The sequence below is a fragment of the Adiantum capillus-veneris genome, chromosome 13 (assembly GCF_014529385.1).
Source record: "Adiantum capillus-veneris isolate H3 chromosome 13, ASM1452938v2, whole genome shotgun sequence".
Classification (NCBI taxonomy): domain Eukaryota; kingdom Viridiplantae; phylum Streptophyta; class Polypodiopsida; order Polypodiales; family Pteridaceae; genus Adiantum; species Adiantum capillus-veneris.
The window spans coordinates 112,905,837-112,977,925 of record NC_140943.1 but is presented as its reverse complement, the minus strand read 5'-3'; the positions used below and the strand labels follow the sequence as shown (position 1 = coordinate 112,977,925).

The 72,089-nt window shown below is 43.8% G+C and overlaps 1 protein-coding gene across 2 annotated transcripts; it reads left to right on the top strand.

The window, feature by feature from the left end:
* Positions 1 to 17,087: 17,087 nt before the first annotated feature.
* LOC147444672 (Transducin/WD40 repeat-like superfamily protein) lies at positions 17,088 to 70,184 on the top strand. Of its 2 annotated transcripts, none has more exons than XM_086527203.1 (2): positions 17,088 to 17,245; positions 68,750 to 70,184. In XM_086527203.1, the coding sequence occupies exon 2, from the start codon at positions 68,774 to 68,776 to the stop codon at positions 69,836 to 69,838; it is 1,065 nt and encodes a 354-aa protein (XP_086383329.1). In that variant the 5' UTR covers positions 17,088 to 17,245; positions 68,750 to 68,773; the 3' UTR covers positions 69,839 to 70,184. The 2 variants fall into 2 exon arrangements, with proteins under 2 accessions (XP_086383329.1, XP_086383330.1); XM_086527204.1 differs by having other exon boundaries at positions 17,104 to 17,245; positions 68,765 to 70,184.
* Positions 70,185 to 72,089: the final 1,905 nt, after the last annotated feature.

Here is a 72,089-nt window from a genome sequence, read left to right as displayed (position 1 = left end):
ATCCATCATTGATTGTCATCAAGATCGAACAATTTTCTCCAGTTGAGTACCCATCTATTCTACTGGGACAAGCAAGATTTTTGACATTAGTGTTTTTTTGGGTGTTACTATAGCACTCCATACTTTTAGTGTGAAGATCAAGTTGAGTTTTTGAAAGTCTTAAACTCGAAAGACTTATCTCTACCAAGGCATATAGATGAAGCAAACATTTTAGACAACATGACTGTTCATAAAAATGACTGTTCATAAAAATGACTGTTCATAAAAATGAAATTTCAAGTCTACCAAATATCTAGTTGTGAATACGATTCCAACTTCAGTGGATCTCTTGCCTTGTATATAGCATTACGAGTTTCTATAGGAGCAAAGTTTTGGGGTAAGAACCAGCTTGCGTTTACTAAATCACTCACTGAGTGTTGATGGTCAATTCTTGGAACCTTCACACTTGTAATTTCAAGGAAAGATCTTCTCATTTACCACGGGGTAATTGCCGTATCATTTGGAATCTACCAAGGGTTTTAGATTGCCAAGACGCGGGCAATAATAATAAGGTAGCTATCTACATCTATTCACTATTTTTTTTTTAGTGTTTAGTTGGCAGGTTGAGTCAATTAATGAGCCCCTTGAAGCAGGGCTTTGGTACTCCATGTTATGTTTCTAACTTAATCTTAGTATGTACTTTGGTTGGTATGTATGGAATATGGCTATAACATTGATTGTTGCGGAATTATAGTAACAATAGTGAGCATTTCCTTAAGAGAATTCTTAAAGAGCATAAGGAGAGTACTTGATTAAAGGTAGAAAAACGAACATTGTACCTAGTTAGCTTGGCATGAACAATACTTGCAAAAGAGAGAGAGAGAGAGAGAGAGATAGATAGATAGATAGATAGATAGATTTTATTATCGTCCTCGGAGGTCAAATATGACCTATGGGACCAAAGTTACATGTGATGTAGTATGTGTATGGCTGATGAGTGACTCTCGATGCTCCAAAATTGTAGTGATGAGAGTCGCAATGGAGAGCCCACACTTTGGCTGGGAGAGAGAGAGTGAGAGAGTGAGAGAAATTGACAATAGTTGACAACCAGATTCACTTGGAGCTGGTCCCCCCTCCAAAAGGCTTTTTCATTATAGATTCTCCCTTGAAGAGAGACTTGGTATAATACATACTTTGTGTTCCTTGAGACCTTGTTGATGCCATGAAGATGGTAAGATTCATGCACCAAGATTATGCTCGTAACTAACTTGTAAAAGCATTAACTTGTCCCCGACCTCAATTCGAAGACCTCAAACACCTTCAAAGGTGGAAAGAGCTAGGAGGGAGTGAGGGAAGGGAAGAGGAAGAAGAAGTAGCATAGCAATATAGATGGTATAGAAGATGAGCATGCCATCGAAGCTTGACTCTTGGTTGGATTTGCATTCCATAGCCAAGAGGTGTTGGTGTAGGCTCTCTACTTCTCAATCTTGGAGAAGGAGATGGAGTTCTTGCTCAACACAATGAGAGAATGTGTGAGAGTGAGTGTAAGAATGAGCCAAAATGAGATCTCTTCCTTGACCTTAATCATCAAGCACCTCAAGCACCTTAGTCAGCTCAAGCACGACAAGCACCTCAAACACATGCCTAACACTAACCTTTGGAGGTCTTTAATGAAGCTAACCCTAAGGTATTTTAAGCTCCATTACCTGCTCATTGCTCTTTGGTAGACCATCTCCCTTTTGGGCCCTTCATGAGATGTAGCCTTCTCTTCCTTTGGTCCCGTGCTGAGATAGGTCCAAGAGCACATATCTATATTCTAACTCTTGTTCCCATTCATGATTTTTATGACATTTCTCCTGTTTGTATATGCTTTGATTAAGTGTTCCCAAAATGGAATGTATATGCTGCTTCCACTTTGCTCGCCAAACACATGACAAGGTCATGTTGGAACAAAAACCTTTGAGGAAGTATTGTACCAAGCAAAAACTACAGTTTGCAGTGATATGCCTATATGGTACGGTTTTGGTTTGGCACATGTTGTCACATGGGATACAACATGGTCTAGGAACCAAGGAGTCCGGTTTACCCAGTGTGGAGCAATGTATATGAGGGTCCATATCACCCATATCGCACTGTTTAATGTTACCTCCACACACAAGTACATCTCATACTTGAAGGATGTTCTTTTTTTAGACATCCTTTTTTGAGACATATTCCACATGTGGAGAATATGAGTCTTTGGGACTGACACTAGTGCCCATTATATTATCAATTATGTGTTGCAACAAAGTCCCTAGGTGCTGGTCAAATCCGTTTGCTAGACCATTTTGAGCACACTGTATCAGGAACAATTTGAGCGGCCAAAAATTGTCGGATATTATTAAGGCTACGAGTGCTGCTAAACAACATAAACATATGGTTGTTTATGCATATAGCAAGGCTATGCGTTGTTAATGAAAATATTTCATTGTTTGTACCTAGAAGTGATTTATGTTTCACATTCTATTATGGTACAAACAATTCAACAAAGCTTGCAAATGATTGCAGTAGAAAGTATTTAGTTTCTTTTCATAACTATTTACACTCCTCTTTTATGTGTGCTATGAGCATCATATTCGCCATAACTATTGGCAAGTATGGTCATGGATATGCAAGTTCACATATGTTTTTGCTAAATGCAGGCACACTAGGTGTTATGGGCCCTAGTGTTTAGCAAAGGCTAATTTGGAGCGGCATGCACATTCATGAATTAGCTCGGTTTGGGTGCTTTTGGATCTTTCAAGTTAACCAAGATGGTTATTTATAACATTGTTGATTCCTCAGCCATGTTGTACGGCACTGTGATCCCTGTTTACTAGTCATTTTGGAAGACTATCTCTTAAAGGTGGAGAAACACACCTCAGTATTGTCATTTATCCAAAGAGGATAGGTAGATTACAAGTGTAATTTGTGCTAAAGGATATGCAAAGCGCGTACGCTAGCACCAATCAATCCAATTAGAAAGCATGTATCCTCCATGTATCACTCTAGTTGGAGTTTGGTTACCATAAGTTAAAGCATGTGTGCGACTAGGTTTAGCCTCTTCATGTTAAAGTCGGGTTCTCAACCTTGAACACTAGTTATGGTGGGGTTCTTTACTGATGCGATAAGATAACAATTCAAGGACTTATACTTTGTTGATGAGTTACGTCGGCCAATTACTTTCATGGGAAGTGAAACGAGGTACTCTTTTGGGTACATCTTAGTTGTGATAACTCGTTTAGCATGCTCAAGTGAGTTCTAAATGGAATCTATACGCTATGTTGGGTATGGACCGATCACAAGATGGATGCTAAGGGACAACAATGTCAAAAATCAAGATGCTCTTCTTGATTTCATTGGACCTCCTACTGCACCATGCTCCGGTCAAATGGACAGCTCGATCCATGAAGGATGCCACTGCCAAAAACATTAGTGTTATTTATGACGCTATCGCCACTTTTGTTTTTGAGGACAAAAACACTTCTCCAAGGGGGAAGTAATGTCAGGCCTAGGGTAGGACCGGGCAAGCCAAGGGCAAGGACGGACATGCGGTATAGGGGGTTCCTATTATTAGCAAGACATGGCCTATATATGGCACGATTGGGTGGTAAGTGGCATGCTCCAGTCCCCTTAGCCTCACAACTTTTCACTCAAAAGGCAATCTATTTTATATAAATTTTCCACTCCAAAGACCATATTATTTGGTAAACGTTAGACCTTCATTCCCAAACTAAAAGTTATAGTAATTCCTTTTGGTACAAAGAATGTGTTTTCAACTTATAGATTGTATCACATTCTAACAAATGGTACCGGTCCTTGGATTTTATTTGTTCGGGCAGAGAGAGAGAGAGAGAGAGAGAGAGAGAGAGAGAGAGAGAGAGAGAGAGAGAGAGAGAGAGAGAGAGAGAGAGAGAGAACCACACAAAATGAAGGCAAGGGATAGTAAGAGACAAGGGGGGATGGGACGAGCATACCCATCTATTTTCAAACATGTTGTTACAACCTAAAACTTTAGAGTGATTCAATTAGATGTAAGTCAAAAGGAGACATATTTTGTAGACCACATATACCTTTAAAAACACTTTAAGAGTTTTCAAAATCACTGATAAAAAATACGATGAGTTGCAATGATTTTGAAAAAAATTACTTAGTTTTTCCTTCGCTCAACAAGTATCGCTCGACATTTAGTAGAACTCAATAGACTTCACATACAATTGGATAACATTAAGCATCCTTTCAATGGCAACACTGAGTTGTCTTCGAGACCTTATCACTTTGGTTTGATTCCAAAGCCAATCACTTGGAAAATCTACATATGTAAGGCTGTTTTCTTATGAACTGTATCTCATAGTGCCATCTCTTATTTGTAAACAAAAGCCATATGCTTTTGACTAGTTATGTTTCTATTAGTAGATTCTAAAGAAAGATGCCATCCATCTTCTCCACTTGGAAACAATAAAACATATAAAAAGGACATATAAGCTTGGTGCATATCGGAGATCTTTTTTATGCCCCCATGTTAAAAATTTAACTCAATGTCATGATGCTTAATATTTCTCTGATCTCCTTGTACATGCATTATGGCTACAGCTTTAGAACCCTGCAATGCGAGGTATAATCAACCATTATATCAATATTCTTCTACAATAACCATCTTAACTTTGAGAAGAGTGGAATCTCCAAACATAGTAGCCACAAGTCGTAGAGCATTTTCACATCAGTTCACTATGTGCATCGTCAAATGTAAATAGTCCAAGACACTACCATTCAAGTTTGGAAGATGATGTAGTCTATTGCTCAACTCATACTTTGTATCAAAAAAATATACTTGTGCAAAGCATGGAATTTCATTGTATTCTTCAATTTGTGTCAAAGATCCAATGTTATGATGAAGTGAGTTGTGCACCCTAGAAGTATATAAATCCCTCCCACCATAGTTGATAGTGCATGTCTGTCGTGTTGCTGCTCTCTCTCTCTCTCTCTCTCTCTCTCTCTCTCTCTCTACTCTAATAATGAGATTACTTTTGTCTTTTGTTGATGGCTGAAATTTTTCATATAGAATGCAAGACCAACTAACAAGAAGATTATGTGCATCATAACTCTTATGTGGCAAAATTTTTCTAGAGCTTAGTGCAATACTTTGTGGGCTTCAACTACGTAGGTAGTAGGATAAAGTGGCCAATAAAAAGACAACTTGACATGCAAGGGATACAGATTAAGACCTTCCTTTGAGTTCCCGTTTTCTTAGGAACTCTTGCATGCCGTCTATGTTAGTACCTTCCATGTTTTTGGGGTATAAAGCCCAATGTGGTCGCCCAGGTAAGTGGGCGGGCTGCCAAGTATGTACACATATTCTTTTGTAAAAACCTAATAAGAACTCACTATGCTCTACACATTACAGTAGAGCGAGTTCACCATATCGTCGTGCTCTTCTTCTCACACTCTCTCTCTCACGTCGCACTTCCGCTCATACTCCTTCAACTGGTATTAGAGCTTAGATCGAGGCTCGGGGCAGCATTTGCAGGTAGCCAGAGTCACCTTCTCAAATTGGAGTGAGATTCGACAGGCAAAAACACGGCCCCAATTCCTGTGGGACAGCCCAAAGGCCTTGGTGTTCTCAGAATTTCATTATGAGGTCATCTCGGTCACCGTTCGGCTTCGACAAAGTTCTGCGCAGGCCATTTTCGACTACGTGGTCTTGGCGGGTGCAGATCCGACTCTGCAAATTTAGGGTTTCGGCCTACGACTGCAGGTGATGAGGATATCAGCACTCCCAGAGTGTTGATTTGTGGCTATCTACACATCGAAGGACGACTCACAATTCTTGGAGGCGTGTCACATACGACACGGGCGCATCTACACACAGATTGTAGGCGACATCCACTAGTTCATGAGGTTGATAATAGTTCAGAGGTCAGTTTACAGGGGAAACTCTGCCGAATTTTTCCCAGGAAAGTAAACTACTGTGAAGCGTAGCTATGGCTGGATCACAGGACACTTCTCTTTACAATATCAAGAAGCTGGATGGAACCAATTTCCCATTGTGGAAGAAGCAGATTTGGCACGTGTTGGTACAAAAGAAGCAAATAAAACCTATAAAGCTCTGTTAGGAAATAAGACGTAGCTAAATAGATTTTTGAGTAGATTACTTAATGGAGAGAGATAGATTTCACACACAAGAGATTATAGAGTAGAGAGAGAGAGAGAGAGAGAGAGAGAGAGAGAGAGAGAGAGAGAGAGAGAGAGAGAGAGAGAGAGAGTACACACGATATACGTGGTTCACCCAATGTGGGCTACATCCACAAGAAAGCAGCCACTCAATGGCTTTAGCACTTCAAAAGAAGAAGTGGTTTACAAAGGGATTAAACCCTTAATAGAGCTCCCGCCTTGCTTCACTCTCACCACCTCACACTCACGTTGTTGCATCAACTTCACACTATGAAATGTGTGTAGAAATGGCCTCCTTTTATAGGCCAAAAGGGCTGCCATCTCTTATGAGAGGCAGCCATGTGTAGCCGCCCTTGTGCGAATAAGTCCAAATCGGACCCTCCAATCCGCCCATGTGTGGCCGCCCTTGAGAAGACAAGTCCGCTTTTGAATTCGGCCACCGGCCATTGACTTCCGGCCACCGGCCATTGACTTTTGACCACCGGCCATCGGCCATTGACTACCGGCCACCGGCCAACCGACCGGTTGTTTTCCGACCACTTTCCGACCGCCGTCCGGCCATCATATTCCGGCGAAAAGGGATATTCCGACGGAAAAAAAAGTCTCAGGGGCGGAGTCAAAGTTGCCCCTGATTCTTGTCCGTGAAAATTTTGGTTTCCGGTGAGTGATTTTCGTTCACGCACGATGGCTTCTCCTCATAATGGGGGCCTTACAAATGTGCGCTTTTACCACAGAAAATTACAAGGGTAAATCAGGCTCCATACTTAACAATCTCCCACTTGGAGACTGATCTCCAAACCAAACCTGTGACTGCTTTCCATTCTGGCTTCTTATCCTTGAATGCCGATTGAAGATGAGCAAAAGCTCAACTTCTCCTTGTTGACCACCTTTGTAAACATGTCTGCAGAATTTTCACTTGTATGCACCTTTTCTAGCTTTAGATGTCCCTCTTCCAAAAGAGTGTGTATGAAGTGATATCTCACCTCAATGTGCTTTGTCCTTGAATGAAAGGCTGAGTTCTTCGCAAGATGGATAACGCTTTGGCTATCACTGTACAAGACACAATTGTCTTGTTTGAATCCAAGCTCTTCTAAGAATCTATGAAGCCACAGAATTTCTTTGCTTGCCTCCGTCATTGCTACATACTCTGCTTCCGTGGTAGAAAGTGAAACCACTTTCTGCAGCTTTGAAGCCCAGCTTACTGCTGCGCCTCCAACCGTGAACACATAGCCAGTAGTGCTCCTTCGAGTATCTTTGTCACCTGCCATATCTGCATCAGCATACCCTTCTAGAAAAATATCAGTTCCTCCAAAATACAAAGCATTTGTTGTTGTCCCTTTTAGATACCTAAGTATCCACTTCACAGCTTGCCAATGCTCTTTACCTGGGTTGTCCATAAACCTACTCACAACTCCCACTGCATGTGCAATGTCTGGCCTTGTCCAGACCATAGCATACATTAGAGAACCTACCGCTGCAGCATATGGAACTTTAGACATATAAGCTATCTCCTCTTGTGTCTTTGGACACATATCCTTCGTTAGTTTAAAATGACCACCAAAGGTGTAGAAACTGGTTTCGCATTTTGCATTGCAAACCTTTCTAGTACCTTCTTGATGTAATCTTCTTGAGATAGCTTTATTGTCTTCTTCGTCCTGTCCCTTGATATTTTCATACCAAGTATCCTCTTTGCAGCACCTAAATCTTTCATTGAAAAAGATTTGGACAACTCCTCTTTTAGGTCTTTGATGTCTTGCATGTTAGCACTTGCAATCAACATGTCATCAACATACAACATTAGGATGATGAATTTCCCATCTCCCAAATTCTTCGTGTAGACACAGTGATCCGAGTTGCATCTTGTGAATCCATGATCCAACATCCATCGATCAAACTTCAAGTACCATTGTCTTGATGCTTGCTTTAAACCATACAAGCTCTTCTTTAATCTGCAAACCATTTTCTCCTTACCTTTTACTTCATACCCCTTTGGTTGAAGCATGTAGATTTCCTCCTCTAAGTCACCGTGAGGGAATGCCGTATTTACATCCATTTGCTCGAGATTTAGATCACGAGCAGCCACAAGGCTTAAGACAAGCCTAATTGAGTTCATTTTTACAACAGGAGAAAATATTTCATTGAAGTCAATACCTTTCTTTTGAGAAAACCCTTTACCCACAAGCCTAGACTTGTACCTTTTCTTCCCACCTTCTTCTTCCTTCACCTTGTACACCCATTTGTTTTGAAGTGCCCGCTTACCTTTAGGCAACTCAACCAACTCCTATGTTTGGTTGCGATGTAGTGAGTCCATCTCCACTTGCATGCTCTTTGTCCATTCTTCTTTGGATTCATGTTGCATAGCTTCTTCATATGATTCCAGATCTCCAGAATCTGAGATCAAGAGATGGTTGAAGGAAGGAACAAACCTTTCTGGAGGTCTACTTGCTCTTGTAGATCTTTGGGGAATAGGTTGAGGCTCCTCATTTGGTTGACGTTGTTGCACATTGTCACCATTTGCAGTCCTTGAGTCTTCACCGTCCTCAAGCTCCATGTACTCATCACCTGTTTCTTTTGTTTGTTTTCTTTCCAAGTAATCTTTGTACATATTTTGTTTGTTAAAAATTACATCCCTACTCCTTAAGATTTTACCATCTTCAGGATTCCATAGGCGATACCCAAAGTCTCCTTCTCCATAGCCAATTAAGAAACACTTTTTGGACTTTGCATCTAGCTTTGATCTTAGGCTTCTATCTATGTGCATGAAAGCCTCACACCCAAACACTTTGAGAAATGCATAATTCACCGGTTTACCTGTCCATGCCTCTTCTGGAACTCCCCCATCCAATGCCATTGAGGGTGACCGATTGATTAAGTACACAGACGTACTTACAGCTTCCGCCCAAAGCTCAAGCGGTAGGCCTACATGTAGCTGCATGCTTCGTGCTCGCTCCATGATTGTCCTGTTCATCCTTTCCGAAATCCCATTTTGTTGAGGTGTCCTTGGGGTTGTCCTTTGCCTCCGAATGCCATTGCTAGCACAAAAGCTTGGCTGCAATATTCACCTCCATTGTCGGATCTGAGGCATTTAACCTTGGTACCTGTTTCATTCTCCACAAAGGCTTTCCACCTTTGAAATATGGAAAATACATCGGATTTATTCTTCATGACATAAACCCATGTTTTTCTAGTCGCATCGTCTATGAATGTTACATAGTACAATGAGCCACCAAGTGATGGTGTACTTGCAGGACCCCAAACATCAGAATGAACCAACTCAAGTTTTTTATTTTTTCTTTCATTTCCTGATTTTTGAAATTTTACCCTCTTTTGTTTACCATAAACACAATCTTCACAGAACTCTAAGTCCACTTCTTTCAAACCTGGTAGAAGATTCTTTGTTTGAAGGATTTGCATTCCTTTGGCACTCATATGCCCAAGTCGGTAGTGCCACACCGCACTGTCAACTTCTGTAGTTGCTGCACAAGCTGAAGGTTGCGTGCTAACAGTACACAAGCAAAGTGTATCAACTTTTTCTCCCTTGGCAACCACCAAAGATCCCTTTGAGATCTTCCATCGTTTGTTTCCGAATGCAATGTTGTGACCTTCATCGTCCAATTGTCCTGTAGAGATCAAATTTTTGCGAAGAGAAGGAACATGCCTAACATCTTTAAGCTTCCATTCATTTCCGTTAGCAGTTTTGACAGAAACTGTACCTTTGCCAACAATCTCACAAGCTTCATCAACTCCCAAGTATACATACCCAAAATTACCTTTGGTGTAGTCTTGGAAATGTTGCTTGTGTGGTGTCGCATGGAATGACGCCCCGGAATCTACTATCCAGGAATTAGACACATTGTCTAATGAGAGAATTAGATCATCTTGCTCTACTTTACCTGCCACATTGGCCTCCGATGTTGGCTTGTTGTCTTGAGACTCAGTCTCCTTCTTCTTCTTGGACCAGCAATCCTTCTTGACGTGGCCCTTCTTGCCGCAATTCCAACATTCAAGAACTGACTTTGTGCGTGACTTGCTCCGCCTTGAGCGATCACGACCCTTTTGGTTTTTGAACCTCTCCTTAGGCCTTCCTCTTGTTTCCACTGATAGTGCAACACTTGATGATTCTCCTGTGCTTCTCCTTCGCATTTCCTCGCTTAGGAGAACACCCACAACATCATCAAACTTAAGAGTATTTGTGCCAGAGATAGAATTACTTACAGCCATCACAAGGCTGTCCCAACTATTCGGTAGAGACGATAGTATAAGGAGAGCTCGCACTTCGTCATCGAAATTGATTTTCATTGATCGAAGTTGACTTATGTTTGTGTTAAAGTCATTTAGGTGTTCTGCAACTGAACCATTCTCTGCCATCTTTAGATTGAACAAACGCTTCATAAGAAATACCTTATTGGATGCTGATGGTTTCTCGTAGAAGTCGTCAAGTGACTTCATCAAGTCCTCCGTGGTCTTCATCTCCGAAACATTGAAGGCCACCGTTGACGCCAAGCTTAACCGGATTGTTCCCAGTGCCTTTCGATCAAGGACAATCCATGCTTCATCTGCCATTGTTGCGGGCTTCTTTGCAAGACCGCCTAGTGGCAAATAGAGGTCCTTCTGGTAGAGATAGTCTTCAATCTGCATCTTCCAATGTTGGTAGTTTTTGCCGTTGAACTTCTCAATATTGAGCTTCCCTTCCTCCGCCATAACTCCCACTCAATTCAAGGAATCCTTTCCTTGAGATAATTTAGCTACGAGCAAACCTTGCTCTGATACCAAGTGTTAGGAAATAAGACATAGCTAAATAGATTTTTGAGTAGATTACTTAATGGAGAGAGATAGATTTCACACACAAGAGATTATAGAGTAGAGAGAGAGAGAGAGAGTACACATGATATACGTGGTTCACCCAATGTGGGCTACGTCCACGGGAAAGCAACCACTCAATGGCTTTAGCACTTCAAAAGAAGAAGTGGTTTACAAAGGGATTAAACCCTTAATAGAGCTCCCGCCTTGCTTCACTCTCACCACCTCACACTCACGTTGTTGCATCAACTTCACACTATGAAATGTGTGTAGAAATGGCCTCCTTTTATAGGCCAAAAGGGCTGCCATCTCTTTACACTATGAAATGTGTGTAGAAATGGCCTCCTTTTATAGGCCAAAAGGGCTGCCATCTCTTATGAGAGGCAGCCATGTGTAGCCGCCCTTGTGCGAATAAGTCCAAATCGGACCCTCCAATCCGCCCATGTGTGGCCGCCCTTGAGAAGACAAGTCCGCTTTTGAATTCGGCCATCGGCCACCGGCCAACCGACCAGTTGTTTTTCGACCACTTTCCGGCCGCCGTCCGGCCATAATATTCCAACGAAAAAAAAAAGTCTCGGGGGCCTCCGCCCCCGAGGCCTCTAAAGTTGCCCCTGATTCTTGTCCGTGAAAATTTTGGTTTCCGGTGAGTGATTTTCGTTCACGCACGATGGCTTCTCCTCATAATGGGGGCCTTACAAATGTGCGCTTTTACCACAGAAAATTACAAGGGTAAATCAGGCTCCATACTTAACAAGCTCAAGGGGATAAAACCAGAAGATATGGACGAAGATGAATGGAGCGAAATGGATGAATTGGCACTTTCTACCATTATGCTGACTTTGGCAAAAAGCGTTTACTTCAATGTAGCAAACGAGATGTCGGCTTATCAAGCATGGTTAAAGCTGAGTGATCTTTATGAGAAGCAGAGTGCAGCTTCACAGGTATACTGGCTTAAGAAGCTTGTTGACTTGAAGATGAAAGAAGGGACACCTATGTCCAATCATCTGAATGAATTCAACACAATCTACAGTCAGTTGTCAGCTCAAGGTGTCAAGTTTGATGAACCTGTTAGAGCTATGTTTCTGTTGATCACATTGCCGGAAAGTTGGGACACTTTTCGCACAACTTTGAGTAATTCTGCACCTCCAGATGGTTTGAACATAGCAGGTGTAGAAGGAAGTCTGCTTACTGAAGAAACCAATAGAAAGACAATGGACAAAGGCAAAGGAACAGCCTTAGTTGTCATGGGAAGGACCAAAGAAAAGTACAAAGGTGGAAAGAGGAATCAGTCTCGTAGCAAGTCCCGCAGTGCTAAAGGCAAGAGTGACATAGAATGCTACCATTGTGGCAAGAAGGGTCACATGAAAAGAGACTGTAGAGAATGGAAAGCAGAAAAAGGCAAAGAGAAAGCTGAAGACCATGGTGAGAAGAACAAGTCCTCAGTGAAGATTTAAGAAATAAATGTGACAAACAGTGTTGCAGAGGATGACAGTCTAGTGTCAGGAGACATCTACTTCTTGAAGAATACAATGGACTCAGCTCTTCTTACAGCATCTGATGGAAATGCACTGAGTGACTGGATTATAGACTCAAGGGCATCACTTCATGTGTCTCCAAACAAGGAGTGGTTTACCTCTTATGTGACCACTAAAGATCATGTTCGGCTAGGCAATGGGCAGACATGTGAGATCTTAGGTGTTGGAGATGTTCAATTGAAGTTTCAGAATGGCTCTTCTTTCACGCTGAAGAATGTGAGACATGTTCCCGCAATTACAAAGAGCTTGATCAGCACAGGTTTACTTGATGATGCTGGCTACGTCACCACTTTTGGACAAAACATGTGGAAGATATCCAAGGGTTCGATGAAAGTAGCACATGGAGTAAAGTCTGGAGGACTTTACATTATTTATGTATCAAATGTCTCTAAAAATGTAATCAATGTAACCGAGCAGCCGAACGTTTCTTTGTGGCATAGCCGGTTAGGACATATGTCCAAGAAGGGAATGGAAATCTTGTCTCGTTCCGGTTATTTGCCTCGCTTTTCATTTAATGATTTTGAATTCTGTGAACATTGTGTGTATGGTAAGCAAACACAACAGCCACATAAGCATAGAAGCAGTAGAAGAGATACACAGTTGGCACTTGTTCATAGTGATTTGTGTGGACCTATGCCTAACCTATCTCTAGGGGGAGCTTCTTACTTTATGACATTTATAGATGATTACTCGAGGAAAGTATGGGTTTACTTTCTCAAGCACAAGGATGAAGCGTTTAGTGTTTTCAAAACGTTTGTGACACTTGTGGAGAATCAGAGTGGCAAGAAGCTTAAATGCTTACGCATTGTAAATGGTGGAGAGTATGTTTCAAAGGCCTTTCAGGATTTTTGTGAGTCAAAAGGTATAAAACGTGAACTTACTACTCCTTACAATCCTCCTCAAAATGGTGTTGCTAAGAGGATGAATAGGACCATACAAGAGAAGGTCAGAAGTATATTGTCTAATGCAAAGCTGCCAAATGGGTTTTGGGCTGAAGCTGTATCAACAGCTGTTCATCTTATAAATAGATCTCCTAGCAAGGTTTTGCAGAAGGATTCAGTGCCAAAGATGGTATGGTGAGGCAAAATTCCCTCATACAAGCATCTCAGAGTCTTTGGCTGTGAGGCATATACTCACGTTCCAAAGGAATTTAGGAACAAACTTGAGCCAAAGAGTCGAAAGTGCATCTTTCTAGGCTATGGTAATTCTGGTGAGATGGGGTACAGACTTTGGGATCCCGAATCCAGAAAGGTTGTCCGCAGCAATGATGTTCACTTTAATGAATCCAAATATCATTCTAAACCAGAGAGGGTTGAGGAGATTAGAAGAGTTGTCTTCCAAGAAGATGGACCTGCACGTGCAAGACAAAATGTCAGGGCTCAAGAGGAGCAAGGACAGAATAGAGTGGAACCACAGGTTGTGGCTGAGCCTGAGCCACCTATTGTGCGTAGATCTGGACGTATCACGAGACCTCCTGATAGGTTTGTTCCATCTATGAACTATGTCATGTTGACTGATTGCAATGAGCCTTCATGTTACAAGGAAGCAGTACAAATGAAGGACTCCGGGAATTGGCAATTGGCCATGCAGTTAGAGATGACAACTCTGCATAAAAACCAGACATGGAAGCTAGTTAAATTACCACAGGGCAAAAAGGCTCTACCTTGTAAATGGGTTTACAGGTATAAGATCACCGCTCATGATAGTCAGCCAAAGTACAAAGCAAGGCTTGTTGCCAAGGGCTTTAAGCAAGAACAAGGCATTGACTTTGATGAAGTCTTCTCTCCGGTGGTCAAGATGACTACATTGAGATGCTTTCTTGCATTGGTTGCCATATTAGATTTGGTGTTGCACCAAATGGATGTCAAGACAGTGTTCTTGCATGGTGATTTAGATGTGGAAATTTACATGCAACAGTCAGAAGGGTTTGTTGAGAAAGGCAAGGAAGATTGGGTGTGCCAGTTGTTAAAGAGTCTTTATGGCTTAAAACAATCACCGAGGGCATGGTACCATAAATTCCACAAGTTTATGCTTTCTCAAGGCTACAAACGTAGCGAGTTCGATCACTGTCTATATACAAAGAAGGCTAAGGATGGTAGTTGGCTGATCCTTATTTTGTATGTGGATGACATGTTGATTGCTGGCAAGCACTTGGAAGAAATTTCAGCTTTGAAGTCAAAGATGGCAAAATCGTTTGACATGAAAGACATGGGTGAGGCAAGTCATATACTTGGTATGCGCATTGAGAGAGAGATCAAAGAAACTAATTTGGTTATCTCAAACAGAGTATATTCACAAGGTTTTGCAACGTTTCAATATGGAGAAGGGAAAGGCATTGAGTGTTCCATTGCCACCATATGTGAAACTTAGCAAACAAGATTGTCCTGTGTCTGAGGAAGAACAGGCTGAAATGGATAAGATTCCATATGCTTCTGCAGTGGGTAGTTTGATGTATGCAATGATTGCTACTCGCCCAGACATTGCATTTGCAGTGGGAGCAGTAAGTCGATACATGTCAAACCTAGGCAAGAAACATTGGGAGGCAGTGAAAGGAATATTGAGATACCTGAAAGCTACAAAGAGTATGCGTATATGCTATGGGAGTCAGGAGCTAAGTGTAAAGGGTTTTACAAACTCAGATTATGCAGGTGACTTAGACAACCGAAGGTCTACGTCAGGGTATGTCTTTACATTGGCTGGTGGAGCAGTATCATGGCGTTCTAGATTACAAGATTGTGTTACTCAGTCTACTACAGAGGCTGAATATGTTGCAGCATCAGAGGCATGCAAAGAATCAATTTGGCTTAATCGACTAGTAACAGCTTTGGGAATCAAAGAAGAGATGCATGTGTTATATTGTGATAGTCAAAGTGCTATACAATTGGCTCGCAATCCAGTTTATCACTCAAAGACAAAGCATGTGGATGCGAAGTATCATTTCATCAAGGAAATGCTCGAGGATAAGCAACTTCAGCTTGTCAAAGTTCACACCACAGAAAATCTTGCTGATCTACTTACAAAAGGACTTCCCTTAGAGAGCTTTGCGCATTTTCGCAAGCAGTTAGGTGTAGGGTAGTACATCACTTCTCTACATCTCTTGTATATTAGCTTGTATAGTAGCTTCTCTCACACTTAAAGTACCACATTGGACTTTAAGTGGGAGGTTGTTGGGGTATAAAGCCCAATGTGGTCGCCCAGGTAAGTGGGCGGGCCGCCAGGTACGTACACATATTCTTTTGTAAAAACCTAATAAGAACTCACTATGCTCTACACATTACAGTAGTGCGAGTTCACCATATCGTCGTGCTTTTCTTCTCACACTCTCTCTCGCGTCGCACTTCCGCTCGTACTCCTTCACATGTGATAGTTGATGTCAGCAAGTCCCAAAAAGGCCTATCAACATCATTATTAGCTTGACACAAACACACACAAAACATAAATGACTAAGGCATGTAAGAGATTGTGAGCTATATGCCAAAGCATGTTGGTAGAATCACTTTGAGATGGCTTGCGGTTGGACCCACATCATTCACTCCATATGATGCCTCAAAGGTTTTGACTTTAAGCCACTATCAAGGAGTATATAAAGAGGTTATACCAAAAGGAGTTCATAGAGAATGATTTGTCAAATATAGATAATAACTACAAATCACATGCTTGGTTGTCCATTACAATTAGTTTCTTAATATTTCATCAGATTTTGCCAATGCAAAAAAGATTACATGCAAACCATAATTGAAGGGATTGGGGGGAAAAGTTTTGATGTTTGGTTCAAGATAAATAGAAACATACAAGTGCAATGGGCATGTAAGAGTTGATGCAAAGTGGTATTTTTTCTGCCAACAAAGCTTTGCTAATTATTCTCCTCATGGCATGTAAGAGGTGATGTAAAGTGGTATCTAGACAAGTGCAATGGGCAGGTAAGAGTTGATGCAAAGTCGTATCTTGAGAAGTGCAATGGGCATGTAAGAGTTGATGCAGAGTGATATCTTGATAAATATAACCTCCTAGTTCTTTTCTAGTCCCATTAACGAGCCTACCATTAAGTCCACCCACATTCATAGAACAATCCATTATACAAATAATATGAGCTGGTTTGCCAAAGAAGGAGCACACAAACAATTATTTTCAACATCTCTACGATAACACTATAGAAGAACCTAAATTCTAGGCAGATACCGAAGATTCCGCTTGCTTTGCATTAAGAACATTTTAAACTAGAAGACAATGATTTAGGTTGGAAGGCTCAACTGTGTGTCTTGAAGTTATCGACAACGAGAAAGAGAGAAGTTGCATGATTGCCTCTCAAACCATCCATGGCAGGAGTTGTCATGTGAAATGAGATTACCCGCTTGAAAGTTTCCATGGAAGCTATACAAAATGACATAGTCTGCAAACTTTGCACAACAACAAACAATGAAGAGAAGTTTGAGAGAAAAAGTAACTTACCATAAGTGCCTCGAGAAATAGGGCCACATTTGTCCACCAAATCTCAAAAGGATGCATTGGCACACATTGAGTCGACAATCCCATGTTCCCCGTTGGCAGTCTTGAGTTCGAATCTGGATTGTTCCTACCGCGTTAAAATTCATAGTCCCTATGGTAATCACCTGGTTCTTTATCGAGCAACCAGTGTCGCTGCTGGCCATTTGAGCTCCTTAGGTCTAAGTTGTGCAACGAACGCCACGCTCGTCCTTGCAGGATCGTTCTCTGTTGTAAGCTGTGGCGGTGCTGTTTTTCAGGTACTCTTTCCCCTTGCCATGCTTCATATCTCCCCTGGCTGCAGTGATTTCTTCACAATTGAGAGAGAGAGAGAGAGAGATGGAACCTCAGCGAATAGCTCACGTGGACACTATCGTCACGTTCTTTCGTAGTTTAGAAGTCTAAAGCTTCCACGACAAGTAAAAAAAGAGCAGCAGGAGGGGTTTCTGCCAATCACCAACACGTGTAGTTACTTAGCAGTGGGGTCTTCTTCGGTGGCCAACTCAGCCAATTCCTCTTCAACGTTTTTGTGTGTGTGTGTGTGTGTGTGTGTGAGAGAGAGAGAGAGAGAGAGAGAGAGAGAGAGAGAGAGAGAGAGAGAGAGAGAGAGAGAGAGAGAGAGAGCTCCTTGCTTCGATTCGGCATCCACCTTCTATTGTGGAGGAGGTAGAGTGGCAGCCTCTGGTTTGGAATGCATATGTGACAGATTCAGAGGGCCGTCAGCTAGGAGAGAGGACACACATTGATTGGGTTAGCTGGGATGATGGTCTGGTAGCATTCTTACATTGTTCGTCGGATGATTCCTTGGTTGGTGCAAAGGTTATTAGTGCTACCTATGGGATCCGTAGAGGGGTTGTTGCTTGTATGAGAGAGATTGATGAGGCTATTCCTGTTGACTAGCATAGCTACACTGGGAGACAATCTTCTCATTAGGGCCGGTGTGCTTTTTTTGACCCTGAATTTGGAGACTCAATTATGGCGCGGCGGGGGACTCTAGTGTTTGGCATTGCACGGACTGGCCATCATGGCTATCACATCAGATTGGATCTTAGGGTGTAATGTATAACCGGCCCGTACAACGTAGAGGGCGGTACTATTTCAATTACCTGTTAACTTTACACAGAGCACTGAGAAGGGAAGAAAGAGAACACAGTTGCGTCCAGCGACTAGAATGTCACTGCGCACACGAGACTGACACCCTGTAGGCCCCAAAGACTGGCGCCCCTTTCGGTATTTCTTTATTCAAATTAAGGTAGACGATCCGACCACTTAGCACAAGCTTTCACAAAGCTGTTCAAACCTGGCGAGGGCTGAAAACGCAGGTTTTCGACCGGATTTCGACAGTATAACGGCGCAAAAACCCGTGTAGGTCAAAAACACCTATCTAGGACGGATTCCCTCGATATTTGGAAGCTTTCTGGTGAGCTGTCACAGAAATTCAGCGGGCTGTAATTCTGTGTTTTTCACTGCCGGGAGCCCAAAAGCCTGTACACGTATCCCAAGGCTCTCACGAGGCTCCCCCGATGTTCCCTTGCAGTTTAGGTGCGAAACCCTAAACCTGCACAAAAACACAGCAGGCTGTAATTCGCTGTTTCGGATCGTTTTTAGCGGAGCTAACACGCCTACGCGTGTCCCAAGGGCTCCTGCACGCAATGGGACAGTTCCCCTGTGAATTGGACGAGTTTTCACGCGAGAAAACTCTCCAAACTCGCAATCTTTCGTGATGGAACTGTGCGTACCTGTGGGGGATTAGCAATTAGCTAATCCGGTTCCTGTTCAGAAGGCTCTTGCCTTGGCAAACGCGCATAAACCCCAGAACTGTATATAGGTCAAATGAGAAGCCCACTAGTGGGGCATAACAAACTGTACGTAGGGGAGAAAGAGAGCAGTATGTAGCGTGCGGGGCATCATTCCCGTCACCATACTATGCATAGAGGGCAAGGTAAGCATTCCATAGCTTCTGTACCTGCTACAATCTACCTGAGGCTGAAAATGGCGCCCCCTTTGTTGATATGCAGCTCGTTTTTGCCTCCCAGAGTGGCAGAATCGCTCACAGGCTGACACGTCGCCCAGTTTCCGAGTTTGGGCTTTCCTTGCTAAAAATATCTCAACTGGTGCGTCAGTTGACTTGGCAGCAGAGCCATAAAATGTTCCCCTTGTCATTCTAGAGCTAATGACGCGAACACATTTTTCAGTCAAAAATAGCAGTTCCCTAAATTTTAGGAGATGCTTCCATGGCGTCCCTATCGGTCTCCTGACCATCATTGAAGACTACCATTTGACCAACATCTACAATGTGGGTTAATTTATTGGCCCCTTTCAACTTATAAAGTTGCAGTGACTTGACGAGTGGCCCAAATTCCAGTTTGGCGCACACGAGCTTCCATACTCATCAGAATTCAGTGCTAATTGGCCCGGGCAGTCCCTGTCTGACCGACCTAGATTCCCGATGTGAGAAACCCATTTGGCTGCAGCCGTTTCACACTGGCCATGCAATGTCCACTTGCACCTTTTCAAGGGTTCCGGGACAAACAAGTAAAAATAAAATAAATATATCTAATACTTATTTACGGAAGGCAACAGGAAAAATACACCTCCTGGGGACATAATGTGTAGCTTAAGTGATTTAAGGTGATAACTCAATATGGGTGCTCAGTGCATACTCAATGTTCCTTTTATTTCATGGAGAGATGTGCAAAGACTAAGAGAGAGAAGAGAGCTACCAAGTGAAGGTTTTGCGAGTGAAAGAGAGAGATACGAGACTAACACGAGATGGGGTCCCGAACTCCCCTCCAAGGGCCCCCTTTTCTATTGCTAGAGAGGTATTTGCTTTAGATTGCATAAATAAATGCTAATACAATGGATTTAGATGCTGAGATGCTGAGGGTATTTTGCGGTAGATGCTGGATTTGCGAGGCTAAGGGTTGGAAACTGAAATCGCAAAATGTCAAGTTTGAGAGTGTTTTCAAAAACGTTGGGTGAGAGGAAATGCCAAAACTGGTGATGGCTGAAAATGCTAGAGTACTGTTGTCCGTGGTCTGGGTATTGAACTTATGCTTCTATGATAACCCCTGCGGGCTCTTATATACCATTTGAAAGCTGGGTCGAGCAGAGTCAGATGTCAAGCCCCATGACTTTATAAAATAATGCTGAAATGAAGCTGGGTCGAGCAGAGTCAGATGTCAAGCCCCATGACTTTATAAAATAATGCTGAAATGTCACTTATCAATAAGTTAATGAATCCTAATAATAGGTGCTTCTCATGCAATGAACTACCAAGGCTTGATACTACACTAGACCATGGGAACACTCTCGAGTGCCTACACCTAGAAGACATTGGTTGTGCTCATGTGCAATCGGAGAGTATACAACTACACTAGAGTGCTTGGATATGCTCGTTTTGCGTACAGGCTTGCGAAGGTGCTAGGACAATTCCTAGGCCGTCCTAAGCTCTAGAAGTAGGAGTTACAACTTGTCCACATGCACATAGGGTTAGATATGCATGTGGGATCCCTCCCTTTTATGGTGAGGTGTCACAAGACGGGCACCACGTGCCAATAGAAAAGAACAAACTGAACAGACTTTTAGCACTTCAATAACAACTAAACTGAAAGAGAGAGACGACACGCGACACGGAGTGGCGGAATTTCACCCCAGAGAGTATTGGTCCCAAACCTTGGCGCCCCTTTCGGTATTTCTTTATATTGCATCAACATAGTACAAGCCGGTACTCCAGACTCTGCACCTTCTCCAGGAAGCATGCCAGAGAATGAGCCCTAACCTCATATTTAAAGGCCCTTGGCCTGAAAAGCAGTTACAGTGAAAAGCCTTCAAAACTCAAAAGCTTCTGGTCCAAAAAGCAATGCCAAAAGCTGCCAGCGTGATTTACGAAAATCCGTACAGCTTGCCACGTCATCAACCAGCGCAAAACACGGAAATTCGTACAGCCTGCCACCACGTCATCAGCCAACGTAATTTTTGGAAATCTGCCACGTCATCAGCAGCTACGCAATCTTGTGTATGTGTGGATCTTGCTTTAATTTTGTTTGTTAATGTCACTGGGGCCCCATCGAACGGGGTCCCCATAAGTTGGTAGGACTTCTTCTGTTGCTTGTTCTTCTTAGGGTTTAGGCCCCTCGGCTAGCATCTGCAAGTTGGCTCCATTCTTTAGGCTTTGACACGTCAACAGTTTGTGACATGAGGTACTGGGACCGAGCTGCATGGCTTTTATATAGTCTGCCAACAACTCCTGAGAATCTATGAAGAAATCTTCGTTTGCCCACTGTGTTGCGTAGGTGCTATGATACTTGAACTTCAGAAAGAACTGCAGTGTTTGCTTCTTTGAGCTGCGCCGAAAGCGTGTCACGTGCACATGGCTCTGTGTGCCACGTGGACATGCTTCATCGACCTCCAGAGCTAGTTTTCCCCTTCTTCCTAGATAGGAGTGTCTAGAATCCTTGGAGGATTAGTATTGGCAATTTTGTGAGCCTCTTTGCAGGATCTACATGTTCGGACAAGTCCATTAGATTAGGTTTTCCAATTTTGGAACCCTCTTGCATATATGATTTGTATATGCGTCTTGACAGATGTTACACTACGGTGTGCATCTAGCATGACGTGCGTATAGTTTTTTTGACAAATTGCTAACGTGTCAAGCCACTAAAGGACGGAGCCAACCTGTAGATCCTGGCTGAGAGGCCTAAATCCTAACAAGAAGCAGCAGCAGAAGAAGTTCCCACCAACTTATGGGACCCTGTCCGATGGGGCCCAAGTGACCTAAAGATAAAGCAAGCTCACACACACACACACACATACTCAATTGCGTGGAGGACTGATGACGTGGCAACAGTTGTACGGACAGCCCGCAATTTGCGTTGACATGCTGACGTGGCACAAGTACGGAACTCCGTGTTTTACATTGATTGTATTGACGTGGCACTTGTAGGGATTTCTGTAATTTACGCTGGCTGATTTTCAGTGACAGTTTTTGGACCAGATGCTTTTTGAGTTTAAAGCTTTTCATGTAAACTGCTTTTCATAGGCCAAGGGCCTTCAAATATGTGCAGAGGGCTCAGTCTCTTGCATGCTTCTTTGCATGCTTCTACGTGAAGGTGTAGGGATTGGAGTACTGGCGTTGTACTGAGTTCAAGCAATATAAAGAAATACTGAAAGGGGCGCCAACTTTTGGGGCTAGTGCTCCCTCAGGGTGGAACTCCGTCACTCCCCGTCTTGTGTGTCTATCTCTTTCAGTTTTGTTGTTATTTGAAGTGCTTAAAGTTGTTCAGTCCGTTCTTTTTTGTTGGCGTGGTGCCCGTCCCCGTGACAATTTTAGGTTAGAGGAATCCAATGAGCCATTCCTTGTGTTGATTGAATTCCCGGGGGCAGATGTGTGATAGTTTCAGCCGAAACTTAGCCTTGGTCAAAAACTTATTAATAAATTATTGTAATGATCTAATTGTTGGGTGTGGTGGACAGTTTGCCCTACCAAAGCCTAAAGAAGTTTATAACCCAATTTGCAGCCCTATAAAGGAAGCAATAGACCTCTCATTAGCTAGCTGTAGATCAGTAGCTAGCGCTCAAGTCAGATCAGCCAGCGTTAGCAATTCTCAGACCTGGTGCAATCCGTTGCGAGGATTGGGACAGAGGAGTAGCCATGAATTGCCCTCCTGGTGTAAGGACTTCTTCTCGAATTTCAGACGCGTCACCTTCACTGGAAGTATCCATTCCGCTTTGGGTGATCACTATGCACCGAGTACTAGGGTAGTGAGATACTTGGGTACTGGATCCTTGGCATTGTTTGGAATCTGCGCCTAAGAAGGCCCACGCTCAACTCCTCCTTGCGGGTGCACCCCTTAGCAGCCTTGTGTTCACACCATAGTTGCATGCAAACACGTTTGCATCCCTTTGCAAACTTGACTTGCCAAATTTGAGCTTTTTAAGGAGAATGGGCCTCTTGCAGTTTATTATTCAATCGTATGCTTTTTAACGCTTTGCGTTTGCAACGTGGGCTTCTTACACGAAGTGGCAGGCATCAAAAACTCCTTCGAATGTTCTCTGCGCATGCTCTCTTTGCCTTGCAGCTTTGCAAGCTCAAAGCCGTTGGCTGCTCCAAGGCTCAACCCTCACCCTCGGCCCTCAAGTAGGTCATCTCATCGAAGTGCCTAGTGCCAGTGTCCACCTTCTGAAGCTAGGCTGAAATTCAAAATTTCTGAGATGGGAAAACCCGTAGGTCCAGAGTGGAAGTATGTCACCCGTATTGCGAACTGTGGAAGAGGGATATGGCACTGTAGGTGTAGATATTGTCCTCACGAGTAGATAGGTTGGCCTCAGTGCATACATGCTCACATCCTAGCCATTGCAGACCATGGTGCGGACAAATGTGACCATGGGTTAGAGGATGTGAGATGTATGCAAACGATTGAATGTAAGTGCCACATCTATGGATGAAAAGAAGGCAATTGATGATGTAGGGGGGGGATTTGGAAGATGCTCAAGATGTATCAAATGTGGCAGAATCGGATCCTCCATTGTCAAATGTATGTGGTTCTTCTAGTGCATTTAATGATGGGATTCCAAACAAGAGAGTCTTACATCCTAGCCATTGCAGGCCACAGTGTGGACAAACTTGACCATGCTTGCAAACGATTGAATGCAAGTGCTATAGCTACGGATGGAAAGAAGGCAATTGATGATGCAGTAGAGGATTTGGAAGATGCTCAAGATGTATCAAATGTGGCAAAATCGAATCCACCAATGTCAAGTGTATGTGGTTCTTCTAGTGTACACTGCATGTAATGATGGGATTCTTGCAAACGAAAGAAAGAGTGTTTCTAAAGGTAGCCAGTCTCATGGAAAGTTGGCAGCAGCATGGCAATTGCAAGCAAGAAAGAATGCAACCATTGCTGTTCGATGATTTTTCTATGTTGAGGACAGTGCTCGTTGCAAAGTGAGAAGTCCGTATTTTTTGGATATGGTCAAAGCCATTGGTGAAGTGGGAGCCTAAATCATTGCATGTTATGGAGTTCAGAGATGAAGTCAAATGCATAGAATAAGATTTGCTTGGTACAAGAGATAAATCAAAGAAATATGGATGTACAACTGCATGTGATGGCAAGTCCAACAGCCAGTCATTAACGTGCTTCCATCATGTATTTATGGCAATGTGTTCTTAAAAGATGTTAATACAAGCGGTCAAATGAAATTGGGAGAGCCATCTTTGGTATTCTCAAGTCTTCAATTCTTGATGTCGACCGTGCTGATGTTGTGCAGGTATGCGTGGACAATGCATCAAATTGTGTGGTTGCAAGAGAACTTGTTGAGGCTCAATGGCCACTCTCTTTTTTACACGTTGCACATGTCATTGCTTGGATCTGCTATTTAAAGACATTGACAGCTTGACATGGGTTTCCTCCATTCTTGAGTGGACGAAGAAGATTGTAAAGTTTATTACAAGAAAGCCAACTCTTTTGGCCATGTTTCAAATGTACAGTAAGAAGGATCTTTTAAAGCCAACAGAGAACCTTTTGCTTACACTTTAGTGTATCGTCAAACTTGCTCGATGAGAGAGTCTACACAAGGTTGAGGAAGATGGTTGTGAGCGATGAATGGACAAATGCAAAACAGGTAAAGAACAAAGTTATTGGCTTGGATATTACAAGCAAGGTGTTGAAGATAGATTTTGGCAGGATGCAAGAGAGATTGTGAAAATAATGGCTCCTATTTTAAAGATTCTTTGCATGGTTGATAGGGAGAGAGCCACTGTCACGAGGACGTGGCAACTGCTAACCTTAGTTGTTGGTTTCTTTCCAATGATTTTTGTTTAATTTTCAAGACCCTCTTTTTGAAGTTGCAAATGGTCGGACATTGTATGGCCAATGTGAACGTAGTTTCACCCGCAGACGGGAAGTTGGTCGGCACTCGAATTCGTAAAGTAAGAGGATGTCTAGGCTTAGAGCAAGATCATGTAGGTCCCCCCGTCGCACTTAGCAAGTTGGTGGATACTAGGAAGTGAACTCAATAAAGGCATAAAGTCAAGGTGGGATCACCAACAGAAAGTATCCGACAGTTGGGCCATATTGCACTTTTGGATGCGGTCCCAATGAGGATAGATGGTCAGAAGACCAGTGGGAGCCTGACGGAAGCATCTCCTAAAAATTAGGGAACTGCTATTTTGGGCCGTGAAATGTGTTTGCGTCATTACCTTCGGTATGACCAAGGGAACATTTTATTACTTTGCTGCAAAGTCAACTGATGCACCAGTTGAGAGATTTTTAAGCAGGAAGCCCAATAAGGGGAAATTGCATGTATGAGTGCCAAGTGGCACTTTTTGATCAATTTACCAAGTCTGGGAGAACAGAACCCGTAACTGACTTTTGGGAGCAGTTTTGGAGGCTGATAACTGTGATTTTCAGCCATTTCTCTCCATCTTTGAGCTTCCCATGACTTTACCTAAGACTAAGGATATCATTTTCAGCATTGGAAGGCATCAGATGCGTGTTTACAGGGCTATTTTGCTGCATTTTCAGCGATACACAGGTTTTGGCAGCCATGGAAATCTTCTCCTTTTTGCATCTATTTGTTCACAGATGCATTACAGGTCAAGGGCAGAAGAGAGGGCGCTCAATTTATGGTGGGGGGATGCTTCATTGAGAACCTGTCATAGGTTAAGAGCTATGGAGTGTTTTCTTTCCCTCTCATTACAGTGTGGTGTTAGGAGTGATGCCCTGCACGCTACACCCTGCTCTCTCTCTCTCCCCTACGTGCAGTTATGTGATGCCCCACAAGAGGGCTCTTCATTTGACTGATGTACAGCTGCGTGGGTTCATGCTTTTGTGCTGAGGCAAGAGCCTCCTTGAGCAGGAACAGGGGTAGCTAACTGCTACTCCAAAGCAGGCACCGGTGAGGGTCATAACCTCACCGCACAGGTGCATTTTCAGCGCTGTGTATGTGCTGTAAATTGATTGTTTTTCAGCCATATGGACGCCAGAACCTTTGGGAATCGTGCCCCACTGGCAAAGGACAGTTAGGGGACTGTTTGGGGTTGAAAACAGGGCAAAAATCAGTAAATACAGCGTGCTGAATTTACTGTTTTTGGGCAGGAATCAGAGGGTTTGTGCCAGTGGAAGTGAGTTCCAGCAGGGGAATTGGTTTCGCGCAAGTTTTGGGGTTGTTATGTTACCGAAATTTGGCCAAATCATGTGGTATCTAGCTGGATATAGGTAAAGGATTCCCAGGACTCTACTTTGTAAATTTACCCTCTCAAAGTATAAAGAAATACCGAAAGGGGCGCCAATTTTGGGGCCTACAGGTTGTCGGCGTCTGCTCGGGGCATTCTAGCTTCCGAGCCGTGTGTGTGATTAAGTGTTAATTCTCGTCGCAGGTTTCCTTCGCACGTGCTCTGTGTGTGTGTCTAAAGTAAAGAATTTCGGGTGAAAGCCAACGCCTACCGCCCTACGGGCCGGTTACAGCCGCCATGGGATTAGGTACATAATGGTAGAGACAATACAGAAAACCACAGGTGTTGATGAAAGTAAATTGAACGAGGTAAAGGCCTTATGTCGAAGAGAAGATGCATAAGTTTGAAGCTGGACTCCAATCGACACTTCAGAAAAGTATGAAGCTTTACCCATAAAATACTCTCTAGATTATGATGCAATTTGCTTTGGTTGCTGGAAATTTGCGTTCGAAAGGAACTCCTCGCAAGCAAGAATTTAGTACCTTTCATGCTTGTTGCTGGAAATTTGCGTTCGAAAGGAACTCCTCGCAAGCAAGAATTTAGTACCTTTCATGCTAAACAGAAGGCTCTCTCTACTCCCTCTCAAAAGCGGCTTTCAGATCAGCCCAAAGGCCAAGAAAAGAAGCCAGAGGGGACTAAGCGAAGTAAGTACTTAACTCCCTCTCATTTGAAGACCTACATGGATGATGGAAGAGTGCAAATGTTTCTTTTGTGGTGAGAAAGGCCACAAGAAATCAGCTTGCCCACATCTAAAGAAAGATTCTTTGCCTCTAAAGAAAATAGGATAAAGATTGCCTAACTTTTCCTAATCAGTATTAGCCTTTAGGATTGCTTTACTGGCACTCTCCCACATGAATTACCTCTTGAAAGATCGAAAGATCATCGACTCGATCTAATTCTGGGCAGTTCATTCCCAAATCAGTGTCACGTGACACATCCAACCCTATGTGTCCGTGGACAAGCTACAACACGACAAGGGTTCAGTCAGTCCAGTCAGTCTAGATTTAGAAGTGATCTGGCACTTTTGTGAGTCTGTTCGCAGACCGTGCATGTCCAAAAACTTAGTGTAGATACATATCCTCTGGTTGCACACAACATGATCATAAGCATTCCCATCGTAATCCATCAGAATCCTTCAGGGGAATTTTCAAGTGCATTTAGCCTATTTTACCTATTTTTGACATTTTTCACTTATTATTTTTAAGTAACTTTTGTTGGAAAGTAGGTAGGGCAAATTGAGTAAGTTGTATATAAGCAAACCTAGACTAACACTAATTGACAGAAGAGGCAGCAGGAGCACCAATGCTCAACAGGCAACTTCTCATCAAGAACCCTTGGTGGCGGTTTCTCCTCCAAGCAAGGACTCAGACCCCTAGCATTTTTCATCAGCATTGTCGCAAGGCAAACTCAGCCCTAGCGTTTTTCATCCTAGCCTCATCGCTATAGAGTCTCAACCCCTAGCGTTTTTCCTCCAAGGAACTACCGCCATAGACCACTCCCCTTGCTGGCGTTTTCAGCATATCAGGATCACCCATAGCCATGGCGATTTTTAGTAGATGAAGACCATTAGTTTTCAGCCCTAAAGACCATCAGTTTCCAGCCCTAAAGACGTGCAGTTTTCAGCCCTAAAAACCAGCAGATTTCAGCCCGCATGAACCTGCCCACATCAGCGTTTTGGTGTCATATAATCTCAGCCATCAGCATTTTTGGAACAGCAGCAAAACAGCCGCAGAATTCAGCCAGTAGCGTTTTTGGACAGCAGTTAGAAAGCCTCAGTTTTCAGCCCTTAGATCGGTCTCGCCATCCCCGTCGTCGTCATCGATCTAGCCTAGACTTGCATCAGCATCAGTCGCATGCATTCAGTTTGTACCAGTTTGTGCAATCAATAGTAGACCACTCTCGTCGCCGACGAGAGTGGGGCCTTCGGAGGAGGGTTTTACAACGTCTTTGGTGTCGTATTTCTCTTCTCTATCCATCTCTTACTCTCATACACTTGCATGCACGGTGTCCATTCACTTTGTTATGATCATTGCACTCTCTCATTAAGAACGGAAGGCTCTCCCTTCCATAAGAACAAAAAGGAACCTTGAGCACAGTTCGGAGTACTCATCTTGAGCAAAGTTCAAACATTCATTCCGCTGCACCTTACAATCAGCCACCTTACAGAGTTAGTCTATTACAACAAGAAGAAATTCTTAAACAAGTAAATGAGCTTTTGGAGAAGGGTCTTGTTTGACCTAGTACTTGTGTCACGGGGACGTGGCATTTATTAACCATGTCACAAAGATGTGGCAATTGCTAATCTTGGTTGTTGGTTTCTTTCCAATGGGGTTTATTTTATTTGTTTTGAGACCCTCTTCTTGAAGTAGCAAACGGTCGGACATTGCATGGCCAATGTGAACGGTAGTTTCACCCGCAGATGGGTAGTGGTCGGCATTGGAATTCGTATGGTAAGAGGATGTCTAGGCTCAGAGCAAGATCATATAGGTCCCCTCGTCGCACTTAGTAAGTTGGTGGATACTAGGAAGTGAACTCAATTAAGGCGTAAAGTCAAGGTGGGACTACCAACAAAAAGTATCCGACATTTGGGCCACATTGCACTTTTGGATGCGGTCTCAATGAGGATAGATGGTCAGAAGACCATGGTGACCTCTAGGATAGTAATAGACCAACCAAATGGAAAGCCATCGGCGTGGTAAGCGCCATAGTGACCCATAGGGCAGACCCGCGGGAGCCCAACGGAAGCATCTCCTAAAATTTAGGGAACTGCTATTTTGGGCCGTAAAATGTGTTCGCGTCATTACCTCCGGTATGACTAGGGGAACATTTTACAACTCTGCCGCGAAGTCAACTGGGCAACCGGTCAGGATATTTTTAAGCGGTGAACCCGAAACGGGCAAATGCTTGAAAATGCGCCAAGTGTCATTTTCTCATGCACTTACCTCTTCAAGAAGAAGTGGCGCTGAATTTTTAAGCTGGGAGAGGCCTCATTATGCAATCTGTCACAGGTTAAGAGCTATGGAGTGCTTCCTTTCCCTCTCATGTACAGTGTGGTGCTAGGAGTGATGCCCTGCACACTACGCACCGCTCTCTCTCTCTCCCCTACGTGCAGTTATGTGATGCCCCATAAGAGGGCTCCTCATTTGACTGATGTACAGCTGTGTGGGTTCATGCTTTTGTGCTGAGGCAAGAGCCTCCTTGAGCAGGAACAGGGGTAGCTAGGTGCTACTCCAAAGCAGGCATTGGTGAGGGTCATAACCTCACCATACAGGTGCAAAATCAGCGCTGTGTATGCACTGTAATTTTATTGTTTTTCAGCCATACGGATGCCAGAACCTTTGGGAATCGTGCCCCATTGGCAGAGGACAGTTAGGGGATTGTTTGGGGCTGAAAACAGGGCAAAAACCAGTAAATACAGCGTGCTGAATTTATTGTTTTTGGGCAGGAATCAGAGGGTATACGCCAGTGCAAGTGAGTTCTAGCAGGGGAATTGGTTTCGCGCAAGTTTTGGGGCTGTTATGTTGCCGAAATTTGGCCAAATCAAATGGTATCTAGGTGGATACACGTGAAGGATTCCCAGGACCTTACCTTGTAATTTACCCTCCTAAAGAATAAAGAAATACCGAAAGGGGCGCCCATATTGGGGCCTACAAGTTCTCGGTGTCTGCTCGGAGCATATCTAGCTTCCGAGCTGTGTGTGTTTAAGTGTTAATTCTCGTCGCAGGTTCTCTCTGTGTGTCTAAAGTAAAGAATTTCGGGTGAAAGTCAACGCCTACCGCCCTACGGGCCAGTTTCATGGTTCCATCGCCGGGACATCAATCACTTTTTTCTTAAAGAGTGAGCTTGGATTGTTTAGGGTAAAGACACAGAGTGCAGGAACGCGGGGATTACACTATGGCCGACAAGAGGAAGGGAGTTATGGAAGAGGGTTCCTCTTCAAAGGACAGGCAGGAGATTCCTATGGTTTTTGAGACTGGCGAGAGCTCACGGCCACGTCAGTGTGTACCTCCTGTCAACGCGAATGTCCCTCCAGTAGTATAGGGCTTTATGACTGGGCAACTTGAGGATGATGCGTTCAAGACTCAGTTAGTTGCCGCGGTGAATGTCTTTTCGCAGCTGGTGCAAAATCCGAGGTTTATGGAATTCTTGCAAGCGCCACCAGTGCAGCAGCAAAATAGACAACCTACGCCGCGTACGGAGCTTGTTGATGCTCAAGCCCAGGTACTTCATGTGGCGCAGGAGGAAAGGGAACACTCGCATGTTGCGGAGTCGGGGGCTCCAAAGCAGGTTTTTCCCGTGCTTGAACAGGTGGCTAGAACGCCTATTCCACAGGTAATGCCAGTCCAGCCTGCCACCTTTCAGAGCCAGCATGCTGTCTTGAATGGACAGGGAGCTGGATACCAGGCTATGCACTCAGTTTTTCCACCACCCACGGTACATCCTGGGTATTTCGGGGGTGGATCAGTGTTCCAAAGTATGGCTGGTTATGCGCCTGGAAGTCGGCCGTACATGCCAGGAACAATGTTCGGGGGTATGCAAGGCATCATGCCAAACCCCATGTATGGTAGTATCGGCATGCAACAAGGTTTCCACTGTAACCAGGGTCAGTTTGGGGTGCCACAGGGTCATTTTGGCATGGCTGGTTTTTATGGACAGTAGCTAGATATCGCACCTCTGACGCAAAATGTGAATGGCCAAGGCGTGCCGATCATGCCTACTACAGTGCCCGTGTTGCAGACCATTCCGTATGACAATTTGGGGGCTCTAGAGAAGCCGAAGGCTTACAAAGAAGGTGGTGCAGCGGTAAAGTTCAGTACCTTCAGTGGTTTCTAGGATAAGACAAAGGCCCTCACTTCCCTCCAGCAGTTTGATACAGCTTATGCGGGAGGGAATTTTACAGAGGCCTCGAAGGTCAGGAAAGCTGCCACTTTCTTAAAGGACAATGCGCTTACATTGGTGGACGCCATTGTTAATGTAAGGACAGGCACCCGCCACTTGGGTTTACTTCAAGCAAATGTTTGCATCTGCCTGGGTATCAAATGAATTTGAAGCCGACGTCCTAGCAGATTTGCACTAGCTTACTTCAGCTTCGTGCAAGAGCTTGCTAGAGTACAATAGGAGGTTTTGTAAGGCGTTACTCTTAGTGACCTCCTACAGATTTGTGCCATTGACAGAGCAGATAGAGAAGTACTGTTGTGGGTTGCCTAAAGGGCTTCGCGATTATGGTACAAAGAACAGAGTGGCTACCCTTACTCAGCTTATGGAAGTTGCGAACACTGGTCTTGCCTTGTTGAAAGGAGAGGACAGTGGATTTCCGAGCAGTGACAAAGAAGGGCAGTAAAAGAGAAATTCAGCGAAGAAGCCCTTTGTGAAAACGGCTCCTGATGCGTCACAGGGGTCAGAAAAGGCCACCAAAGACAAGGATTCAATCGGGTCTTGTGGAGCGCAGGCAAAGAAACAGAAAAGGAAGCCTTTTGTGCGCAAGTCGCTCGAGGAAAAGAAGGTCCTAATGGCTGAGAACAAATGCTTTATATGCGAGCAGCATGGTCACTTTTCTATCAATTATCCACAAAGGAAAAGGCCAGCTGACTTAGAGGATAAAGAAGACCAGAAAGGCAAGAAGCCAAGACCCATGGCAGGTTTAGTGCCAGACATGGTGGGTGACAGGCCCAGCACAGATGCCAGTGAGTTATGCAGGACATGGGGTAAAGTTAGGGATCAAACGACACTCATCTTCTTTGATCCAGGTGCCAAAGCCAACTTTATCACACCAGAGTTAGCTATGAAGCTGGGCATCAGAGCTGAAGAGATGGGGTACACAGCAGAGGCAGGGTTGGCATGTCGTGGCCACTCAGAGTGTGTTACTCCCATCATTGGAAAGTTGCGTCTGCATATTCAGTCGTATGTGGACACAGAAGAATTTTACATCATGCCGCTGGAAGGTTGTGACGCCTTGTTGGGGATCCCGTGGATGTTCCGAGTGCATGGAGTCTTGGATGCCTACAACAAAAAGATCACTGTACAGCATAGGGGCAAAACTCACATCTTGGATGTAAAGCTTAAAGGAGAGTCAGTCCCTATTGTATCTATTTCTGCTATCACTTCTGTAATAAAGAATCATCTTTCTGTGTACTTGATTTTTGCACGTGATGTCTCAGATAGTGATCAGTCAAATTTATCTGTGTTAGATAAAGAAAGGTCAGCATTTTTGCAAAAGTTTAGTGACTGTTTTTCTGATTCATAACCATCACAATTGCCGCCAGAGAGACTTGAGGACCATCGGATAGATTTTGTGCCAGGGTGTAGCCCACCAAATAGACCTCCCTACAGGTTAGTGCGGCGCAGCAGAAAGAGATTATGGGCTAGGTTGAGGAGTTATTAGAGAAGAGGCTGATTCAGCCTAGTTCTTCACCCTTTTGCTCCCCAGTGCTCCTAGTGCAGAAGAAGGATGGCTCATGACACATGTGTATTGATTACCGTGCGTTGAATAAGAATACCATCAAGAATAGGTTCCCTATTCCTAGAATTGATGATATTCTCGATCGTTTAGAGGGTGCTGCAATTTTCAGCAAGATAGACCTTAAGAGTGGGTATCATCAGATTTGTATAAGGCCAGAGGATGTGCATAAGACTGCGTTTAGAACGACATTTGGTCTTTATGAGTTTCTAGTGATGCCGTTTGGGCTAACAAATGCTCCTGCCACGTTCAAGAGAATGATGGACCGGATTTTCCGCTCGCATCAACAGTTTGTTGGAACGTTCTTCGATGACATGATAGTGCATTCGAAGAATGAAGAGGAGCATAGGCGTCACTTGACCATTGTGTTCGAAGAGCTGCGCAGTCACAGGTTACTTGTCAATCCTAAGAAAAGTGAATTCTTCCTCGAAGAGATCCACTTTCTGGGCCACATAGACTCAAAGGATGGTGTTAGAATGGATCCCGCAAAGGTCGAAGCTATCAAGACATGGCCAGACTTGAAGACTGTGCACGATGTCAGAAGCTTCTTGGGATTGTGTTCCTACTATAGAAGGTTTATCAGAAATTTTGCAGAGATAGCATCGCCTCTTCACGCATTGCAAAAGAAAGAGGTCACTTTTAGATGGACCCAAAAAGAGATTTCAGCTTTTAGTCTCTTAAAGGAAAAGTTGACTTCAGATCCAGTTATTGTTTTGCCAGATCTCAGGAAGTCATTTGTGGTCCAGTGTGACGCATGTGGCAATAGCATCGGAGTAGTGCTAATGCAAGATGGACGGGTAGTAGCTTATGAAAGCCGAATTTTGCAAGGGCCAGAGAGGACTATGCAAGTCTATGAGAAAGAACTCTTGGCCGTGATTCATGCGCTTTCTAGTGGGAAGCACTACCTCTTAGGTGCTGATTTTGTTGTCCAAACAGATCATCAGACCTTGCGATACTTCTTGACACAGTCAAAGTTATCCGAAAAGCATATGCGATGGGCAAACATTCTTTCCATGTTCCACTTCCAGATTATGCATGTGGAAGGCAAGAAGAATGTTGTGGTTGATGCGTTCAAGAAAGCCACAAATTTCAGCTGTGTCAATTCCTTATCATCACGAGCTAGATGACATGAAGGAACAGTATACTGTTGATGAAGATTTTGCAAGGATCTTTGAACAGTTACAAGAGGGGCAACATCACGAGCACTACCTCCTCAGAGATGGTTTTATTATGATTCATGGCAGACTTTGTGTCACTAGGCCACTGCGACATAAGGTCATGGAAGAGTCATGTCCCACCGTATGCAGGGCATCGTGACATTGATGCGACAGTTAAAGCGGTAGAGACATTCTTCTATTGGCCTACCTTGAGGAGAGATGTGGATGCCTTTGTGCGAGCATGCATAGTTTGCCAAAAGGTCAAGTTTGACAGGCAAAAGGCACCAGAGTTGTTACAACCACTGCCGATTCCGGATAAGCCATGGGAAAGCATTGCTATGGACTTTATCTTTGATCTTCCAAGGACGCCAATAGGGAATGATGGTATATGGACCATTATCTGCAGGTTCAGCAAGCAAGCCCATTTTATCCCTGTCAGGAAGAAGATAAAATCTGATCAGATGGCACGCTTGTTCATGTACAATGTATTTAAGTACCATGGTATGCCACAATCGATTATCAGTAATCGTGATCCTTGCATGACCAGTTTGTTCTGGAGAGGATTGTTTGAGAACATGGGTACTACGCTCAAGTTCTCGTCTTCGTTTTATCCACAAACTGATGGACAGTCAGAAGAGGCTAATTCTACTGTCTTAGATCTGCTGAAATGCTATGTGTCAGATAATAAGGGCAAGTGGGAACAGTATTTGCCTATGCTTGAGTATGCGTACAATAATACGGTGCATTCGTCTACTGGCAAAGCACCTTTTGAGATTGTTGAAAGCGGCAAAAAGGTTCCTCCCATTTTGCATACAAAGGACAAGATCTTTGAGGCAGATCGATATGTTGAGAACATAGGTGAGATGTATAAGAAGATTAAAGTTGCCTTGGAGAAGACTCAGGCAAAGCAGAAAAAGGCTGCTGATCGTCACCGTCGTGAATTGCTACTATCACCTGGTGATTGGGTTCTGTTAAGGTTCGAAAAGGCAAGGTTAAAGAAGATGAAGGGCAAGGAACGGCTGTTTCGTAAGCTCAGCATGCGTTACTATGGGTCTTTTCAAGTGCTTGACAAGATCAGCGATGTGGCTTACAGGCTGAAATTGCCTGATGCATGGAAGATTCATAATGCGTTTCACGTGAGTCTTCTAAGACCCTTCGTGGGTGATGTGCCAGAAGATATGCCAGATGAGGATCAGCCAGAAGTTGAAGAACTTGATGAGATCCTTGTACCTGAGCAAGTTTTGGCACATAAGGACAGAAAGGTTAAAGGACAAGTTGCAAGACGCTATTTGGTGAAGTTCAAGAACTATCCGCCTATGGATGCAAAGTGGATGAAAGAGCATGAACTGTCAGAGTCACCAAATGTATTGCAGCTTTACCTTGAATTGAAGCCTTTGGGTTACAGCCTACTTATGCCCCAACCCAACGTGTGCAAAGGAGGGGTAATGATAGCGCTAGTACATCAAATGTACATATGAATTCAGTGCCATAGATGGAAATGGCAAAAGTATGAAGGCCTCATTAAGTCATTTGTATCTATGTATGTTACGACCTTTCTTGCGGATACATGCGATGATAAAAGAGTGTTAATAGCACAAGATTATCAATGGCGTGTATTTATGGTATGCAATCGAGGACGTTTGCGATTTCAAGAGGGGGGTATGTCACGAGGACGTGGCAGTTATTAACCATGTCACAAAGATGTGGCAACTGCTAACCTTGGTTGTTGGTTTCTTTCCAATGGGGTTTATTTTATTTGTTTTGAGACCCTCTTCTTGAAGTAGCAAACGGTCAGACATTGCATGGCCAATGTGAACGGTAGTTTCACCCGCAGATGGGTAGTGGTCGGCATTGGAATTCGTATGGTAAGAGGATGTCTAGGCTCAGAGCAAGATCATATAGGTCCCCCCGTCGCACTTAGCAAGTTGGTGGATACTAGGAAGTGAACTCAATTAAGGCGTAAAGTCAAGGTGGGACTACCAACAAAAAGTATCCGACATTTGGGCCACATTGCACTTTTGGATGCGGTCCCAATGAGGATAGATGGTCAGAAGACCAGTGGGAGCCCAACGGAAGCATCTCCTAAAATTTAGGGAACTGCTATTTTGGGCCGTGAAATGTGTTCGCGTCATTACCTCCGGTATGACTAGGGGAACATTTTACAACTCTGCCGCGAAGTCAATTGGGCAACCGGTCAGGATATTTTTAAGCGGCGAACCCGAAACGGGCAAATGCTTGAAAATGCGCCAAGTGTCATTTTCTCATGCACTTATCTCTTCAGGAAGAAGTGGGGCTGGATTTTTAAGCTGGGAGAGGCCTCATTATGCAATATGTCACAGGTTAAGAGCTATGGAGTGCTTCCTTTCCCTCTCATGTACAGTGTGGTGCTAGGAGTGATGCCCTGCACACTACACACTGCTCTCTCTCTCTCCCCTACGTGCAGTTATGTGATGCCCCACAAGAGGGCTCCTCATTTGACTGATGTACAGCTGTGTGGGTTCATGATTTTGTGCTGAGGCAAGAGCCTCCTTGAGCAGGAACAGGGGTAGCTAGGTGCTACTCCAAAGCAGGCATTGGTGAGGGTCATAACCTCACCATACAGGTGCAAAATCAGCGCTGTGTATGCGCTGTAATTTTACTGTTTTTCAGCCATACGGACGCCAGAACCTTTGGGAATCGTGCCCCAATGGCAGAGGACAGTTAGGGGACTGTTTGGGGCTGAAAACACGGCAAAAACCAGTAAATACAGCGTGCTGAATTTACTGTTTTTGGGCAGGAATCAGAGGGTATACGCCAGTGCAAGTGAGTTCTAGCAGGGGAATTGGTTTCGCGCAAGTTTTGGGGTTGTTATGCTACCGAAATTTGGCGAAATCAAATGGTATCTAGGTGGATACACGTGAAGGATTCCCAGGACCTTACCTTGTAATTTACCCTCCTAAAGAATAAAGAAATACCGAAAGGGGCGCCAATATTGGGGCCTACAGGTTGTCGGTGTCTGCTCGGAGCATATCTAGCTTCCGAGCTGTGTGTGTTTAAGTGTTAATTCCCGTCGCAGGTTCTCTTTGCAAAATGCTCTGTGAATTTCGGGTGAAAGCCAACGCCTACCGCCCTACGGGCTGGTTTCAACTTCCCTTATTGTTCACCAATTTTGCTTGTTGCACTCCCGGAATGTGCATTAATTATCGTTCTCTAAACAAGAGTACGATCAAGAATAGATTTCCGATCCCTTGAGTCCATGGTATTATAGACAACCTACAAGGGGCACAAATTTTCTGCTGAATAGATCCCAAGAGCAGCAATCATCAAATTCGTCTTGCTCCAGAGGATATACATAAGACTGCGTTCCGTACAACCTTCGGACTGTATGAGTGTTTAGTAATGCCTTTCTTGTTAGATACTTCATCTCCAGATGCTTCGCACCCTGCCTATAGGCTTCACACACATCACGTGCAGTGGCCCTTGGTTGTGGGTTGGCCACCAGTACACCTGTTGGACAGGGATCTTCAGGCACATTTAGTGTTTTGCTCATCACTTTGCCCGGCCGGACCTATTCTGGTCCTTTTCCATTTTTACTTCATTTATGGGTTTTTTATGCATGGTCGTTGGGGCTTCTGGTCTGCCCTACCTACTCCCTATTCTCCTATAAATAGGAGGGGGGGATGCACTCTCCCATTCATCTTGCCATCGTGTACACAACAATTTTTTCCAGCCTTTTACATCTGTCTCTCGTGTGTCCATCGCCATTGTCTCTCTCTCTCTCTCTCTCTCTCTCTCTCCAACTTCCGCTACTCACTCTGACATGGTATCAGAGCTCTAGGCTTGGATCTGCCATCGCCTACACCTGGGAGGACTCTGCAACGATTTCCATCGCGAAGAAGTGCTTCTTCCCCATTAGCGTTTTTTGGGAATCTAGGGTTTTTGTTGGCAGCCCTAGCGTCATCTAGTGCCCTCCCTCCCTCTGCCTCATCGCCACCACTTGCCCTCACCTTTGCCTTATGTTTTTCCCCATCCTTGGCCTAACGTTTTTGCAGGAGGGACTCCCTTGCATCAGCTTTTTTTGGCCAGCCTTTGGATCTAGCGTTTTTGAGCATGACAATAGCAGCTTGGACCAACGTTTTTTACCCTTTGCACGAGCCTTCTCTACTTGCCGATCTTGGACAGTAGGAGCCCCGCTCCTTGCCCCTTGGTCTTTCTGCTTGGAAGCTGAACCGACACGTGACTTTGCGCGTCGATTTCCCGATCACTTACCTGCAGATTTTCAGCCTGTTTTGGTGCATTTACAGCCCTCACCTTACCTTCTCGGCATCGGGTGTTCATCACTTGGCGTTTTTGCTCAAACTCTCGCGGTGTTTTGAGCTCCCTTTTGCTGCGATTTCAGGTTTGGATAGCACCTCGACTTTGCTTCATCGGCATCCCTTCAGGTTTCCCTTGCCTCTCCCATCACTTACCCCCTACTTCGCGGTCTTCTGACGTTCTATCCGGCGTGGTTTTTCGATCCTATCCTCACCTTTGCTTTTGATTTTACACACGAGACTTCTTTGCTGGTTTTTTGTCTGTATCTAGGGCAACACTCGGCGAAAAGCTTGACGGCTCCAACTTTGTCGTCTGGAAGATGAAGACTGCTTATGTAGTTTGACCTTTGGGACTGGCTTATCGATCCTGCAAATGCCATGTGTCCCGGCCTTGCTCCTACATCTGGTGCTCCTACATCGACATCATCAGCTGCTACTTCTTTTGTAGTTACACGTGCTGGCTCCTCATCTACTTCTTCTCATGGTACTGCTTATGGTGGATCAGGTACTGTGGTTACACAGGCTATGGTGGATTAGTGGAATGTGAACCATCGCAGAGTTTACTCTTTCTTACTCATCAACTGTGCGGATAGCGTGTTGACGTCTTTACGCTCTCACACCAATGCACATGAGGTATGGGGTTTCTTTTGCAATATGTACGAGGCGAAGACACCCGGAAGGATCCTCGCTCTGGAGAAGACTTTGATGGACTTACAGGTCTAATTATTTTCAACTATCCAGGACTTCATATCCCGCATGCTTCTGCTCCGTGATGAGCTAGCAGCTTGTGGTCACCAGATCTCTTCCGAGGGCATGGCAACTTGGTTGCTGCTCAAGCTTCCCGACAGTTATGATTCCTTGTTCTAGTCACTTACTACCTCCACGCGCCCTTCTCCTATCACTTGGGAGGAGCTCTTACCCGCTGTGCAGCAGATAGCTTCGCGCATTCAGGACACATCCACCTCAGACGCCTCTGCGGGTTCTACTGCATTGGTCTCTACATCCACTAGGGGTGGTAGTGCTCCCGGACAGTCTGGACCTAGTTGTAGACCTTCTCGCCCTGACATTACCTATACCTATTGTGGAAAGAAAGGTCATTTTGCAGCAAAATGTTATAAACGACGGTGGGACCGCAAGAAGGATTCAGATCTTGAGGATGGGACGGCTTCTCGACAAACGTCTACCACCGCCATCTCTAGCCTTTAACAGGCCGATGGCTTCACCCTCTAGTTCATCAACCTCCTTCTTCCCTCTTATGATGGAGTTTGCCGATTTACCACCTTGGCCTTCTATCCTTTTGTGTCAGAGTGCTCTGCTCAAAGGGGTTCTCTCTCTTTCGTCTCTCTTCTGTTGACCTCCATTGATGAGCTCCCTGCTCGTCTTCCGTCTTTCCCTCATATATCCTCTTCAACGACTTGTTCTGTTATTAGCCTCTCCATCAACTTCCTTGTTCGACTTGATCAACCTGACCTAGCTTTTGTCATCATCACATTGGTGCTGTACGGTTCGTCGTTTTTTGTTTGGTTGGCGCTTTTTCTTTTCACGCTCCAGATTTGCCAGGCGTGTTGCATCTTCTTCCTCATCGACTCTGCATCTGTCGTTGAGGGGGGGTGTTAGATTCTTCATCTCCAGATGCTTCGCACCATGCCTACAGGCTTCATACACATCACGTGCAGTGGCCCTTGGTTGTGGGGTGGCCACCCGTACACCTATTGGACAGGGATCTTTATGCACATTTAGGTTTTGCTCAGCACGTTGCTCGGTCGGACCTATTCCGGTCCTTTTCCATTTTTACTTCATTTATGGGTTTTTTGTGCATGGTCGTTGGAGCTTCTGGTCTGCCCTACCTACTCTCTATTCTCCTATATATAGGAGGGGGGGGAATGCACTCGGGGGGGGGGGGGGGGGGGGATGCACTCTCCCATTCATCTTGCCATCTTGTACACAACAGTTTTTGCCATTTGGAGTTATTGGGGCTTGCCAGCCTTTTCCATCTATCTCTTGTGTGTCCATCACCATTCTCTCTCTCTCTCTCTCTCTCTCTCTCTCTCTCTCTCTCTCTCTCTCTCTCTCTCTCTCTTCTGCTGACTCTGACATTTCGGCGCTCCAGTAACTTTCAATCGAAGGATGGATCAAATCTTTCCTCCTCATTAGCAATTTATAGGAATCTTCTTTGGCGACATTTTGGTCTTCTCTCACACAGAGGAAGAGTATAAATGGCACTTGCAGATTATGTTTGAATAATTGCAACAACATAAACTTCAAATCAATGCTAAGAGGAGTAAATTTTTCTTAACAGAGATTCACTATGTGGGACATATAGTCTCCCATAATCAAGTACGCATGAACCCCACAAAAGTTCAAGCTATTTCAAATTGGCCACATCATGTTTTGGTTCATGATGTACGAAGCTTCCTTGGATTCTCCATTTCGCACATGTCGTTGCACCTCTCCATGACCTTACAAAGAAAAAGATATCCTTTGTATGGGGGACTAAAGAAAAGCTTAAGTACCTTCTTACCCAATGGACCAATCCTCAATTGTACCTAATTTCTAAAAACCATTTTAAGTAGCCAGGATTTTATAATGTATTTGCCACAAAGTTTAATTGGAAATTATGCAATCTGGACTATTATAGACATATTTAGTAAGCAAGCTCATTTCATTCTAGTAAGACAGACCATCAAAGCTGATCACATTGCCAAGATCTTTTTGGCCCAGATTTTTAAACATCATGGTATGCCTAAAACGATTATTAGTGATTGCAACCTCCGAATGACCGGTAATTTCACCGGTAATTTCTAGCAAGCATTTTTTAATGAACCTAGGAACTAAGTTGAATTTTTCTTCAGCTTACCATCCTCGGGCAAATGGACAAAGCGAAATCGCTAATTCTATAGTCCTAGACATTTTATTAAAGTGGTACGTCTCAGATAACCAACGAGAATGGGAGAAGTATCTACCTCTCGCACACTGTACATACCTTTATAGGAAAAGCTCCTTTTGAGGTTATGTACAACAAACCATATCTTCCCCCAATCCTTCTCAGGAAGGATAAAATATTTGCAGCTGATGAATTTGTTCGAGATCTAGAAACCGCTTACACTACACGCAAGTGAAGCTCGCTATCTTTAGATCTCAAAAAAAGCATAAGAAAGAAGCAGATAGACATCGTCGTGATCTCAAGCTAGTTGAAGGACAAGTTGTTACGACCCGCTCAAGATTACAAAACAGATAAATGAAGTCACATTTAGACTAGATCTTCCATAGACTTGGAAAATCTATAATGCTCTTCACATGAGCCAAATGTTCCAACAAATATTATGGCCCGCTTAAGATTACAAAAGAGATAAATGAAGTCACATTTAGATTGGATCTTCCATAGACATGGAAAATCCATAATACTCTTCACATGACCCTTCTACGACCTTTCTTTGGTGAACCTCCTTCAAAACCAATTACAAATTATCCCCATGAGGTAGATGAAACTGAAGTACTTCTTCTAGAGCAGATTATACACAACCAGGGGCGCCAGCTAATGCCTGGGAGGACTCATCGTAAGTACTTACTAAAGTTCAGGAATTACTCCCCTTTAGATGCTCAGTGGATGGCAGAATCAGAATTGAAAGATTTTCCACGCATCCTGCATAAGTAGCATGAAGCCCTACAATTGAGGACAACTGTTCAGAAGCTGAAGGGATGTAATATTTTCAGCTAAGGCTACAAATGAATAAAAAATGATTTTTGTACACAAAAAACTAATTTATGAATTTATTGAAACCAATTAAGAATTTAAACGAACGGGCAAATTTTCCACTGCAATGTGCCATTTGGAAATTTATCCGTATCCAAATAGTATGATAAGTATAACAGTAGCCGGACGCATTGCAAAACAGATTAGAACAAACACATGAATAAGAAGTTGTCCCCAATTCTCTCAGAAAAGTTACAATTTAATATTTTTACGGTGGCCGCTTGGACACAGTACAATACGCTCCAGCGGGAGCTAGCAGATTGAGTCGGGAAAGGTGTACAAGCATGTAGCTTTGAACATGCTTTAGTGTGGCCAGAAACTCACCTTTCAACACCTCGTTCTAAACTTAAAGGTTAAAACCATTGAAAACAAGTGTCCGGACCAATTTGAAACAAGTTTACATACACATAGCTTTCTCTCTCAACTCCCAATTCAGCCCTCTCTCTCTCAACGCTCAGTTCAGCGCCCTCTCTCTCTCTCTCTCTCTCTCTCTCTCTCCCCCCCCCCCCCCTCCCCCAAACCCACCAACAACTTCTTGCTCAGAGCTCCTATGAGGGCCATGCCAAACCTATGCAACTTGCAACGAAGGTGACAGATAGCCATAGAAGCTTGTGTGCATCCCCTCGGGGATTAGCCGCACTCAGACAAGCGTAGTATTGGCCGTCCGCTCAGTTTTTTAGCACTTTGTCGAATTCTAGTCGTAAATTTGAGCCAAGGCGCTCCCGTTTGTGTACCCCATAAGTGAGCAGATAGCAGTAGAGATCGCTCCCACCAAGAAAATTCCAGAACGAAGTAGAAATAGCCGTTTTCGGCTACGGGTATGACAAAATTCAGCGAATAGGCTCATGAATACATGCATTCTTATGTATCAAAATAGTCTCTCGGACATAGAACAGTGTGAGCTTTCCCAAATTTATGTGCTTGTAGCAATTCAAAACTGGGGGGGGGGGGGGGGGGGGGGGGGGGGGGGGGGACACCTGTTAGAGTTCACGCATCTTTGTGGATTCGTCCAATCAGTCCCAGTTTCTCCCCGGGACAGGTGCTAGGGAGTGTGGGCTGTTTTGTAGCTGTGCCCGGTTAGTGTGAGGTTGTCGGGTTCTGCTTAGCCATGTTTAGCCTTGGGTTTTTACTTAGTTTCATAGCCAAGGAGGCTCCTTTTACCAGAGAGTATTCTACCCCTTTGCAGTCCATTGACTTCTCAGGACCTTGGAGGCATGCAATCCCTCCTTTGCTATTTATCCTAGCATTTGGCCCTTTTTTGGTAGGCCCTAGGGGGCCGATCCCTGGGTTGGCAGCCCTTGGGCTGGCCATATATGTGGGCAGAGGGGGACTCCTTTCAGCAGTAGAGACCAGCCCCAGAGGGGGTGCATGTCACAAAAATACGGAAGCGTAAACTAACTGGTAAATGCAATTCATATACTCGAGAGAATTTGAGAGAGAGAGAGAGAGAGAGAGAGAGAGAGAGAGAGAGAGAGAGAGAGAGAGAGAGAGAGAGAGAGAGAGAGGCTTGACACATCATTGGGGACCAGAACATGGGCTGGTCCCCCCCATAAAGAGAATATCTTTATTACTAAGGGAGAATCTTTACATGCACAGGAATGGGGCAAAAGCCCGTCCTCTATTCTTTCTTTGTTCCTTTTCTGCTTCTGACTGAGAGAGTGAGAAAACTACTCTCTGACTACTGAGAGGATTTTCCCTCTGCTGTGAGATTTTAAGAAGCTCTTGTAAGCGAGAGTCTATCTTCCATAAATCTCCTTGGAAGCTCTAAAAAATGAGTGTATCTTTCGCTAAGTGTGTCCCTCTATGCATAATCATTCTTGCAATAGAAACAAGGGAGAAACATGAAAAATGCACGCACACATGCTTGCTGTAATTTTTTGCACATAATCTGAAAATGTTACCTGAGCACGCTCCAGTACTGAAATAGAGATCTTTTTCATGATGGAATCGCACCAAACTTTGTGTACGCGTAGTGTAGGTAGAGAAGAACGAGGTTCTATGAGTACTTCACTGAAATTCACCCTAATAGAGGTGATTAGGGGTTGAAAACAGAGAATTTGCAGCAGCTAGGTGTGAGAGAAAGAGAGTTTTCGCGATGAATCTTCCCCAACAGCAGCCTATGATCAAGAGAAACCTTGTTCTAGGCTTCAATGGAGAGCTTTGGTGTGTAGAGCACGCTCACTTTAGGGGGGGTAGGTGCATTGCCAACCACTCAAGTGAGAGAGGAGGTGCTCTTATCAAGCCAGCAAGAAGAGGGGCGCTAGAGGATGAGGGAGGGGGAGAGAGCAAGAGAGTGAGATTGCATGAGAAAGTGGGCACTTTCTCATTAATAACTCTAACCCTTCAACTTTCACATTTAAAAACTTTAAAAGTTCTTAAGCTATTAATGAAATGTGCAATTTAACTCACAACTGCACACATGAATGCTATTTATGAAAACGTTAATTGCTCCCCAGCACAATGCCGTACCGGCATTGCTCCGGCATTACCTGATCGCATTTGTCCGACCATTTGGCTTGGCACAAATAATTTAACTGTCTTATCCTAAGGCCTTTAAAAATAATTATGGGCCTTAGGGTCACTGTTCTGAGGACCCCATCTCATTCCTGTGATCGCACTGACACGCGTAATTTTTTGAGTCTGAAATCTGAGGCTATTGTCCACCCCTTATTGAAGGCCCGATTTCCCATTCACTAGGGCTTCAGGGTATATTTCTTCTAGGGTCCCCCGGGCTCCCCCCTAAGGTGTTCTATGCCGCATTTGGGCACACCTGAGGCCCTAAAACTACTAGTTCTATTTTGATGTGCACACAACTAAATAAATAACTATTTTCTAATAAAGAATTTAATTATTTACAAAAACTGACATTGTTACAGCCCTCCCTAGGGTGTCCCAGCGGGCAGTTTGGAGGCCAACCGCCACGGGTATGAGGAGGGGTTGCCCAACGTTTTTGGGCAGCCCTGTGCCTAGCGTTTTTGCTGCCTTTCCATGCTGATGCCCAGCCCATGGTGTGGCCATGACAATGGTCTCGTGTTCAGGAGCAGTTGGTAGTGTCAGTAGTAGTTGCAATTGTGTGGACCTCGTGTCTATCCAGTTGGCATGACAGTTCTATGCCGAACCACCCTTGGCCTCTTGTATGAGCAGATTGTTATCAGCATGGAGAGCCCTTCCCAGATCTCTCTCTCTCTCTCTCTCTCTCTCTTTCTCTCTTTCTCTCTCTTTCATTCGTAGATGTCCTGTCTCTTTCTACCTCAGTGATCTCTTTTCGCCACCGGTGTGCCTTGTTCATGTGTTTGGCATTGCAGGTGTTCTAGATCGAAGTCGAGGTGTCCACTGGATCACTTGTCTTCATTGCATCTTTCGGTGCCACCTTTGACATGATATTAGAGCCCTAGGTGTCACCCGACCACCTTGGATGCTTAAATGTGGCTGATCCGGTGCCGTTTTGGACATGATCGAGAGAGAAGAAACTTGTTGTTTTTTCTTGTTTTTCTCCATGTTTGGGGCAGATTTGGGTATGTGGAGGCCGTGGATCCTCGTCTATGACTTTCTCGTCTTTACCCTTGATTACACCGACCTCTCTTCACCGAGGGGAACCTGATGGAGGTTTCAAGATATGTAGCAGTGCTGGATTGCCTTGGTTTCTTCCCAGATGGAGTCATGTTACCGTGCCTGCCAGCAAGGGGAGCAAGAATGGGGTTGTTGGATCCAGAGGGGGAGCTATTCGTTTCGAGCTTCTTCAGAGAGAAGTATTGGACAACAGTAGGATCTTCTTCAACACTTCTGGAGAAAGTTTCTATGGCCGTGTTTTCTTCGAGGAGATGGATTGGAAAATTTGTTGTGCCTTTTGCAAATGCACATCTTTCTAGGGATTGTCGACGGAGCGACCTATCCCGATGGGTAGCAGGTTGATGATTTAGTTGCACTCTTGTACCGGATTGTGGATTATGGATGACATAGGGGAATCTCTTTCCTTCTTGAAGCAGAGGATGCTCTTTGATTTTCACTTGTCCATCTAAGGATGGAAGTTCCAGTTCCGGCTTCATGTGGCTCTTGTTTATCCGGTATAAACAGTTCAGTTACATGTCACAGTGCATGTGTTGGAGGTTGGCTTTGACAGGCAGAGGGGGATACTTTTCTCTCCAGAACCACTTCTTGTGTAATCATCCGACTTTTTTGGATGAGGTTTAGAGGTGGTGCCAGACTCTTAGCCAACAATGGCAACAACATGAGGAGGTGTTGTTGGAGTGTGGACTTCTCCTTTCTCCATGTTCTCTCCTTCCCTGGTGGTAGTGTGGCCCTATAGATTTGGTCATTTCTTTGTCCTTTTGTGAGCTTGTCAGTATCAGTTGTGGGACAATTTACGATCCTTGTGAGCTATTCTACACCAACTTTGTAAGGTGTAGCGGAAGTGAATGTTGAACTTTGCTCAAGATGAGTGATCCGATCGTGCTCAAGTGTAAGGTGCAGCGGAATGAATGTTGTACTTTCTCAAGATGAGTGATCCATATTTTGCTCAAGGTTCCTTTTAGTTCTTATGGAAGGGAGAGCCTTCCGTTCTTAATGGAGAGTGCTATGATCACGAACAAAGTGAGTGGACATTGTGCGTGCAAGTGTATGAGACTGAGAGATTGAGAGAAGAGAGATACGACACCAGAGACGTAAAACCCTCCTCCGAAGGCCCCTCTCTCGTTGGCGAGAGTGGTCTACGATTGATTGCACAAACGGGTACAATGATGATGCATTAAATTGATGCAGATCTAGGCTATGTCGACGACGACAACCGGGATGGCGATGACGACAATAGGGCTGAAAACTGGATGATATTAATTGCTGTCCAAAAACGCTAACTGCTGAAATCTGTTGCGGATGAAGTGCTGAATTTCGGGCTGTTTTGGGCTGCTGAAAAACGCTGAGATGCTGTGATGAAAAACGCTGATTTGCTGTTGTGCTTAGGGCTGAAAACGCTGCCTGACCTGATGCGACTCAAGGCTGAAAACGCTGGAATTGCAGCCCTCTAGCGATGATGAAAACGCTGGCTCCAAGGGGGGAGGACTGTGTGGTAAATGCTGAAAACGCCAAGGTTAAGGGCTGGCGAGGATGCAACAAAAACGCTAGGCCGAGGGATGGGAAAAACGCCAAGGGCAGGGGGTGCTTGGTGGTTCTTGCTGAGAGAGGGGAGGACCCGTCGCCAATGGCCTGCTGTACTCTTGGCTCATCTACCATTTAGTGCTAACTTTGGTTTGCTTATATATTTTCTTATCGTGTTGGAAAGTCACTTAAATTAGTAAGTGAAAACTGTCAAAAATAGGTTAAATAGGCTAAATGCACTGGAAAAATCCCCTAACTGATTCTAATGGATTCTGATGGGAATGCTTATGATCATGCTGTGTGCAACCAGAGGATATGCTTCTATACTAAGTGACTGGGCATGCACAGTCTAGGAATAGACTCACAAAAAGTGCCAGATCACCTCTAATCTAGACTGACTGGACTGACGGAAACCCTATTATGGTGTAGCTTGTCCACGGACACATAGGGTTGGATGTGTCACGTGACATCCCCTCCTTTTTAAAGTGAGGTACTGGTACCGAGCTGCATGGCTTCCTTGTAGTTTGCCAACAACTCTGGATAATCCTTGAAAAACTCTTCATCTACCCACACCGCTTCGTGGGTTCCTTGATCCTTGAACTTCAAAACGTAATGTCGCACTTTCTTCTTCGAACCATGGCGAAACCGATGCAACAACACTTACTCCGGCTCCATGACTTCAGCTTCATCGATGATCTTCGGTTCTTCTTCTTCCGAAATGTCCTTTGGAGGTGTTCCTTGAAACACTTTCAACCAAGAAACATGGAAAACGTTGTGCATTGACCATGAGTTAGGCAACTGCAATTTCATTGAAACTTCATTTATCTTTTTAATGACTGGAAATGGACCATACATACGAAAAGACAACTTTGGACACTTCTTTCCAACTTGCTTAAGACGTTGCTTCATGATTCTTAAATACACCCAATCTCCTTCCTTGATTGAAACATCCTGACGATGCTTATTAGGCTACCGTGAATAAGATTCCTGAGCCCTGCTTAGCCGAAGCTTCACACTCTCAGAAATCTCATCTAATGACTGACTTTCAGCATTGGCACCAGGCATTTGACTGACCGAGCGAGTCAAAAGTGATTGGAACGGACGGCCAAAAGCTGCCTCATATGGAGTTCGACCAATAGTAGAAGAAAAAGAGTCATTCAAAATAGCCAATACCAATGGAATATAGAGCTCCCACTGAGACTGCTGATCATGCACATATGGCTTTAAAACATCAAAAGCCAATTGATTGTAAATTTTTGTTTGACCATTTGGCTGTGGATGAATAGCCGATGAAAATTCAACTTAGTGCAAAAATTTTCAAAGAGTGCGCGCCAAAAATTGGACGTGAACTTAACATCCCTATCTGAAACAATTGATTTTGGCAAACCACAGAGGGGGTACCAATGCTTAATAAACAATCGTGGTACATCTTGTGCAGTAACTGTGGCTTTACAAGGAATCAACATGCAAAACTTGCTGAAACGATCAACAATTGTCAAACATTGAGTGTTCCTTGAATGCAAACTTGGTGGTAGGTTAGTCGCAAAATCCATGGAAACATCCTGAAAAGGTCCATCGGGAATAGGCAGCGGAAGCAAGAGGCCTTGCTGCTTACCTCGAGGAGCTTTTACTTTTTGACATATAGTGCACTGTGTGACATAACGAAACACATCTTTTCGCATTTTAGGCAAATAAAAGAATCTTTCAATTTTTTCGAAAGTGGTGTTCATTCCCCTGTGCCCACCCGTGAGAGAATCATGTGCATCATGCAATATGGTTTGCCTGAGAACACATCTTGGATTCATCTAGGTATATATATATATATATATATATATATATATATATATATATATATATATATATATAAATATATATATATATATATAAACGTTGACGAAAAAACAACAATCCATCACGAATGAGATAGTTGCTTGGCCCTAAGGAAGCAAGAGCCTGCAACCAATGCTTACCAAACTCGGAATCTGCATACTGATTCTTCATGCTGTCAAAAGACTCACCTTGAATAGAAAATGTGGTTCTTGGCTCAAGAGCCAAAATCTGTCCTTTGCGACTCAACGCATCTGCAACATGGTTAGCTTTTCTAGGCACATACTCAATCAAACCTCCAAATTGCTCAAAAAATTGTGACCACCGTGCTTGGCGATCACTCCAATGTGCACTAGGCATAGACTGGAGCCACTTGAGGGCTTGATGATCTGTGCGCACTGTAAACTCTCTACCATAAAGAAAATGCTTCCAATGCTGAAGAGAGTGAATGACAGACAAAAGTTCTTTATCATAAACTGAATAATTGGTTTCCGCACTATTGAGCTTCTGGCTAAGGAAAGCTACAGGACAACCATGTTGCTAAAGCACAGCGCCTATGGCGACATTGCTTGCATCCGTCCATACCTCAAAGGGATCATCCCAAGAGGCAAGGATAAGACACGGTGCTTCTGTCACCGCAACCTTGAGAGCTGCGAAAGCCTCAATGGCTGCCTTGGGCAAGTCTACGCGCTGACGGCGAGTCTTTACCCCTTTCAAAACATCAGTCATAGGTGCAACAATGCGTGCAAAATTCTCTATGTGCGAACTATATGCTTGACATAAACCAAGAAAAGAACGCACATCATATGCAGTTTTGGGCAAATCTCAATTACGAACCTGTCCCACTTTCGCGGGATCTAGCTTGACCCCTTCCGCAGAAATGATATAACCCAGATAAGTGACTTCAATAAGAAAAAATTCAGACTTCTTAGCTGCAATGTACAACTGACACTCATCCAAACGAGTTAGTATCCTTTCGACATCTCTTTTGTGTTGTTCCCACGATGCAGAAAAAATGAGAATATCATCTGTCAATCCAAAATACATAACAATATACTTCCATTGCCGTCGCTCGGTGCGAAAAGCGGTCTTGAAAATGTCGCCTTTGAATACCCGTACCTGATGGTATCCACTTTTGAGATCGACCTTGCTGAAAGCCTTTGCCCCATTGAGCCTATTGAGGATATACTCAATGTGAGGCATCGGAAACTTGTTCTTGACGGTCATCTGTTTAATGCCCTGTAATCAACACACAAACGAGACGAACCATCCTTCTTGCGAACAAACAAAATAGGGGCAGAAAAAGGACTTACACTAGGGCGTATGAATCCTCTAGCCATCAACTCCGTGAGTTGTCGCTCTAACTCTTCCTCGTGTGTCTTGTTCAATTGGTAGGGAGCCTTACTGACAGGCTGTGCCCCCTCCATAAGCTCGATGCGATGGTGCTCTGGCCGCTCGGGTGGGAGACGAGGTGGAAGATCATCCTGCAAAAAGAGACGTTTAAACTTCGTAAACAACTCTGAATACTTAGCTGGAGCCTGAATGCTCTGGGAAACTGGATCAGCATAGATGAATGCCACTTGTGCTCCTCGTCGTAATTCACGCTTTACCTGCACATGAGAGATGATAGGTAAAGAATGCAAGCCCCCCTCAGCACGAATGATGAGGGGGGAATCAATTTTGGCATGTAAAGTGAGAGTGTTAGCCTCCCAATCAATGAGAGGGTTAAGTTCACGAAACCATCTTATGCCCAAAATCATATCACATCCTGAGAGAGGAGACACAAGAAATTTCCTACTTGTTGGACGGTAAACATCACCTCAAGGCACTCCTTCGTGATGAGAGAGTCCATACTAGGAGCGAAGCCAGAAACCTCGAGATGAGATTTCTGACTAACCTCTAGGCGGGTTCTCTCAACAAGAGAGGGACTAATCACATCATGCATACTGCCTGGATCAAACAATATGATAAAACGTTGACCCAAGCCCTTCTTTCTTGGATTTCCTGTCACTCTTCAAAAACATGTTTAGGAATTGACACGCCCAAGAGGTCTTGGGTTACGTGCGACCGCAACAAGCCAAAAAAAATTTATGTGGTTCTTGTGGTTCTTTCCTTGAGTGATACAGAAGAGTGCCAAAGCTTTGATACCGATGTAAGGTGCAACGGAAGTGAATGTTGAACTTTGCTCAAGATGAGTGATCCGATCGTGCTCAAGGTTCTTTTTACTTACGGAAGGGAGAGCCTTCCGTACCCTTAATGAGAGAGTGCAAGTGATCACAAACAAAGTGAATAGACACTGTGCGTGAAGGTGCTGAGACTGAGAGATAGAGAGAGAAGAGAATATGACACCAGGAAGTTGTCAAACCCTCCTCCAAGTACCCCACTCTCGATGGCGAGAGTGGTCTATGCTATTGATTGTACAATATGGTACAAGTGCTGATGCAATTTTAAGTGATGCTATGGCTGAAAACTGTGTGGTGCGGATTGGTTCTTGTCGCAACCAGTCGGGGCTGATCTGTGTGCTTAGTGCCTTGCCGAAGACGCTGACTACGCTATCTCTGTTGTCCTACAATGCTGAAGTGCTGTCCTTCCAAAAACGCTGGCCTAGTGCTTGTCAAAAACGTTGATCTGCTGGTCATTAAATCGCTGGTCATGCTGAAATTGTTGCTGCAAAAACGCTGTTTCTGCTGCTAAAAAAACGTTGGATAATGTTGTCTATAGGCGCTGCTATGCTGGTCCTAAAAACGCTGATTATGGCCTGCTTGGAAGTGCTAAGTTTGCTGTCCAAAAAACGCTAAGTAGGGCTGAAAGGATCGTTGCTGCGCAATGCTGTAATCGCCAAAGGCAGGGCTGAAAACGCTGATGCTCCTGGTGGAAAAACGCCAGCCTAAGGGGGGGAATCTTGCTTGGGAAGTGACCTGTTGAGCAATGCTCCTGCTGCCTCTTCTGCCAGAACAGCTAGCACTAGGTTTGCTTATATATTTCTTTAGTCATTTTGCCCTACCCAGTTCCCAATAAAAGTCACTTAAAAAATAATAAGTGAAAAATGTCAAAAATAGGGAAAATAGGTTTTCTGCTCTGTAAAATGATCTTGATGGAATGGGAAAACCTAGAAGTCTTTACTAGATCAAGTGTCTAGACATGCACGGTCTGTGAACAGACTCACAAAAGTGCCAAATCACTTCCTATTCTAGACTGACTTGATTGAACTGAACCTTGGTCTTGCTGTAGCTTGTCCACAGACACATAGGGTTGGATGTGTCACGTGACAAGTTTTGGGACAAGTTTGCAACCTTTTGTGGGCAATTTTCTTGATGATCGACAGCAGATTGTCGAGATCCTTTGGATGATAGATTTGTACGTAGTGTCCATAGCTGGTGGGGACATCTAGTTCCTACTCCCGCAGTCAACAACATTTGGATGCTTCTTCCATACATCCCTTTGGAGAGTTCCAACCTTGGGGGCAGCCTTTTTCGGGTGAAGATCTGGCCACGACTGGCTAGTATAGTAGGTTCTTTTCCCTTGCAGTGTTCTGCCCAGCTTTATGGCATGTTACAGATCAGCCCCAACATTCCTCAAAGGCTTGTTTCTCGAGCTCGTTCCTTTACACCAGGGTCATGTTTGTGTATTGGATATTGATTGCACACTTCTATTGTGGGTATCTTCTTCTTCAGCACAAGTACAAAGGACAATTTTGATGAAGATTTTAAGGAAGCAAGTGTTGGGTTAAAGGCCTAAATAACCCCTTTTTGTACATTTTTATACTTTGTCCAGGTTCATATTGAACCTGGACACATTTTTTAAAGGTCACTTATAATAAAAGTGGGAAAACCCAAAACTCACTTATTGAGTTTTCCCCAAAAACGTGAACTCTCTCTCTCTCTCTCTCTCTCTCTCTCTCTCTCTCTCTCCCTCTTCTTTTGCTAGCGCTTCCTCTCCTGCTGCTCTTCGCCTCCCCTCTCTGCACACACACTGCACTTCCTCGCGTGCTCTTTCACTTGCACACACCGCCACGCGCTCATCAACTGGTATCAGAGCCCGATTAGGGTTTTCCCACAAACCTGCAAACGTTGAATTTCAGCCAAGAAGGTTAACTTTCTCGCGAGATTTTGCAATTTTGTCGCCAAAGGACTCGTTCCTGGACACTAGAGAGCTCCCGGCAACCCAAATTGACCTAAAACAGGTTGAAATTAGGTCAAAAACAAGAAATTACAGGTTATGACAGCGAAAATACAGGTTTTGCAAATGATGTATTAAGGTGTGGGAATACTTTTGCTAAGTCCCCGATACCCGAAAACCTTGAAATTGCTGAAAAACACGCCCTAAAACAGGTGTCTTAAGCAAATTTCAGATTTATGCAGGTTTTTGCAAGTGTTTTTATGGTGCGATTACATTCGGGAAAGTGCAAATTGATGCAATCTACGCACATTTGACAAATTTTGTCGATGTATGACCATTTGTGGCTCAATTTCATGCAATTTTGATGCTACAAATTGGGGCTTTTGCGCTTACATGCTTCTAAAGGTTGTGTATTAGCCTTATGTATGTCCTCTGAGGCTAAAAACAACTAAATTCGTTGTTTTCGAGCACAAGTTCGCTCGCTGAAATTTCTACGCATAAATTTCAGAAATTGAATTTTGTGCCCAAAACGTCCTATTTTGCCCCAAATTGCTCATGTGACCATTTGGAGCTGTAGTGCACATCTCTGTGAGGCTATACTCCGATTTTTGCGCATTTTGCCCAAAAATTCAGCGTATTATCCCTCTTATTTCATGCAACGATGGCCTCATCTTCTTCGGATGTGAAGAACCTCTTCGAGATTAGGAGGTTTGATGGTACAAGTTTTGATCTTTGGAAAGACAGGATTCAGGGAATCCTATTTCTTAAGGATTGCGAAGGGGCACTTGAACAGGTGAAGCCACAAAATATGACAGATGAAGCATGGGTTAGCATGAACAAGAAAGCCGTTACATACATTAAAATGGCCATGATAGATGAGACCGTCATTGATGTGAAAGGTCTCACGACTGCTTTTGATGTGTAGGAGAAGTTAAAGGGAATGTATGAAAATACAACGCCTATCAATCAGGTGCACTTGATGCGAAAATTTGTTGGCATGCAACTAGATGAGTCCAAGAGCGCGGCAGAGCACTTGTCATTGTTCGCAGGTACTTTGTCGCAGTTACAAGATTCTGGCTTGTCCCCTTTTGATGATAAGCTGAAAGCTATCTTTTTGCTTATAACCTTACCTGAGTCATGGGAAACTTTGGTGGTTTCGTTGTCCAATAACCCTAGTTTGACCTTTGTGGTGTAAGGGGCTCTATCTTGAATGAAGAAATCAAGAGGAAAGCAAGTGGAGAGGAAGGCAGCTTTGCCAACATGGTTAGAGGCAGGACAGAAAAGAAGAATGCTTATGCACAAAGGAGTAAGAGTAAGAGTAAAGAAAGGGGAAATGCAAGCAAAGGCAAGGGTGATGTGACTTGCTATCAATGTGGCAGGAAAGGTCACAAGAAACCCGATTGCAGGTACTATAAAGCTGAGTTAGAAAGAAAAAAGAACGGCGGAGACAAAAAGAAAGAGAAGAAGGAAGTCAAGGCAGATGCACAGGATAGCTCAAAGGACAAAGAGAAGGCCAATGTGGCTTCTAGTGTCGTGATTGAGGAGCTGTCAGATGTAGAGGACATCTTGTGTGCCACTTTGTCAGATGATCATGCTTATGACTTTGATGCCTCTCTAAATGTTCATTCATAGGACATGCAGATCACCAAGAGTGATCTTATTGATGCTTTATTGACTGTCAATGATGCATTGTCCTAGACTTGGATTGTTGATTCCGGTGCTTCATTTCATGTGACTCCTATCAAGGAGTGTTTCTCTACTTATGATGCGGGCAAGCATGGCCATGTATACCTTGGAAACAATCATGCATGTTCCATCGAGGGTATTGGCATTGTGCATCTCTCCATAGATGGCACAAATGAGCTTGTCTTACATGACGTTCGATATGTGCCGGGAATCAAGAAGAGTCTGCTTTCTGTTGGTCAGATGGATATGCATGGTTACAGCATCTTGTTTGAGAGAGGGTCATGGAAAATGACTAAAGGCTCAAGGTTGATTGTAAAGGGCACAAAGAAAGGGACACTTTACTGTATGCATGGAAAGGCCGTGTTGGGCATGTTTATTGCATTGGCTGAAATTAACTCTCACATGGAGTTGTGGCACAAGAGGCTTGGCCATATGAGCCAAAAGGGTCTTTCTAAGCTTTGTACTTTGAACAAGCTTGATGCTAAAGGCTCAAGCTTGACTTTTGTAATGAATGTCAATATGGCAAGCAAGTAAAGCGTTCTTATTACTTTGGTGTCTCTCGTAAATCTTGTGTGCTTGATCTTGTACATTTCGATGTATGTAGCATGCCTACTAAGTCTATGGGTGGTGCATGTTATTTTGTCTCCTTTGTTGATGATCATTCTAGGAAAATTTGGGTTTATTTGCTTAAGTCTAAGGATGAAGCCTTTGCTGCGTTTAAGAGATTTCATGCATTTGTGACCACCCAAACTGGTAGAAAGCTAAAATGCTTGCGTATAGACAATGGGGGGGAGTACACAAGTGCTGAATTTAACAAGTTTTGTGAAAATTTGGGCATTAAGAGGGAGCTTACTGTGCCATACAACCCCTCTTCTAATGGTGTGGTTGAAAGATTCAATAGGACACTTTGTGAGAGGGTGAGATGCATGCTGTCCATAGCTAATCTCTCTCGTGGATTTTGGGGAGAAGCTTTGAAAACTGCAGTGCATATATGCAATCGATTCCCTCACATGTCTTTGAAAGGTGACATCCCTGAAGAGGTTTGGTCTGGCAAGCCTGCTTCATATGATCACTTACGCATTTTTGGCTACGAAGCTTTTGTGCATGTTAGACGTGAGTTGAGGAGTAAACTAGATGGGAAGTCCATTAAAGGCCTCTTCATGGGATATGGTGAAGAAGGTGAAATGGGTTACAGGATTTGGTTACCTCAGCTCAAAAGGGTTGTATGCAGCCGGGATGTTGTTTTTAATGAGACAAGGCTGCTTCAAAACAATTGTGTCTCAAAGCATGACCATAAAAGGGTGAAATTTCAGCATGACCAGCCACCTGTTAGGCCTATTTTTGACCCTCAGGATGCACCACAAATGGCTGAAAATGTAGATGATCCAGTGGGGTTTGAGTCAGATGATGTTGGACAGCAAATTGAGGCTCCTGAAGGGCATTTGCAGCCAAGAAACAATGCTGAAAATGGTACTGAAAATGATGTACAGCAGCCCATTGTTGATGATTTTGTAGTGCCACCTGATGTAAACCCATTGCCGGATAATGTGGATCATTAGGTGAGGCGGTCTACTCGTCAAAGACGGCCTGTGAGTCGATATGACCCCTCTTTGCATTACATTATGTTGATAGATGAGGGAGAGCCTCTTACGTATAAAGAGGCAAAGACATGTGAGCACAGACAAGTGGGAGCTTGCTATGCAGGAAGAGATTAAAGCTTTGCATGCTAATCATACTTGGGATTTGGTTGAATTGCCCAAAGGAAGGAAGGCTATTCCTAACAAATGGGTGTATAAAATCAAGACTGTTGATGCAAAACCCAAGTATAAGGCAAGGCTTGTGGCAAAGAGATATGTTCAAACCAAGGGCATAGACTTTCAGGAAGTGTTCTCTCCTGTTGTGAAGATGACCACTTTGCGTGTATTGTTTGCCATTGTGGCTGCTCTTGATTTGGAAATGGACCAAATGGATATACATACCGCTTTCTTGCATGGTGATGTGGAAGAAGAGCTTTACATGAAGCAACCCGAGGGTTTTGTCATCCCTGGCAAGGAACATTTGCTATGTATGCTCAATAGAAGCTTGTATGGGCTGAAACAATCATGTAGACAGTGGTACAAGAAGTTTGATCGCTTCATGCTTAAACATGGTTACAAAAGAAGCTATGCAGACCATTGTTTGTATACCAAACGTGATGAGGATGGCAGCCCTATCATTCTTGTGCTCTATGTAGACGATATGTTGATAGCTGCAAAGAAAAGAAGCAGTGTTGATGCTCTTAAAGGGCAGCTGAAATCTGCGTTTTCAATGAAAGACCTTGGGGCAGTTGAACATATACTTGGAGTGCGTGTTACACGGCAAAGAGACAAGCGCCTATTGTATTTGTCGCAAGAAATGTACATTGAAAAGGTGCTGGACAGATTTAACATGGTTGGAGCAAAGCCTCTTGGTGTGCCATTACAGCCATATGTTAAAATCTCCAAGGATGATTGTTCCAAGTCAAAGGAAGAAACCAATGACATGCAAAGTGTGCCTTATGCTTCAGCTTGTGGGTCACTTATGTATGCTATGGTTGCTACTAGGCCTGACATAGCCCATGCAGTGGGAGTTGTGAGCCGGTTTATGGCTAATCCAGGCAGGTTGCATTGGGATGCAGTGAAGTCCATTATGAGGTACTTGAAAGGGACTAAAAACAAATGCCTCTGCTATGGTAAAGGACCAATGGAGTTGAAGGGATTTTGTGACTCTGACATGGCTGGTGATGTGGATACACGGAAATCCACAAGTGGCTATGTATTTACTCTTGCGGGAGGTGTTGTTTCATGGTGTTCTAGATTGCAAAAGATTGTTGCATTGTTTACGACAGAGGTTGAATATATTTCAGCCACTGAGGCTTCCAAAGAAGCTATTTGGTTAGCACGCCTATGCTGTGAGTTTGGTTTGCTTGCCAAGGCACCTATGCTTGGTTGTGATAGCCAGAGTGCCATATGTCTGGCAAAGAACGCCATGTTTCATGCACGCACAAAGCATATTGATGTACGGTATCACTTCATACGAGAAGTGCTTGAGGATGGCCTTATTACATTGGTTAAGGTCCATACAACACAAAATCCAGCCGATGCTCTCACTAAGTGCTTACCCAAAGCACAACATCATCTATGCATAGAGATGGTGGGAGTCACGTAGCTTAAAGGCGCCATTTATGCCTTTAAGTGGGAGGTTGTTGGGTTAAAGGCCTAAATAACCCCTTTTTTGTACATTTTTATTCTTTGTCCAGGTTCATATTGAACCTGGACACATTTTTTAAAGGTCACTTATAATAAAAGTGGGAAAACCCAAAACTCGCTTATTGAGTTTTGCCCAAAAACGTGAGCTCTCTCTCTCTCCCTCTTCTTCTGCTAGCGCTTCCTCTCCTGCTGCTCTTCGCCTCCCCTCTCTGCACACACACTGCACTTCCTCGCGTGCTCTTTCACTTGCACACACCGCCGCGCGCTCATCACAAGTTACAACAATGGGAGTATATGTGCTCTTTCGAGTCTCTATGCAATTTGGCATATTGTATTTGATTGTACCTACAGGTTTGATCTTGGCAGATGCAAAGAGGTGGTGGACGTTTGGGTTGATCTTAGGGAGTGTCCCTGAGTAGCTAGGTCCTTTCTGGACCACGAACGTTGAACTGATTTGAGGCTGAATCAGAAAATGCTGGTCTAATCGGAAATGTTGGCGATTGAAAACGTTGATCTTGTCCTGAGAAAACGCTAGGGCTTCTGAGGTGCTGCCTGATTGCTGGGTGCCTGCCTCCTTGTGTCCCTTCTTCTTCTGCCTTCTATTGAGGGCTTAATGGGTTTCTTTTATAGTTCTTTAGCTATTTGCCCTACCTACATTCCAACAAGGGTAAATGAAAAGTCACTTATTAATAAATGACCTATAAGAGGTGGTTCACGTGGTAAAATGCTACATAATCAAATGCTGTCGTGTGCAAGAGAGGGTATGCAACTATGACCGACCTGGACATGCTCGTCCTGCTAGAGGCTCACAAAGGTGCTAGGCTCAGTCCTCAGCTAATGACTCATGCTAGATTGTAGCAGAACATGTCCACGTAGCGCAAGTGAAGTGCGCACGTGACATCCCCCCCTATTAAAAGGTAAGGCACAATCGACGAACTTATATCTGTACTTCTGATGCTGACTGCTTTTGATGCATGTGGATGCATAACCAATGAAGATTCCTCCAAATTGGTGGATACTGCGGATGTGAATCTGGTGTGATATCAACACCTACCATACGAGTTGCTAGGTAGCCTTACTACTGTCGCAGAATACCAGCCTTCGTGCTGACTCTGCCTTGCGAGCAAGTACAACCACTCGAAAAAGTCCTGTCGTGAAAACATTGCGGGTAAAGCTGAAAGGTAAAGGTGCTCTGAAGGTTTCTTGCCAGAGGTTCTTTGGTTGCTGGGTTCTTGAGCTTCTTGATTCTTCCCTTGAGTTTGCGAAGCTGAAGCACACAGAGCTTTGATATCAATGTCAGGTGCAACGGAAGTGTTTATGGATTTAGCTCATATCTAGTACCCGCACAAACACAAGGGACACTTTACTTCACTTGAGAGAATTGAAATGAATTGAGAGAGAGAGAGAGAGAGAGAGAGAGAGAGAGAGAGAGAGAGAGAGACGACATTGAATGTCTGGTCTCAACCCTCAAGGGTCCCCTTGCTCTGTTGCGAGAGCAAGTACTTTCTTTATTCTTGCACAAATGCTCATACAATGACTGGATGTTGAGATGCTAATGCTAATGGGTATTGATGCTGTGGTACTTGATGTCGACGACGACGACGATGATTTGGTGATGTGCATATCTCCTGCTGCTACCATAACATCTTCATCAATGCATGAGGCTGCAACAAGCACTTCTTTGGTGTCAGGAAGGTTGAAGCTCTTCAATGACCACACTAGGTGCTACATTCGCTTTAGCAACTTCTTTTGAGGAAGAGTTGTCATCATCTTCCTTATCATCCTTCGTTTTCTTTCCCTGTTGTTTCTTTCTTTCTTTCTCTTTCTTGTAGTAATGGCAATCAGGCTTTTTGTGCCCTTTGCGCCCACATTGATAGCAAGTCACATCCTGTTGTTTGCCCTTGCTTCTACTCCCGCTTTTGCCTTTAGTGGTTGCATTTCCCCTCTTTTCGGATCTGCCTCTAACTTGATGCGCTGAGCCATTGCTTTCACCACTAGACTTCCTCTTGATTTCTTAATTCAGGATAGAGCCTCGAACACCATCAAAGGTTAAAGCATGGTTGTTGCTAAGTGAAACAACTCAAGATTCCCAGCTATCAGGCAGAGTCATCAACAAGAAAATAACCTCAATTTATCATTAAAGTCTGGCATACCTGAATCCTGCAACTGACTTAAGATACTGTCACAAAGTGATGACGTGGCGGACAGCAGAAACCCTAATTTTTGCCAGAACACCTTAAAAAAACCCGCAAACCCTAATTTTTGCCACAAACCCTAATTTTCGGAAATCGCGCAGGCTTTAAATTTTTTTTTTTTTTCCTTAATGATGAGCGACGCGAATCTTTCTTTTTCTCTATGCAATGAGAAAGAGAGAGAGAATGCTTTTGCTTTCAAGTTTTGACTCTCTGTGAGAGAGAGAGAGAGCAGTTGCTTTTGATTTGAAGCTTTTGGGGCTCTGCTTTTGGGCATCCCTTGTAACCTTTAAATTAGTGGTGAGGGTCTCACTTCTCAGAGCATCTGGACGCAGAGTCTGAGAGTGAATCCCGACCCACTCTCTTGTACTTTGAATTGATTAATACAAAAAGAAATACCGAAAGGGGCGCCAGTCTTTGGGCCAATATCTCTAGGCACGGAACTCCGCCGGGCCAGTGCAAATCTATTGTGATCTGTGAATTGTTTTGAAGTGGTTATTTGGTGCTGTCGCGATTGATTCTTGACTTGGAGTGTCCAAGTCTGTTACAGTGATATCAGAGCACGGCTGATTTCTCTTCTACGGGAAATCCGATCCTGAATTTTTTTTCCGCGGCACATATGGCTTCACGCAAGGATCAGTCGACTCCCTCTGCATCTGGAGATGCGGGCTGGGATCACAACGAAGATCCAGACAGAGAGTATGGCCCGCCTCGGCCTACTCAGGCGGAGCGGCGAGAGATGGAGCGTCGCCAATTGATTGGCGATGCAACAAAGATGATGCTCAATTTTGCGAAGGACCCAAAATTTGCAAAATATATGAGCGAGACTTCTTTTCAAGAAGTGCATGAGCAGTAGAAGAAAACCACTACACCCACTCTCAAGAAACCTTCTGCTCACAAGAAATATTTAGAGAAGGAATTAGAAGAGGTGGTTGATGCATGGATTTCTCAGCTTTTGACGCGCAAAAGAAAGCCAAAAAGCACGGCAAAAAGCAGAAGAAAAGCATTGACTTGTCGGGATATTTGGGTCGTCAGTCGACTTTTGACAAGGCAAAGAAACGGAAGAAGCGTGTTCGATTTGAAGGAGTACCCAATTCTTCTTCTTCTTCTTCTTCTTCATCTGACAGTTCTTCTAGCTCTTCAGATTCGAGCGAAGAAGACAGAAAATGTAAAAAGAAGCAACGCTTCGGAAAGGGAAAGAGAAAGGCAAAGAAGGCTAAATCTCGCCCAGAGATTGACAGTTCTACTGAGGACTCGTCTACAGACAGCTCAGATTCCGATGACGGAAACTTTTATGCGAACAAGAAGAATTTTTACAAAGCTACCCAGTATGATAAAAGCAAGAAAGTCAGAGAGTTTAAGGAAGGTGGCCACTCCATTAAGTTTGATACTTTTTCAGGATACTTGTCTTTTATACAGCAGTTTGACATCGCTTTCGTTGGAGGACGCTATTCAGAGCACTCCAAGATTCGGAGAGCTGCCTCTTGCTTTAAAGGGAATGCTCGCACCTGGTGGTCCACTCTTCTCTTAAACAAGACTGCGCCAGTTAAATGGCTGAAATTTAAGAAGCTTTTTATTTCTTCTTGGTTGACGCAAGAATATGAACGAGATGTACGAGCTGCTTGGAACCATCTTCGGATGACCAAGAAAGACACAATCAATGCTTATTGTGAAAGATTCTGGAGCTCTTTTCTACCCGCCTCTTCATTCAAGAAGATCTCGTTCGGAGAACATATTGAGCGGTTTACCTTGGGTCTACCTATAGAGATCCGAGATCACTGCTTGGAACAGAAGTCAGCTTCTATTCAGGAGTTGATGAGTCATGCGAAGCGGGGCTTTGCGATTCACTCTGGCAGTCTGACCTATCCCACAGATGAGGCCATGACACAACGAGCCGAACAGACTTCTGGGAATGAAAGTAGAAAGAAAAAGAGCAACCCAGAGAAAAAGGATGCACGACCCAAGCTTACTCTTGAGGAGAGAGCTCCTTCATCAGAGAGGGGAAGTGCTTTGGATGCGGGGAACAGGGACATATCTCCGCGAAGTGCCCTAAAAAGACACAGAAAGAATAGAATGATAAAGACGACGACAGGCCTGAGAGTTCGAGAGCAGCTGAGGAACGTGGCAAAAAAGGCATATAGAAAAGCAGAACTGGTACCACATGGCGTGGGACCTGCACCGAATCTAATGAATGAAAGTACAAACTTTGCCGCTTTTGGGGCAAAGTGAAGGGTCAGGAAGCTCTTTTGAAGGAGCCAAGGCCAACTTCTTTTCACTTGGAATTGGCGGCTCGATTTGGAATTACGCCCGACAGACTGACGCCACAGGCGGAGGTAGTTCGACTGGCACCCGGATGGGATGTTGCCATTACACCAAGCATTGACAAACTTTGTTTGCAATGACAGGGGTGTTCAGGGCACGCGAGTGATGTTCTACTCAGGATCCCTTGGTACCACAAGAACTACGCCGTGGTTGACTACCGGGCCGAGAAAGCGACTTTGATAAATGAAGGGCTGTATTTCAGTTTCATACTCACTCTTTTGGGAGAGAACTGAACGATGGATAAAGGTTGAATACGTTTTGACCTGATCAAAAGAATGCCAAGATTTTTCTCCACACTCATGCCGATTGTTTTTTTTAGAGGGCCTGAAGATCAAACCATTGATCTGATACCTTGAAGCACGCCACCGAACCGACCACCTTACCGTGTGAGCCGAGTACAGAATGAAAAGATTATGAACCCAGTGAAAGACCTCTTGGAAAAGGGTCTTGTCCAACATAGTACTTCACCGTATTGCTCTCCACTGTTGTTGGATTTGAAGAAAGACGGATCTTGGAGAATGTGCATCGATTATAGTGCTCTCAACAAAATGACCGTCGAGAATAGATTTCTGATTCCTAGGATCGATGATATACTCGACAGATTACAAGGATCCTCGTGCTTTAGCAGGATTGACTTGAAGATTGGATATCATCAGATCCGAATCGCTCTGGGAGACGTCTACAAGACAGCCTTTCGGACGACTTTTGGGTTATTTGAGTTTTTGGTGATGCCTTTTGGCTTTAACCAATGCTCCTGCGACATTTAATCGAATGATGGACATGATTTTTTTGAGAGTACAGGCTATTTGTTGGCACTTTCTTTGATGATATCATTGTTTTCTCCAAGAATGAGGCAGAACACAGAGATCATCTGCTTCAGAGATACACTTTTTTTTTGGGATACTTTGTCTCAGCAGGCAGGAGTGCAAGTGGATTCGGCCAAGATAGAGACTATAAGTGATTGGCCCGATTTGAAGAATGTCCATGAAGTTGGAAGCTTCTTGGGACTGTGTTCGTACTACAGGCGGTTCATACGAACGTTTGTAGAGGTTGCTTCCCCTTTGCATATCTTGACATAGAAAGGAGTCCCTTTCTTGTGGGGATCCACAGAGCTGAGTGCCTTTCAAACATTGAAAGAGAAATTGACTACAGGACCAGATTTAACTTTTCTAGACTTGCAGAAGTCATTTGAAGTATTTTGTGATGCTTGTGGTCGTAGTCTGAGTGCGGTCTTGATGCAAGAAGGCTATGTCATTGCTTACGAGAGCCGATTGTTCTCTAAGCCGGAGATGACAACACAGATATATGAGAAAGAGCTTTTGGCAGTGATCCATGCTCTTACTCAGTGGCGGCATTACCTACTCGGAGTGGATTTTATTGTCTTTACAGACCATCAGAGTTTGCGGTACTTCTTGTCATAGAAGCAGCTTTCGGAAAAGCAGATGCGGTGGGCGAACATCTTGTCACAGTTTCACTTCCAGATTGTCCATGTGCAGGGACAGGAGAATGTGGTGGCAGATGCTTTGTCTCGGAAGCCGTTGGTTCTGGCTATTTCCGCGATACATCATAGGAGCTTCGAGGATATGGTCGATCAGTATGCGGTAGATACAGATTTTGCAGATATGCTCACACCGATACGGGATGGGGAGACAGTAGTTGGATACTCCCTTCGGTAAGGCTACTTGATAAAAAAGACTATGTTGTGCGTTACACAACCGTTGAGGGAAAAGGTTATGAATGAATGCCACTATCCACCTTTTACGAGTCACCGCGGCATTGCTACCACCATGAAGGAGGTATACTTTTTTTTGGCCGAGACTCAAAAAGGATGTGGAAGAGTTTGTGCGTATTGCTTAGTATGCAAGAAGGTCAATTTTGATAGGCATAAGCACAGGGATTGTTAAAGCCTTTACCCATACCCACCCGCCCCTGGGAAAATATTGAAATGGATTTCATTTTTGATCTCCCGAGAACACAGAATGATCACTATGATTTTTCGATTATATGGCACGTCTGAGACGATTGTCTCTGATAGAGACCCCAAATTATGAGTTTGTTTTAGAAGGCAATTTGGGAGAACATTGGCACGCGGTTGCAGTTCTTGTCATCGTTCCACTTGCAGATTGACGGACAATTTGAGATTGCGAATTCAGTGATTTTAGATTTATTGAAGTCTTGTATCTCGGATCAGAAGACTCAATGGGAAAAGAACTTACCTTTGGTGGAATTTGCCTACAATAACACGATACACTCTTCAACGGGGAAGACGCCATGTGAGATTGTTGAAAGTGATGCGAAGGTTCTATCCCTCCTGAGCACAAGATTAGATATTTGAAGCGGATGAATATTCGCGAGATTTGGATACAGCTTTTGCCAAGGTTCGCGAGACTTTGCAGGAGTCTCAAGAACGACAGAAAAAGGCTCTGAATTTTAGTCCTCATATCATAAGGATGTCTTACAGATCAATTCAGCTCTGAGATACTATGGCGACGTCTAGGGTGCCTCACTACATGTCTCCTACGGATATTTCATCTCCCCCTCCCATTCCAAGATGAGATCTTGAATGAGGTGCGGGTCATGAAAGATATACTGTATGTGATGGGTACTCGGGGTATTTCCACATAAGGATTGCAAATAAAGTTCAATGATTGAAAAATCTCGTCACACAATGGGGGTGTTTTGTCTACAGGGTTATGCCATTTGGCCTAACTAATGCCCCAACTTCCTTGCAACAGTTGGAAAAATAAGGGGTGCTGATATCCTTGTAACCCCAAAAGCAAGCAAGAAATTGTGGGCTGGAATAAAATAGTCTTATATCGTAAATTCCAACTTTAAAACTCATCATTTCTTGGCTTATGAAAATTTCTAGAGAGGCACAGATGCCAATTCGACAACGTATTGTAACCTTGACTAGGTCAAAAAGGCCTGAGCTTGTAAACTATAAGAACGGCTTAACACTCGCACAAAGCAAAATCAAGAGACCACAGATATCTGCAAAAGAAGAGAACTCAAATTTGAGTTAAGAAAAAATAATTTAGTAAATAAAAAAAAAGGAAAGAAAAGAGAGGAAAGAAGCTTAATTGATTAAAATAATTTTTCAGAACATCGACATTAAATTCATTCACTTGAAGGATGAAAACTTGAACACTGAAGTTCATACTCTTGCAACAATACAGATCTAAAACAAACATGTAGTTTCACAATTTTCTAAAATACACCATGTGTTGATATGAAACTGAACTTAATATGACGCAGCAAATTTAAACAATATCTTCAACACATAACAATGTACAGTCTTGACTAAACAGGAAGTGACAAGTCATAACTTTTCTCATGCATACCTTCAGCAAAAGCTTTTTGCGATAGCATCCCTACTCATGTTATCAGTGCCAAGAGTAGGGGCATGTGTCTAAAGAGTTAGTTCCCAAATAGATTTTACTTGATTAAACCAACACACCAAATTTCTATAGCACTCCAACTTAAACAACATGCCAAACCGATCGATCATCCTTTACTACCTTCTCTAACTGAAAGCCCAGTAAGTAAATATTACGTCATCATGGAAACCCTGCAGATAACTCGCAAACAGACAACAGTACCCCACACACACACACACAAATCCTATGAACCATAAAATTATTTTAATAACACTCACAGATAAAGCTTATTTCCTAGATGGTTTTAGAACAGTAATGCAAAGTTTGAAATATCATGGTGTTTACGATAAAGACTATTCAAAGATAGTTATACATTGTCCAATTTCCAAAGCATCCGACTCAATGATAGGCCACAATCCTACACTACCTTGTTCAATATGGCACTTGTCCTTGTTGAGCTGCCCTCCTAGCTGAGCCAGTCATGTAAATCCCTCATTGATCTTGGTCATCAATGAAAACTCTAATGGACTTACCAAAATATGAATCGAAAACCAAATTCATGAACCGTTGCAAGGAAGTTGGGGCATTAGTTAGGCCAAATGGCATAACCCTGTAGACAAAACACCCCCATTGTGTGACGAGATTTTTCAATCATTGAACTTTATTTGCAATCCTTATGTGGAAATACCCCGAGTACCCATCACATACAGTATATCTTTCATGACCCGCACCTCATTCAAGATCTCATCTTGGAATGGGAGGGGGAGATGAAATATCCGTAGGAGACATGTAGTGAGGCACCCTAGACGTCGCCATAGTATCTCCCCATGGATTACAACTAGCAGAAGTATCACGGAAAGCAAGCCGTGTAACTGGCAAGGCAATAAACCCATAGTAGACACATGATGAGTATTGAAAATAGATAACACTTGAACAAGAAAACAGTTGAACTCCACACACAAAGTGGTGAAGTTCAGCTTCCAGACGCACTAACCTTTGTGCACTACTAAATTATGGCCGCTAATGCTTCTAGTAGCAGTGACACTAAATCCCTTCTTGAAATCAAGAGGTTTAATGGCACTGGCTTTGATCTATGGAAGGACAGAATGGAAGGCATTTTGTTTCTCAAAGATTGCGTTCAGCACTCTTGGAAACTAAGCCTGTAACCATGCTAGATGAGGATTGGGCTAGACTCAATAAGAAGGCCATTGCATGCATTAAAATGGTTGTATCTGATGATGTACTTACAAACATTAAGCGTCTTGGTACGGCTTATGCTATATGGAATAAGTGGACACTTACGAAAATACAACTCCTATGAATCAAGTACACCTTATCCGTAAACTTGTGAACATGGAGTTGGATGAATCTAAGCCAGCATCTGAGCATTTGAGTGCTTTCACAGGTATCTGTAACAGACTTGGACACTCCAAGTCAAGAATCAATCGCGACAGCACCAAATAACCACTTCAAAACAATTCACAGATCACAATAGATTTGCACTGGCCCGGCGGAGTTCCGTGCCTAGAGATATTGGCCCAAAGATTGGCGCCCCTTTCGGTATTTCTTTTTGTATTAATCAATTCAAAGTACAAGAGAGTGGGTCGGGATTCACTCTCAAACTCTGCGTCCACATGCTCTGAGAAGTGAGGCCCTCACCACTAATTTAAAGGTTACAAGGGATGCCCAAAAGCAGAGCCCCAAAAGCTTCAAATCAAAAGCAATTGCTCTCTCTCTCTCACAGAGAGTCAAAACTTGAAAGCAAAAGCATTTCTCTCTCTCTTTCTCATTGCGTAGAGAAAAAGCAAGATTCGCGTCGCTCATCATTAAAAAAATTAAAAAGCCTGCACGATTTCCGGAAATTAGGATTTGTGGTAGAAATTAGGGTTTGAAGGTTTTTTTAAGGGTTTCTAGCAAAAATTAGGGTTTTTGCTATCCGCCACGTCATCACTTTGTGACATATCCCCCTCTTCAAAGCATTGTAGTCGACCGCGATTACGCCTGCAAAACCGACAAAAGCTATAAACCGTCTTAGCAGACACTAACTGTTAGTACCTACGTACTAGGAACACACATCTAGCACATGTACAAAATCGACAGTCACATCACACGACATCACAAGACATCACCAGACATCACAGGACATCACATGACATTCAACATTCATTTGGATCTTAGACCATGATTTATCGGCAATGTAGCTAGCAATCACATCTAGGTCCAATCGGGACTGATTCACTAACCCCTATTGCAACCATGTCTATTCGAGATCACACACACACACACACACACACACACACACACACACACACACACACACACACACACACACACACACACACACACGTGTTCCTTGAGCAGAATAGATTATCAGTTGTTGTCCATGTTATCGAGTGTGAAGAGGTTATTGGATGTGAAGGCTGATCATCTGAAAATTCCCGATTGAACTAACAAGAACTTTGAGGTTGTGCTTTGTCTTAATAGCTTGCCATTATTTTTGCTGCAAAGTGCTGTTGAGTTCTTAGATATAGCATTGAGTGTTTTTTTTTGTGTCAGATTTTGTTGAGACTCTAGGTAAATGCATTAATTCGAGATCACACACACACACACACACACACACGCACACACACACACACACACACGTGTTCCTTGAGCAGAATAGATTATCAGTTGTTGTCCATGTTATCGAGTGTGAAGAGGTTATTGGATGTGAAGGCTGATCATCTGAAAATTCCCGATTGAACTAACAAGAACTTTGAGGTTGTGCTTTGTCTTAATAGCTTGCCATTATTTTTGCTGCAAAGTGCTGTTGAGTTCTTAGATATAGCATTGAGTGTTTTTTTTTGTGTCAGATTTTGTTGAGACTCTAGGTAAATGCATTAATTATTGCGGGTTCTTTGAATTTTTGTTTGCATATTCATTCTCAATGTTCCATGTTATTTCTGGATGTGTCGTGAACACTAGTCTCAAATGACCAGAGCTCAAGAGGGTAAATGGTTGATGCCAGTCATTCTGTAATGTTTGACAGTTGCTGGGGTCTCAGGGTGAAACGATGCTTGTTGCTTCTTCAAAGCGAGAGCCCGAGGATGCTCTCCTACCTGCAGCCAAACGGCAGCAAACAGATGGGGTTGTTTCTCTGTTTGACGGAGATTCAAAGAAACTTGTTAATGCAATTAAGAGGACATCAGGCCTTGAATCTCCCATTATGCTTCTCACAGGTCATCAGGGTGCAATTTACACCATGAAGTTTCATCCGGAGGGGAATGTCATAGCATCTGGCTCTCACGACAAGGACATTTTCTTGTGGCATGTGTATGGAGAATGTGATAATTTTATGGTCTTGAAGGGCCATCGCAATGCTGTGTTAGATCTTCATTGGACCAGTGATGGTTCAAAGATCATATCGGCAAGCCCAGACAAGACACTGCGGGCCTGGGATGCAGAAGTAGGGAGGCAGATAAAGAAGATGTCGGAGCACTCATCTTTTGTCAATTGCTGTTGCCCGGCCAGAAGAGGGCCACCGCTGGTTGTAAGCGGGTCCGATGATGGCACAGCAAAGTTGTGGGACCTTCGACATCGAGGTGCCGTGCAGACACTTCCTGACAAGTTTCAAATCACAGCAGTGGGGTTCTCTGATGCAGCAGATAAGATTTACACAGGGGGCATTGATAATGAAATCAAGGTGTGGGATCTTAGAAAGAATGAAGTAATGATGCATCTTCAAGGTCACACAGACACCATCACTGGTATGGAGCTAAGTCCTGATGGATCTTATCTTCTCAGTAATGCTATGGACTGCACTCTCCGGATATGGGATATGCGGCCTTACGCTCCTCAGAATCGGTGTGTGAAAATACTCACTGGACATCAACACAACTTTGAGAAGAACCTTCTGAAGTGCAGCTGGTCTTCTGATGGGAGTAAAGTCACGGCAGGAAGTGCCGATCGCATGGTGTATGTTTGGGATACCACTTCTAGAAGAATTCTCTACAAGCTTCCAGGGCATTCAGGATCAGTGAACGAATGCAACTTTCACCCCAAGGAGCCTATTATTGGTTCTTGTGGTAGCGATAAGCAGATTTACCTTGGGGAGATTGACTCAAAAAATTTGTATTGATTGCAATAACTCCTGTCGCAACCACCCAAACAGGAGCCTTTATGGATTCTGTGAATTTATGCCTTTTAGAAATTACAGAAACAAGTTTTTTTTAATTCCCCCAAGCAGAGAGAAGGATCTGGGTTTCTCACTTTGAATGTACACTGCAAGAAGAATATCAGAGCAAGCTGTTCATGTCTTCAACTTTTGGACTGGACTTGGATGAGTGCAATAGGACTGGTTAAAGTAGTTTGTTGATCATCATGTTTTTCGGCCTATGTAAGGCCTTAGTAGACTTTTGGAATTCTTAAAAGCAATTGTGGACCATTGGATTAAGCATGCTGATTATGGCCTAATGGCAAAGTCAGTCTTCTTTCCTGTTTTTGAGCGAGGCAGCTCATCATCTTATTTAGTGTTTAAGACAGGGCATTAACTTAGGGGCCATATGCACTGCTCCCATCATATAGGCCACTGTGCGTCTGGAATCTACGTATGGTTACTTCATGCAATTCCTCCTCGTGAAACATCTAAGGATTACTATCTTCATGATCCTTCAGTTCATCATTGTGGACCTGGGGGATGCTCTTATCCCATGTGGGGGGAACAGTCCATGAACCTTTCATTTATTGATGCTTGAAACTCGGTATGTTGTTTCTTCCCGAGCTCAGATGTCGCATTTATCTTATGGTGATATGAATCATGGTAGTAGTACAATCTGGGCCTAATTACAAGTGCTAGTTTGTGTACACGCTCTGAATTTTAGTCCTCATATCATAAGGATGTCTTACAGATCAATTCAGCTCCCTCTGTTGTATCACTATCCAATTTTTTGTATTTTTTTTGAAAAATCCTTCCACCACCTTGAATGATAAAGGAATTGACTTGAAAAAATCTTTGCTTGCACTGCAAGGTCAGTTTGTGTGTCATATCTTAGAAATGTCGTTTCTGGCCTACATAAGGCATTTGTAAGCATTGAACTCTTGGAAGCAATTGTGGACCGTTGGGGATGAAGCTTGTTGATTTGCACCACATGATAAGTCAATGATGACAAACCCTTTTTTTCCCCCTGAAAAAAAGGGGGAGATATATTAGAAGAAAAGAAGCTTACAAAGGGAAAACATGACTGAGATACACAGCCCAATGGCCCAAGAAGCTAGGCAAAATACAAGGGGACATCCTAAAAGCTACAAGCGCAAACTATGGCACGATGCTCTATTTTCTTGGATGGACGCTCAAAACAGTGAGAAAAAAAGGGTTTATTTGTTTCAACTTCCAAATTTAGAGGTCCCATGTGAATTGAATGGTTTCGGGTTGCCGGTTGCCAACGAGTTCGCAACCTTGAAGCCATGTGAATTGGTTCTTAAGCTCTTTGACGACTTCTTTGTCTTTGACTCTCCATTGTCGCTTTGGGGTGTCTTGAGGGTTCATTGCTTGGCTTGTTGAGCTTCCATTGGGATGGGCACTTTGGCACTCCATCTTTGCGTTGTTGCAACCTTGAATTGAGGGGATAGACTTTCTCTTCTAGAGTCAGGTGAAGAACTTGATCCTCTTTCCAAACTTCGAGATCTCCTACCGAATCAAGAAGAGAATTCTTACCTTCGATGGAGGAAGTCGGCGCTTTGGTGGGTTGCTTGGGGGATCGTTCAAGGGTTGAGGCGGAGGTGGGATCTTTTCTTGAGAAGAGGGCTCTTCTCGTCCAAGGGTGGGTTGAGCTGTACCTTTTCTTTGCGGGCAATCTTTGTTTAGGTGACCTTGAAGGCCACAATGGAAGCAAGAGTCCGGTTTGTGCTTGTAGACTAGGGGTTGAAGCAAGGACCATCGTCCCTTTGAATGAGGATGTTCTCCGGCAGATCGGTGGAGAAGTCAACCTCCATGAGGACTTGAGGGTTGGACTCTTTATGTGGTTGCACTCCTAGGATGTTTCCATGAGGGGCGACAATGAGCGTGATGAGGGGTTGACAGTGGAGAGGGACGTTGGGAAGCTCCACCTAGACCAAGAAGAGAGTGGGCTTGATGTCGGTTGTGAAGCTAGTCGACCATCACACAAGGAAGACCGGAGGGTTGTGGAAGATCCACTGTTCATAGCCCAAAAGCTCGAAATGACATGGAAGTGCCTTTGAGGAGAAAGATGTAGAAGTTGTTAGGCCAGCTTGCGTGCTAACAACTTGTACAGCTTTCGATGCTCATTGAGCAGTTTGCCAAGCCGTCAATGCTTCGAGAGGTGGGCGAGGTTGGAAGAAGTAGCCGATGATGGCTCTTGACTCGTAGTCTT

Bases quoted from the DNA above. Each gene is read 5' to 3' on its own strand.
- LOC147444672 (XM_086527203.1), top strand. From the start codon at position 68,774: ATGCTTGTTGCTTCTTCAAAGCGAGAGCCCGAGGATGCTCTCCTACCT.